At 55.2% G+C, this 69,549-nt stretch overlaps 1 protein-coding gene across 5 annotated transcripts; it reads left to right on the top strand.

The window, feature by feature from the left end:
* Positions 1-12,273: 12,273 nt before the first annotated feature.
* On the top strand, positions 12,274-55,649 carry LOC140900418 (mitochondrial peptide methionine sulfoxide reductase-like). Of its 5 annotated transcripts, none has more exons than XM_073317673.1 (6): positions 12,274-12,425; positions 30,103-30,171; positions 30,916-31,035; positions 40,684-40,788; positions 45,801-45,907; positions 53,822-55,649. In XM_073317673.1, exons 1-6 carry the CDS (start codon positions 12,353-12,355, stop codon positions 53,996-53,998), a joined length of 651 nt encoding a protein of 216 aa, XP_073173774.1. In that variant the 5' UTR covers positions 12,274-12,352; the 3' UTR covers positions 53,999-55,649. The 5 variants fall into 5 exon arrangements, with proteins under 5 accessions (XP_073173774.1, XP_073173776.1, XP_073173772.1 ...); XM_073317675.1 differs by lacking the exon at positions 12,274-12,425 and adding an exon at positions 16,943-16,964; XM_073317671.1 differs by lacking the exon at positions 12,274-12,425 and adding an exon at positions 23,066-23,329.
* Positions 55,650-69,549: the final 13,900 nt, after the last annotated feature.

Below are 69,549 nucleotides of genomic sequence, written 5' to 3'. Positions count from 1 at the left end.
GTGGTGGTGTTGGGTTGTTTGTTTGTTTGTTTAACTGTTCCCTGGGGACAGTGAATGTGACATGTGCTGACTGTGTGCAAATCAAACCCTCTTGGGTTGGAGAAGCCTCTAGGTGAATTTCAAGGTCAGAGCTAAGAATAGACTAAAATAAATGAAAATCCTCTTTGCTGTGAGCAGAGGAAGGAATAAGGCTGAGGGCTGGCAGAGGGGGCTTTTCATCCATGGATCTCAAAGCTAGGGAGATGGCATCATCGCTGTTTGGGGGACACAAAGAGGGGGACACAAAGAGTGGGGAAAGACTTGCTAATGGTCATGCAGAGCCAGGAATAGAACCCAGCTGTTCTGAGTCCCAGTTTGTGACCTGAGCTACTGGACCATGAAAAGAGCTTGGGAAAGGGGAAGTAGAGATGCTGGATCTGGGTTCGCTGTTGCTTGCACCAAATATGATGTGAGTTTGGTGGTCTCAGCCTAGTTCTTAGTGGGAGTTTGTCCATGTCCCTGAAACACCCCTGTAGAACTTGGGACAAGTTGGGGTGCGCAGCAGTCTCTGTTCTAGAGGGACCCAGGGTGAGAGCAGCAGGATTGCTGCAGGTCAGGACCGAGGGACATCAGTGAAGTGGATGTGAGAAGCCCAGGGGATGGAGATCAGGAATGTTGATAGAGAAAGGGGTCTGGGGGCAGGGCTTTCACAAGGCCTCTGTCCACCTTGCCTGCCTCTACCCAGTGCTACTAGCAGGGGGCCTGGGGGGAGGAGGTGGGGGTGGAGGGAGAGAGGCTGGAGAAAGGGTTGTTCCCAGAGTTCTGACTGCACAACAATAAATTGCTGCTTAAATTTAATCTTGGCGGTACCTGCCAGGCCAGGAGCTCTCCATGGTGCTGGCCTGGCTGGGCCCTTCCTGAAGCAGATGCGGTCACTAAGGAGCCAGCGGTGGTCATGAGCGCTGGGCTCAGCAGATCAAGGTCCATAACCTCCATCTTTCTCTGATGGAGAGGGGTGAGGCTATGGGGCAGCTGGGAGACCAGTGGAAAGGGAGGGAAAGGAGAGGGGGTGGGGGGCAGAGCCATAGGGTGCAGGAAAGTGCACAGGGCCGGTTAATAGGCAGGCAGCAAAGGGGGAAGCAGGAGGTTCCTGGCCAATTCTACTGGCATTTTGTTTCATCCCTTTCAGTCTAATGGGCCCATTTTGCCCCATGGGGATCCAGGCCCTCCCCCGCCTCCCGCTCCCTGCAGCAAGGGAAGCTTCTCTTCTAGGCCCTGCTGCTCCCAGGGCCAGATGAAAGAATTTTGGGGCACTATGGAAATGGAGGCCCCCACCTTCCCTGGTCCCAGGGGGGTTGGGAAGCCCAAGGATGGGGTTGGGTGTGACATACAGCACCTAGCATAATGGGGCCCCAATCTAAGCTGTGGCCTCTAGGTGCTACTGGATTATTATTAATAATAATAATCAGACCTAACCTAGGCACTCATGCCTCGGTCACAGAGTACCCTTCTGTTCTAGATTTGGTGCATTCTTTGCACAGCTTTTTCTCTTCATTCACAGATCTGTGTCTTTATGTTGACCTGCCACTGCCTGAACAAAATATACCTAATGGCATATCAGAGGAGAGAAATTGATTCTCATCTGCAAAGCCAGATCTTCATGACTCGTTCCCTGCCACAGCCCCTTTCATGCATGTCTGAAGCAGGATAAAATCCCGCTGACACAAATTCACAACCAGCTTCACCTTAGAGGTAGCTTACGAGGCAGGGGCATTTTCTTAAGGGAGTCTTTGTCTCTCCTTCAAGTTGCTGAAGAAGAAACCCTGAGAACTGGAGTATTTCCCCTGAGTTCCCAGCCCCTCCATGCCACTCCCAATGTTGCTGAAAGACTAGGATAGAGAGGTGCTGGATGTACAGGTATGGATAGATAGAACAAGAGCATTTATAGTAATACCAGCGTATAGGCAGAATGGGATGTGTAGGATGCATCCAGAGAATTAGCGGTGTAGTATGAATATGGAAAGAGGGATGGATATTGTTCAGCTGAACAATAGGATCAGCAAGCCATTGTGGGGGGGGATGGTTTCAATAGGTTTCTTCCTTCTCCTACGTGCAAGATCCTGTATAGATAGAAGGCTGGGGGTAGAGCATGCAGGTCGATTAGGCTACACCGCATGGATAGGTCTCTGGAAGGGCTGTATAGCGGCAAGGCAGAGAAGAACAATGGAGGGGTAGGAGAAGAGGGGCAGAATGTCTGAGGGTGCAAAGAGGTTGTGGAGGCATCAGGGCAGAATGAACATGGGGACATAAAGTGAATATATAGGTATAGGCTGTGAATAGCCGGGATATGGACAAGGCACCCATAAATTACAGAGCACAAGATGGTATAACATCCAACGACAATAAGACGCACATATGGAGAGAACTGGTTCCCTTTGGCTACCAAACCCATTCCTGACGGGTCCGTGAGTACAGGTGGCTATAGGTGTGTCTATAGGTATGCAGCTGCCCCTCCCCGTATGAAGATCTCCATAACCACCAGGTACCCATTTACCACTTGAAGCCAGATCAGAGCCCCTCCTGCATCAGCCCCTTCCCAGAAAAATCCCATTAGATTTCCCCCTCCCTTCCCACCCTGCTTTCCAAATTTTCCATCTAGTCATTGAAACAATAGGGCATTGCAGGACAGTGTATAGCCATTTCCCAACCCCCCCTCCGCAACCTCCCCACCCACTCCCCCTCCCCAACGCCCACTGCATCATAATTACCTTAATGTTTGAACTGCAGAACTCGCCAAGCTGCTGCTTTCCGGCAGAGAGAGAGGGGGAGAGAGGGAGAGCAGGAGAGAGGGAGGAGGCGGCTGGCATGCAGACAAATGAAGCCCAAGTGAGAGAGCGAGCTTAGCGGTGAGCTGATGGGTGACATACGGGGGTGTCAGTGTTGCCTTTCGAGCCAGAATGAGGCCACCGCCGTTGCTGGGTCCCACCCCACCACACACCCGCTTGATGTGTGTGTAAATTTAACCAGTTCGTGACAAGCAGCTGCCGGCAGTATCTTTTCTCTCACACCAAGCAAGACCCAGGCTGCAGTATTTGGGTCCTGAAGGGGAGGGGAAAAAGCAAAGAGGCTGCTGAAAGCTCTCTTGGCTCACATGCTACATGAGTTTCCCAGGTCTCAGTTCAAACACCATGGGATAGTGTATTCTCTCTGTCTGGATAAGCCTTTGGGGTATATCCCTGTTTACCAGGGGACTAAGTTTTTAATGAGCTTGCCCCTGCGAAAATGGTGATGTTATTATCATCACCTACAGGCCACAGATCTGGGCCCCATTGCGCTAGGTGCTGTACAAACATGGAGTGAGACAGTCCTTGTCTTGAAGAACGTACAGTCTAGATAGCCAAAGGGTGGGAGGGGAAACAGATGCAGAGCGGTACAGCGACTCACTCAAGGTCACACTGGCGGTCAGGGGAACAGCTAGGACTAGAACATGGGTCTCCTGGTGGTCAGTGATGTGCTCTGGATCATGTCAACCCTCAAAAGGATAGGGGTTGGGGAGAGAGATCTCTGTCCTATCCAGTAGGGAACAATACCACACCAACAGGAAGGTGGACTGGATCATCCTGGCCCTGATCTATAAAGTGTCTCAACATCTTTCCACTGATTCCAGTGGGTCTTCTTGGGTCGGGTACCTGTGAGAGTTTGTTTGTCTAGATTCAGTGGGCTGGTGTAAATCAGAGACACAGCAGATCCTCTCAACGCCATCCCACCAGGCAGTCCCGTATGCTTGGAAATAGAGAGCCCAAGAGCCCCTACTCCTTGTGACCATGCTGGATGCAATAAGATCGGTGTCCCAGAATGCATTGCTGTGGCCCCTGAGTTCTGGACGTGCCCAGGTGGCTCCATCCATTGTCTCAAGCTAAACCAACACCAAGGACCTGTTGTGCTGTCCCTGCTTAGGCACTGACCCAGAGCCCACTGAAATCAACCAGAGTCTTTCCATGGACCTTAATGGGATCAACCCCTTAGCACAGCTCCAGTCTCAGAGGCTCAGCCCTGGGCTAGCCCAGGGCGAGCTCCCTGTCTGCTGTTCGGGCCCCAGAGCTCTGAATGGAGGAGGAAGCCAGTTCTGCACCCACTTCCATGGCTCCCCAGTCCAGAGACTTGGAAAGGGGCTCTTATCACAAGGTTCAGCGGTTTGCTTGGGGGTGAATGCCTCAGAGTTGGGAGGCCTGTGTGAATTTTTGAGAATGCTCCTGCAGCTGGAGATGTGACCTCTGCACCTAGCTAGGCCAGGAATACAGGCTCACACCCCTCTCCTGATGGCTTCTGCTTCTGGCCTCAGCGGGAAGCAAACGAGCCAGCAGAAAAATTTTGATTTGATGGATCCCGAGCAGGGTTTGGTTCAGGTTTCCCAGGGAAGTTCCTGGTCTGTTCTTAGCTTTAGCGAAAGAGGGAGCTGAATCAAACTGCCCTCCTGTTTAGTTGTGTCTGCAACCTGATCCCAGCTTGGGCACTGCACTCTCAAGAAGGCTGAAGGAAAGCCCTAGATCACAAAATCCTGCTTCTGGGGGAAATGTAGAGCCAGATCGAAATGCATCCCACCTCAATCGGGATTTGCTCCTTCTCCTCACCCCCGACCCTCCAGAGACACTGGGAGTGGCTGGGTCTCAGGAGAAGGCAGAAGGGGAATGGAAAGGAAGAAAGAAAGGAGAGTGAAAAGGGAAGAAGGGAGGGGGAATGGAAGAGAGTCAGAGGTGCAAGATGGCAGCTTGATAAAGGCCCTAAATTGCTGTACGGTGCCCAGCCCAGGAATATATACGGTCCTCTGAGCCCAACACGCGTTTGCTCCTTCTGTGTTGCTTTCTGAGCACATTGTTTGTGACCTAAATTGCTTGCACTGGGATTTTAATTCATTCTCAGCTGCAATAATCACTTGAATTTAAGATTCTTCCTCCCCCCCCACCACCTAACACACACTTTTACCCTGCAATTTAATCCACAATGCAATTTCCCATTGATGGCTCCTTTAATGACACAGTTTCTCCCGCTACACAGCCTTCCCCCAGACCCCCCCTGCCGAGCGGCCTTTATGCTTTTCATGTCATTTCAATATTATTGGAGAATCTAATGAACTTGGAGCTGTCTGGCTTAGTTTCCATTGTGTGGGGCACTCCTCCGTTTCCTTCATCCCCTTCCCCCTCAACCGCTTTGTCTTTCCTTCCTTTTATTTTAAATTGATTTCTCGGTACCTCTCGCCGCACCCCGATTTTATTTATCTGCTTCTTTTCCTCATTTCTTTCTTTGTCCTTGGTTATAACAACGCTGGGGGTGTGGTGGGAGTGAAGGAAGGAGGAAGCATTTGCAAAGGAAGATAGGAATCTCAGAGTCCTCTGAGATCAATCCTGCACCCAAAGTTTCTGCTGCAATGGGGGTTGAGCCGGGTTCTGCTCTCAGCCCTGGTCGAAATCCAGAGTAAACTCAATGCAGACGCTCTGGATTTACATCAGGATCAGCCTCCTCCACTCTGCAACCACGTGTTTCTAATAAGAAAGGACTAGATCACTGTGGACACCCTGCGCTGATTCCCACGATAGTGTATAGCGATGGCTCGTGCTGCTTCTGTTTTGCACCCTGGGTTTTGAGGCCCCGCCATAGTGTGGTACAGACGCTGGTATAAATAGTCCAGCCCTTTCAGCTGTCCAGCTTCTCCTCCCTTCTCCTGCTCTTCTCCCCTGGGCATTGCAACCAAACCCTGCAGTCAGCAAATACATTTTTAATGCCCTCTGCATCCTCTTACACCCGGGCTGACTCTCCGCTAATGGCAGGCACGCTCCCTTTGGGGACTGATCCAAAGCCTACTGGAGTCAGTGAAAACTCAGTGGCTTTGGGTCAGGCCCTAAGTCTAAAGCGGCCCATTGGGTGTGCAGAGGGGAGGGTGTCCATCTTTGTAGCTGGGTTGGTGTTTGTGGCATTGTGTGTGTGTATGTCTTGGAGAGGGGAAGGAATGGATGGGGCTGGCTGTGTGGAGCTGTAGGGTGTGTGTGTGTGTTTCTCTGACTGCGCTGGAGGCTTTGTATGTGTCTGTGTGTGACTGGGAGCATGCACAACACGAGAGTGTCTCTGTCGCCAAGGGTGTGCAGCTGTGTGTGTTAATAGCGAGTGTCCCAATTTCATTCCCTCGCCAGCCTCCAGCTCTCCGTGGGGCTGGCTGGGGTGTGGTAAGCGGAGATCCCAGCTCTCCGTGGGGTCGGCTGGGGTGTGGTGAGTGGTGATCCCAGCTCTCGGGGGGCTGGCTGGGTCTTAGAGCCCCCACCTCTCCATGGGGCTGGCTGGGGTGTGGGGGTGGGGGCATGCCCAGAGTCCAGAGAGATGGCTGGAGTGGAGCGCTGATGTCAGTTCTCCCCATTCTATGTTCTGCCACTGAATTGCTGAGCAGGAATGTTGGGCCGTCGCCCTGCAGCACCACCTGGGTAGCTCGTGGCAACCTAAGCGATTGCTCCCACTTACGCCAGGGCTGTGTTTGGCCCACTCTCCCCATGCACCAGCTGGGACTTGTCTTTTCAAGGCTTTGGGCTTCTTCTCCAAGATTTCATTTAATTTCTAAAAAAAGAATTAAATGGAAACAAAGGCGTTACACATGCAATTAATAGAGCACATGGGGAAGAAAGAGAGAAGCTGCGCCGGGGTCTCTCTCTCCATCAGCAGAGTGTTATTAAGCACTCACAAAGAAACCTTATTAATCGCCTTTCGACATCAAGTAGGAAATTATAGGACACGGTTACACTCATTCATTCAGGTGACAACCCAGCCTGGGCCACCAAGCGCAACTGTTGCGGGGAAATTCAACAAAGAGGAGAGAAAAAAAGAGGGCAGGTTTATACAACAGCCTGGGTTCAATGGCTGTTGTCTGAGCAACACTGTGCCCTGGAGTTGAAACACGGGCGGGGAAAGTGAGGCAGGGATGGCATGAGCACAGTCATGCTGGGAGGAAGCTCCCCCATCAGGGCACTGCTGGGAGGAAGTTCCCCACCATAGGGCACTGCTGTGGCAAAGCTTGCATTGCTTAGGTCAGTCACTGGCATGGCACTGCTGGGAGGAAGTGTGCCACACGAGGGCACCGCTGGGAGGAAGCTCACGCTGCTGGAGCGCTAGCTGGCATTGCCAGGATACGGTTGTGGGGGGAGCTGGCATTAGATTAAAATTGTTCTTGGTACCAGTGATGGCTAGTAGAAAATAAGTCGTGCATGGTTGTGGGGGCAGAGGGGGAGCTCTGTAGGGCTTGAATGGTAAGATAAGGAAGCCAACAGCAAAGCCGGACTGGGGAGGCAACAGGGCAGGAGGCCAAGAGGGAGGGACAAGGACTAGAGGCTGAGAGGGAGTTTGAACCGGACTGGGAATTAATGGGTTACGAAATCCGGAGAAGGAAACAAAACTGCTGACACTAAAGTCCAAGGGTAACCTCTGTCTGGCTGAGCTGCTGGGTAAGAGCATTGGGGAACTCAGCCCTACCCCTTCAGATCATGGCCTCGTTGATGATTGAAAAGTGCCCGGGGATGGTTACTGAGTCTCCAGGCTCTATGTTTTTGCTTGCTGGAGAGTGAAGCTGAACAGCTGCTGGTGCCCTCCTGATAGTGATCACTGGTGGGAGGCCTAGGTGGGAATCAAACCTTCCCCCTATGGGATAAAGCACTAAATCCTTCCCAGAATACCCCTGCCTCCCCCCAGAATCCTGCTCCTGACTGGTCACGGGGTCGGTGAGATGCTGCTGCTTCCCCACAATGGGTCCTGGACAGAGCATTTCCAAGCTCAGCCCCCAGGGGGCAGCCAGTCCCTGGCACGAGGTCCTGAAGCAGCCACCAAGGGATGCCAGTTAGGACTTGATCACACAAGGTGCTGAGATCCCGTAGGCATGAAAGCGGCACTTCGGGCCAGGCCTGGTTCTCAGGTCAAAGCAGGCCCCACTGGGGACTACAGGTGCGCAGCATCCTACAGGATCAAGCCCTTAGAACCATTGTCACTTTGTGGTGTGGACACCTGGCTAGCAAAAACTCAACTGAGACCCACCCAACTTGTTTCACATCAGTCACCAACCAGGCATCAGATGGGTGTGATTTTTGCTCACTACTTTTCTGGGCTAGATTGGTGCATCTGAGCCAGCCAGACCCACTGGGAATGAGTTGCCAGTGTTTGAGAGGGTATTGTTTTTTAGGGAAATTACACATTTAAATCATTTGATGTAGGGGGGAAATTTGAGCTGCAAAATTTACATTAAAAAAACCTCAGTGGCACCAAATGTATTTTTATTTTTATTTTATTTTATTTATCTGCTTCTAAAGAATCAAGGATCTAGGAATAATCCTTGTAGGTTTGCATTAGAGCAAACAGATGCTTTCAGTCTTAATGGCTTTTACTTAGATTAAAAGAACAACAGCACAAGAAAGAACGAATGTAAAGTCTCCATGAATGAGAAAGCACAGTGTGGGCTTCTGTAACTGCTCTGAAATGAATGCAACACTGCTGTCGGACTCTGCAGCCAGCAGAGAGAGTTCTTAGTGGTTTAAAGGTGCAAGACACAGAATCCTAACCATTACTTGGCTAAATACAGCATCATTAGAGTAAATTATTTTGGGATAAGCCCGGTGCACTGAAATTCTGCCAGGATCCACCAATTGTTGTTTTTTTGTAGCTCCAGAAGTCCCTGGTATCTCGCCTGTTGGGAATGGGTGTTAAAACAGAGCAGTTTCTTTTCCACCAAAACACGAACAGATCTCTGTTTATTTTGACTGGACCTCATCTGGTATTTGATACATGGGCTAGGAATTAAATTAAGGCCACGTTTAGTCTGACATGCCAGAGGCTGATTTTAAAGAGAAGCTGATGCTTAATGAGGGGAAATTATTAATTTTAAGTGTCATCCATGCAGAGGACCCAAAGTCCTTCACAAACATGAATTAAACTCACACTACCCGGGGAGGTAGGTAGCTGATCTAATCCCTTGCAAAGAATCTAGATTAGTTCTAATCTACCCATAGATCACTGGACGTGGGTATGTTGTCCCCATTTTACGTGGGAGGAGCTGAGGCCCAACGAGAAGTGACTTGCCCAATGCCAAGCAGAAAGACAGAGGAAGAGGAGGGGGACAGAACACAGGAGTCCTGGCTCCTTGCTCTAACCATTAGGTAACACCGCTTCTCTGTTCAGTTGCTAGAGCAGGTTTCATTAGTTAGACCAGCTCGCTAGTAAACTGCTTTTGAAAGTGCTAAGCACTGTGTCTATCTTTGGCACCTTCCCTTCCCTCCACCTTCCCAGCAGGGATATGGGCATGTCAAGCAGGCTCTTTGTTCCTTCAGAGTCTAGCTGCAGCTCCTTCTGCTGCTTCTTCCTCCACCTCACATCATAATCCTCTGCTGGTGACATCACTGTTGGTTGCCATGGAGATGATTATGTCACCAACACAGGCTTATGATTACTTCAGTAGGCTGCCAGAGCAGACAGGCTCATTTAAAAGAGGACATTTGAGCCATAAGCCCTTCTCCTGGGTTAGGACCAGCGTGTGGATTTATACCAATCAACCATTCTCTGAGCATGCATACAAATAACAGGAAGCAGGTTTATGTCATGCCTTCCTATACAATCTAACATTACTACATCCCGCCCCCAAGAAAGTGCTAAACTGCATGCAGAATATATGAGTAAATACCCTGATACGGTGCTATAGCATACAGATGTCAGGAAGATGTCACAGATTTTTGGTCAAGAGGCAAAAATGCTGGCTGAGTTCCCATCCTGGCTTGGACACTGACTAGCTGTGGGAGCTCAGGCAGATCACCTTCTTTCTCTGTGCCTCAGTTGCACCATCTGTGAAATGGGAACGGTGATCCTGCCTGTCTGCACTGTGAGGAATAATTACATAATGCTCATTACCCTCCCACGAACACATGACGCTCTGCATAGGCGCTATTGTAACTCTCTGGTGAGCGTGTGATATGAGACCCCCTCTGGGCCCATCCTCAGAGGATATGAGATTTTTTTCAGTCCCTAGCTACACAGCTTTGGCTCTTTAGTTCATGCTTTTAGCTTTGGAGGTCCCCAGTGAGTTGGCCAACAGGGCAGCCATCATCACACGATCATTCTTAGTAATACCTCCAGCAGTGTGCTTGAAATTGAAAAGCATAGCTCTGTGACGCATGGCTAGAAAGGGTTAAACATCCTGCAAAATAAACAACCCTCAAAAGACATGCGGGGAGAGAATGTTTGTGTTTTTGTGTATTTACATGTGTATGAGTAGGGTCAACAATGTAATCAACAGTCCCTGTCTATGCTCTATTCTGATAATTCAGAGGTCAAAAGAACATCCTATCATTTAAATGAATTGTAAACGCATGATATCTCAGGATTCATCTCTCTTTGAAATGTACAGCAAATAATCTGTGAATGGTGGAGGAACAAGCAAATTGCCTTATGTTAATTCTATAGCTAAGTACCAGTCATGGACCTCCTTCAAAGTCATGCTAATAACCTTTTGAACGCCAACTCGTCAAAAGACATGAAATTGTATAAAAGATCCTTGGATCCTGATTCTGTCATCTCAGATCTGCTTAGGCTTCATCAGGGGAAGTTTGAGTCGCAAGACTGAGGTCCCAGTTATGCTGGTATGCCCTGAATATGATATTTGGACATTGGACTATAACCTATCAACTATTTCTGAAAGAACTCTTTGCAACTACAAAGCTCACCATCTCTGCTATGAATCTGAACCTCAATGAATTAAACTCATGTCTGTACGTATATTGATTTTGTAACCATATTCTCTTTTGTTTTTTAATAAATATTAGTGTAGTTAATAAGAATTGTCTGTAGCATATATTTGGGTAAGGTCTGGAATATTCAATAACCTGGGAGGTAATGTGTCTGATCCTTTGGGATTTCTTTTCTATGATGAAATGAGATTTTCAGAAATCATCAAATTTGACTCAGGTATCTGGATGGAGGCCTGATGCTGGATCACTTTAAGGGAACTGTGTTGTTTGGACTTCTGAGAAACCGGTAAGGTAATAAAGAAGCTGTTTGATGCTGTCTGGGTAAATCTAAGTATTGGAATATCCACCAGCTTTTGGGGGATTGTCTACCCCATTCTTTGCAATTCACCCTAATTGAGTGACCACAGCTGGCTCCCCACCCCAGTCACAAGCTCAATGAAAAACAGAATATATTTGAATCTAAGGCTCTTCAGACTGAGATGCTCATAAGTGACCTGTGATGGGGGGGGGGGGGGGGGCGCAACTTGAGACTCTTGAAAGGGATTGTCAAACAACACTGGACATCCACCTCTGAAAATCAGGCCCCCCTAAGGTGTCTCAAGTTAGCCATCCAAACCATGAGGCTGCAAATATTACTAGTCATTTTTGAAAATCTCATCTGAGCCCATAGCCTCATGGGCCTGGAAATTCCTCACCCTTCTGAAGGAGGGGGTGTGACCAGAGCTGATCAGGTTTTTTCATCTGAAAATGCCGATGCATCAAAACCAAAACTGTTTGCAGGAAAGAGTGGGGTTCGGTGAAGGGTTTTATTCTTGGCATTTTGGGGGGGAAATAAAAAAGTTTTGACATTGCTGAAAGGTTTTGTTTCTAAATGAAAAAACGCCTACTTGTTCACTTTGAAGCGACTTTTCAGTTCAAAATCAAAGTGAATTACAGTAAAAATTTAAAAAAATTGGTCAACATCGAAACATTTCAAAAGGATCAAAACAAAACATTTTGATTGACCGAAACCAATGTATTTCTTCAGATTTTCCGTTGGTGAAGATTTCCCAGGATTTTTACTTTTTGTCTCAATTCAGGAGCATTTTTCTATATCATGAAAGTCTCTGCTTCTGACCCAGTTCTAGGGATGACTCAACAAATCGCCCCAAGTCAGGGTGATACCCTGCACCCCTAGACTCTGATCCTGCCATCAGATCCATGCCCAACCCCAAGGATCCACCCACCTGGATCCAGGGCCAGGATTGGGGCCCTATGCTGCATGGGCCCCCTAGGATCTTTGTATGGACTTCATGAGCTTCCCTTCCTCCCCCACTCCCCCCCCCCCCGCTAATTTCTGCAAATCTTAAGCAGCAGAGATCCTCGGTTGCGTTGCATCTCCCCCAGTGACACACCTTAGGGGGAGAAAACACAGTGCATCAGCTAGATTCGTTGTGCAAATCCACGCTCCTTCCTCAGAGTTTTCCATGGGGCCCCCTAACCCCGCCCCCCGGTGCTAGCTCCTCCCCTGGCCACGCCCACCGGGTTAGGAAGTTGCTGGCTAGTTAGTTGCACGCGGAGGCTGGACAAGGGGCAGCCCGGTCACCTGCGCGCAGCTTTGCCTGGCTGCAGCCATGCCGGGCAAAACCGCGCTCCCCAGCCGGGAGGAAGCGCTTCCAGGCAGAGCGCAGAGACTCACCGTGTCAGGTACCTTCCACGTGGGCTGCTGTGAGGGGAGGGGTGTCAGTATTGGGGGCCAGTTGTATATGGGAGCAGGGAGAGGGAAAGGAAATTCTCCTCCTCCTGTCTTGCAAGGCTGGCTCCTCCAGGGGGTAATAAGGAGGTGCAAGCTGTGACCTGGGGGCCCAGGGGCGGATGTGGGCTCAGGGAGGCAGGCTGGGGGGTGCGAGGGGAGTGTAAAGGCCAAGGCATGGCTGGTGGGTGTGGCTATGTGTTAAGGGCCTTGTTGTCTCAAGTTCACACTCTATGGCTGGGAAGTGGATCTTGGGGAGCAGGGGCTTCCTTCCATGCCCCCCTCCCTCCAGACTTATTCACTCAGCCCAGTCCTGTGTGGAAGGAGGTGTGTGTGTGGGGGGGTGCTTGTGATGTTCTTTTAAAGATACACTGCCCTTCCCCAACAAGTGCCCCCCCAACACACACACACACACAGTCCCTCGTCCATTGATTGCAGGGTTGTGGTGCTTGAGTGCACATATTTATACTTACAGGCAGCTCCAGACTTCCCTTTGTCTTTGAGGAGTGGGCTCCAGGAGGGGAGGGGGTTAGGTATGACTTTGTGCAACACGTTTCATCTTTGTAAGCAAATGGGTGCACCGAGTTGCAGGGCCTCAGCTGATAGGCCTGGTAATGTTTGTTGGGGTTGGGGGGAGATATCCCTGCTCTCCTGCTAAGAGGTGGGGTTTCAGAGCCCCTTCCACTTCCAAAGATATGGCCCAGACAGTGTCTTAGCACTGTGTCTCCTATTCTCTGGTCTGGTTTAAAGGTGACTTGAAAATAACTAGGGCCCTGTTGTATTGGACCCCTGAACTCAGGCAGAGCCCACTGGCTTTGCAGTCTCTGCCCGCACAGACCAGATTCCAGGCCTAGCCTTGCGCTGGGTCCCTTCACTGTTTAGGGGTAGCCTTAAACAGTGAAACCCAAGGCAAACACACGGGAGCCTCAGAGCCCAGCTCAACTGACTCAGGCTCCTGCAGCTGGGCCAAAAATAGTAGGGTTGGCATTTGGGCTCAGGCTGGAGCCTGGCCTCACAAACCCAGTGACGGGAGAGGGTCTTGGAGCCCAGGTGCTACGCTGCAGCTTTTAGCTCTGGGTCAGTTGATTCCGGCTCGGAGAATCACTGCCATAGTTTGGGGTTGGTTTGGGTTTTTTGCTGTGTAGACGCCCTTTAGGTGTCCCTCCCTTTTTTTATGATGATGGTTTATTATTGGTATTCCTGTAATGTAGGGGTGGCCTAACTGTGGCTCCCGCTGTGGGAGGGAGCTTGGGACCTCTGCCTTGCAGCAGGGTGGTGGGGTAGGGGCTTCTGCCCAGTAGGGATGTGGGAGTCTCAGGGCTTTAGCCCCACAAGACGTGCCTGTCAGGGCTTCAGCAGGAGCAGGACTGAAACCCCGAGCCCCAGTAGGCATATCCTGAGGGGCTGAAGGCCCGACTCCCGGTAGGTGTGCCCCGGCTCTCAAACTTCTGAAGGTTGTCATATGCGACTCGGTGGGTCAGTAAGTTTGGCCACCCAGCTGTGTACATATGTAGATGTTGGGAAGTTGTTGACTGCATGTCATGTGCTCGTCCCACAATTCTGTTCACCCACGTCAGGTATCCCACTACACTTTGCAAAGCTGAAGTCAGCTTTGGCATTAGAAATAGGAAACGTGTCAAAAGACAAGAGGCATGAATGGTGTGTCCTTGCCCTGGCTGGGAAGTACCTCTGCACCCAGCTGCTTTGGAGTGTGGTAAACAAGAGAGAAGGAATTGGTAGGAACCTGTGGGTTGGATCATGGGGGCAGCATAAAGTGCTTTTATCTTGTAAGCAACCTGGTTATAAAGAGTGGATCTTCAAAGCAAACCTACTGTGTGAGGTGAACATGCTGCAAGGTCAGAATTGCTTCCGGAACATGCTGCATGTCCCCTTTTCTGTATCGTGCTGGTTAGTCGGCGGTAAATTGGCTACGCTGGTTATTTGGTCTCATGAACATTTTAATTATTGAACTGTGAGTGCAGTCAGCTACGTGAGTAGCGTTGTACAAACAGAAGAAAAAGATGATCCCTGCCCCCAAGGAGCCTGCAATCCAGCATGTAACCCTGCATGGGGGAGTCTCCACTGCAGGAGGGTTGTACGGTAATCATCAATATTCCTGTTGTGACCTAACTCTGGATCAGTTGTATGCCAGCTCAGACAGTCTGGCCACGCACACTCCTGCTCCCCCCCCCCCCGCTTTTCTCCTGATGATGTACAAAGAAGGTCTGCAGAGGAGGTTTTGTTTTGTTTTTTGTGGGTGGTTTTTTTAAACACTAAAAATTCAGGTCTTATCTACTCCTGGAAGACTCTGTGGATGACTGGACATCTGGTGTGTCATGCAAGAGAAGGGATGTGAGGCTTTTCTTTTGATTCTTGTAAAAATATTTTGTTTAACTCCAATGCCTTAGAAAAAGTGTGAGAAATTCATCATCCCTATCTTTTCAGCGAGAGCTCACCAATTCCAGCTCTATGCCATTAAATGAGTCCTCCAGAGAAGACCCGATTTGCCATTCCTGATATTTCTAGGGTAGAAAGCAAGCAGGAAAGAAAAAAAATCCCCGTTTTTTAAAAGAACAATTCTGACTGCTTCCAACATAAGCAAAACAGGTGCACAAGACCATGTAACTTTCTCTGCAGGGCCCCTTTAAGAAATGCCCCAAGGGACTGGGCTTTGTGAGCTGCTGGCCCATAAGATTGCCATGCAAAGAATTGTCAGGGGGAAGGGGTTCCCAGTTACCTTCCAGTGGCGGATTAGCCACTGGGCCAACAGGGCCCGTGTCTAGGGGCCCTGGCCAATTGTGGGGCTCCTGGAAAAATGGGTGGCCCCGCACACCGACCTACTCGGCGCTCCTGCCGGGGAGTGGGGTCAGGGTTTGGGGGCTTGCCCCATTCTGCCCACCTGGCGCTCCTGCCAGGGACAGGGGCGCACCAGGTGGGGCAGGGCAAGCCCTGGCAGGAACCCGGGAGACAACGACATGACTGCAGGCAGAAGGAGTGGGGCAGAGGCCCCCAATTGCTCTGGCTCAGGGCCTCACAACCCCTAATGCTCCTCTGATTCCTTCATTCACTCCGGCGCCCCATGACCCAGCTGCTAGCCATTTTTCTCCTGATGTACACTGGGAACTCAAACAGATCCTAGGGCTGAAAGGATCAAGCAGTGGGGCTCTGATTTAGCGGCTGGGGCAGGGAGAGACGGCAAGATTTGAAACGTGCCTGGCTTACGTAAAATGAGGCGGTTGCATTTGGCGTGGACTCGATAGAGTCATCTCACTGACGCCTCCCCCACAGAAGCCTTGGGGTGGCCCTGTGATCCTGGCAGGATCAGTTCAGTGTGTGCCAGTAGCAGCTAGAGGTCCCAGCTGAGGTGGGCCCCGTTGCGCTAGGTACTGTACATACAGATTGAGAGAGCGTCTCTGCCCCGCAAAGAGACGACAGTTGAAATAGACAAGGCAGACAAAGGGTGGGAGGAAGAAAGGGGGAATTGACCCAGCACGATTCAGTGACTTGCCCGCAGTCACACAATGAGACTGGCAGAGCTGGGAGTTAAACCCAGATCTCCTGACTGCCAGTCCAGTGCCCACCTTCCATATACATTGCCGGGGAGATTCGTGAGCACTTACTGTCAGTGGGCTGGCTTGGCATCCTGGCTCTCAAAACGCCCTCCTGTCCTCGTGTGGCTTGGCTGCGCCATTCTTCACTTCCCATCCTAAATTGCTGTGTGCAGTCAGACTGCTGCCACCACGGTGATGGGGGCGGGAGGGGATGCCTGGGGCTGTTTCTATACCAGAGCCGTAGGGGAAAGACGCAGTGTGAGCTCCTCATCCCTGGGCCGGAGCGGGCGAGCCACAGGGCCCTGCTGAGGCTTTTGACAACAACGGGAGAGCGATGAGTCTTGTTCATATCGTGTGCCTGGTAGGATGAACGCTGCCCCCACTCTCCTTTTATTGCCCTTTCCCGGCTTTCTCGTAGGCTAGGCAAGAAAGCTGGCAGGCAGGCCAGGAGTCCAGGCCTTGCTGAGTCACTCGGCTCTGGCTTCGTCCCAGAGCGAAAAGCTCCCTTTTCTAGCGCTAGGATCTGCTTGGAAAACCAATGCTTCTGGCACTCGGGTGCCCCCCAGAACAGCCCTCCTCTCCAGGGCAGGGCCGTAGCTAGGAGTCTACCCTTGCACCTGTTCCATTGCCTGCAGCCTTCCCTGCATCAGACCTGCCAGGGCCCAGGGCAGCCAGGAATCTAACAATGAAAGGCCTGATTGGAGAGGAAAAGCCCCAACGCTGGCTATCGCCCCCAGGAAATTACAGATCAGCCTTTGCTAGTGTAATTAGCAAAGGCTGATCTGGGTGACATGGGCCAGGGTCCCATGTGGCCAGTGCCAGTGTTCATTCTTGTGCCGCTGGGCCCCTGGCCAGAGCTGGAGAAGAGAGAGCAGCGCTGAATCTGGTTGTTTCCCTGGCGCCTTCCCGGGGGTGCCCCATGAGGGAAGAGGGTTCTGCGTGGTGAGTGGTTGGCTGCTGGGCCCTGGCTGAGACCCACTGAAACTCATTTCACATATCAGCCCCATTGGCTGGTAACCGCCCTGGGCTGCTAATGAGCTGGGGGTTGGGAGCCGGGTGTGGTATGGGGGAGCCCAGCGGGAGGGGAGGGCAAAGGTGGCTGTGTGCCCAGCTGCTGCCTGTGCAGGGGGGTGTGGTGGGACCCTGGTGGGAGTGAGAGCATCCCGGGGCGTCCTTTGACTTCCAGTAGCTTCCCTGAGGACAGCTCTGCAGCCTGAAGTGCTACAGATATGCCCTGCTCCACTCTCCCCCCACGAGTGCAGGCCCTCTTACGGCAGCCTTACATTCCTCCTGTGCCAGGGACTTCTCTGCCTTGGACTCTGTCCACAGCTGGTGATCTGTCTGGGGCCAGCACCACAATCCATCTGACCAGCTCCCTGTCCCGTTAGCAGCCCCACCGGGCCATCCGCTTTCCCCCTCCCTCACTGTGAGGGAAGGATCCTGAATTCCCACCCACAAGTGCCCTGTGGCTTATCCATGGGGGAGACCTGTGGGGGACAAGTGCTGGCTGCGTGGGGCGGGAGCAGAGCCAGTCAGCCCCATGGGGAGGCATGGCTGGGGCAGAGCGGGGCGGGGGTCGGAGAAAGCAAGGCCATGGCCAGAAGTGGTTCTTTGGCCCTATATGCAATCCCCTCCCTAGTAGGTTAGGGAGAGGGGGCTCTCCCCCACGTTTGTACCCTCCCAAAGGCTCTGGGGGTCTGGGAACCCAGTGACCGGCTCCGCAGTGGATTGTCAAGACAGCATATCTGGGGGGAAGGAACCGGCAGGATGCTCCCGGCTGCTCTGATCCCTGGGGTGTGTGTCCCACTGAAGCCCCCCTGCGCAGTGGGGCCTGTCCGATGTGCCTTGTACTGTTAGCTCACCCTGAGCGTCCATGCAACAGAGGCTGCTTCCTGTGTCCTCCCCCTACCCCCACCCCTTCGCGCTCAGTCACCCCCTGTTTGTATTCTAGGCTTGTGCCGAGGGCTGTGCTGCGGAATGAGGCCCCGCCGCCAACAGGGCTCCCATCACGCTGATGGGAGGAGAGGAGGGTGGGCTGTGCTTGCCATGGCAACAGATGGTGTTGCTAGGATACAGCAGAGGAATGAAAGGATGAGAGGGATGCCCAGAAGCCTTCCTCCCTGCCCCCTCCACCATCTCCTCCCCAGTGCTCCCCAAGTGTCTGTGGAACAAGACCATTCAGGAGACTTGGCAAGCCCAGCCGATGGGCTCTGCCAGGCTGAGGGATGGTGGGAGCACAAGGGGGGGAGGGTGTACGAGAGAGCCACCAGGGGGTGCTGCCCACCAGTGCCCGTGGAGCCCTATTGTTGTGGTTTTCTGGGGGAACGGGCCCCTGTGCCGATGTGGCATCTGGCTCCGTTCGGTGCATGAAATGGGTGCTACACGTGGGGGACAATAGGACACTGGAGCTTGGCCGCGCCCCCGAGGGGCAGGGTGGGGGGTTGCAGGTTAACGATGCCCAGAGGCCATTCCTAAAGCGTCACGGGGCGGTTCTAAAACTGTGCCCTTCCCCCACGTGTCCGGGCGCGTCTCCCAGGCCCCGGGTGATCTCTGTCCCCTTGCAAGCGAGGCGGCTTTGATTTCTTCACTTGAGATGTTGGCGGCATGCCCTGGGACTGTGTCTCCGTCCCAGGTGTGAGGGTGCTTGGCCTCCTACCCCAGTAGGCTATTCAGATTATTACTATCCGTTTGTATTGCAGTAGCGTTAGAAAGGCCAGTCATGGACCCGGGCCTCAGTGTGCTGGGCGCTGCACGCTGTTTATTAGATGTCTCACCCATGTGCCTCGCAGCTCCAGTCCTGGACCAGGAACCTGTTGTACTAGGGCCGCACAAATGCAGAACCAGAAGAGCTTAATGATATATGCGTGAGATGAGATGGCAGGTGCAGACAGGCAGGGGGCACAAGGAAAGAAACCCGTAGGAACTGGTGTCAGGGCCTGGCACGACTAGGGCACAAAGGGGCATTGGCCCGTGCTGGCAAACAGGGAACCAGCATCGACGCTGATGCGTGCGGAGCTGGTCAAGGTGAAGCTTCACATCAGGGCTGCTACGCTAGGCATTAAGATGCAGGGTACTCGCTAACATGTCCCGTTGACAGCCTCCCTCCAATCCTGGTCAAGACGGACTGTTTTGCTGGGAGGCTTTGGCTATGTTGCCCTGTTGCTTTCTTTGCCCGAGGAGTTTGCCCATCTGCAAATGCTGACTGTGAACTTCCTCCCCCACATCCCAGGAGGTAGGCAAGGCTTAACCTGGCTTGTGTATAATGTGATCTTAGGTCGCTGGTGAGCTTATTAATAATACATACGTTATAATTAGAGGGGAAATGTGGCCTGGTGAAAGGAGCACTGGATTGGGTCTCAGGAGACGTGGGTTCTGATCCCAGCTCTGCCACTGGCCTGCTGGATGACCTTGGGCAAGTCACATCCCCCGCCTTGGTGCCTCAGTTTCCCCACCAGTAAAATGCAGATAATGACTTAACTATGCTGAAGATCCCCAGCTAGGAGCCCCAGCCTGGCATGTGTCAAAGCCCTTCCCACCCAGCTGTGTGTAGACGCAAAAGGCCCCACCTGGGCATGCCCGGACTGGGCAGGGTCAGGCAGGTATGTCATGAAGCTAAGCAGCAGGTTTTGAGTCGACCTCTTCCTGTGTGGTCTCTAGTGGGGTATTAAGAGGGTTTACTTCTCCAAGCTGGCAGCAGGGGCTAACATGGGGCAGACAGTGGTATAGTACCAGAGATGGCAGCTGGTAGATCCTCGCCCAAGCTTTGCCCTCGGTCTGTGGCAGTGGCTGGGGGAACGTTGTGGCATCTGCAGCCCTGCTCCCTGGAGTGGGAGGAACTCTACCCGGCTGGAGCCACTGGTTCTGGGGTGGGGTCCTTACCCAGTCCCCTCCCCTCTCCCTGGCAAATGAGGAGAGGGCAGCAGGGTAGGGGCTGGGCTAGCACCAGCCTGGCTCCCTCTTCGAGGGAGCCATCAGCAGTTTCTCCAATCCCCGTATAAACTGGTCCCTGCAGCGAGTCCCCCACCATCACCCTCTTCCGCGTGATGCTCTTTCTACTCTTCCCCTCTTTTGTTAAATCAGAAGAAAGGGGAGCAGACTGATCCCCCTGTGCCTGCCATCAGAGTAGGGCACCCCACGGGGAGTCAGATTAACTCTAGTGTGTATGGCCAGCACCTAACATAAAGGAACCTTGGTTTCTCTTGCTGGGACTACTGTAATAGGATAATAGGTACCGTTGGGATTTGGGAAGGGCTCAACTTATGTAGGAGAGTAAATGATCTGTACCTCCCAGCGCAGGGGACCTGTTAGGCTCTGGAGCCTCCTAGTTGATGCTTCTGGCCGGGAACTGATGATGCGAGTGGGGAATGGGGGTGAGGAAGGGATGGCCTCTCAGCAGAGAGCTGTGGGCCAGGTGTCTGGGTGGGGGGAGGGGAGTTGAGCCGACCCGACCCTCCAGTCAGATGAGTTATGGCTGCTGCCGTGGGCTGGAAGTGAATGGAGGGTGAGGGCAGGATAAGGCAAACCCAGGAAGTGTCTCCACCCTGCTGCTCTCTTCCATGAGTGATGAGACCCGAGAGCGGCCCGGAGTCCTTTGCAGCGGGTTCCCTGTTCGGTGTGGGATGGTCCTTGTGGCCTGCTGCCCCAGTGGCTAATCACATCCCAGTGGTGGGCTGGCAGGCCCATTCAGTGCCTCGCGGCTGGGGACTGACCCAGAACAGCTGGCTCGCCCCTCGATCACACTCCCGTGAATGGAGCTGGGGGTGTGGAGGGAGGGGCGGGCTGGGCGCTGGCCTTCCATCCCTGGAGACCTCTGTTCGCATTTCCCCTTGTGATCCCAAGGGGAAATGCGGTCGGTGGCCCCCCACCCCCTCCCTGGGGCTGGCTCCTGCTCCGACGCTGGTGCAAGGTTGGAGGGGCTTCGCGTGGGACTCACGTTGGAACAGAGCCCCTCTGCCTCGCAGATGTTCGCCCATGTCAGAGAACCACCAGGCCAAGGCCACTCCCTGGCACACCAGGCAGCAGGAATAGGGGAATCTCCTCAGCCAGGGAGAAGGTAGATGAGGGTGGGCGTGGCGGTGCCTGGCTGAGGGGCCTCCGGCGCTGCGGGCGCCCTTCAGGCTGGTGCCCTGACCCCACCTTTGCTGGCCAGAAGGGGCAGTGACAGTGTTACGCTTCTGGCCGTGTCTCTCCGAGGCTGGATCTGCCATGATCTGGATCTGCCTCTTGTCTCATGTGGGCTCTGGACTGGTTGCCGGGGAATGTTCCAGTGATGCTCTGTGCCCTGATTACTGTATCCCTGGCAATGGGGGGTTGCTTTTCCCCCTTCCCCCAACTCAGGCTGTTTGTCGCTGTCCTGCAACCCCGTGCGTTTCCAGGAACATAGGAACGGCCAGGCTGGGTCAAAGCTGAGGTCTGCCTAGCCCAGGGTCCTGTCTGCAATGGTGGCCAGCACCAGGTGCCTCGGAAGAAGGTATAAGCAACCCACAACAGGCAGGTATGGGACAATCTACCCCCTACATTAGGTCTTATCCTAATCCCTAGTAATTGGAGAGCCCTGAGGTTTAATATCCCTTCCCCAAATTTTATCCTCATAAAAATATCCAGAGCGATCATTATTCGTAATCCACGTAAATGTCCATTTCTGCCCCTTTTTCGTCAGTTGGCTTTTCAAGTCTTCACTCCCGTCCTCTGCCAACCCCATCTTGCACACAGTCGCAGCATTACCAACTCAAAGCATTGAAGAACGATGCACCAGACCCCTCCAGAATCACGAACTAGGCTTTAAAAATCGTCAATATTAAAAACCTAATAAATGGAGGAGGTCTCTTTATTTGCATTCCGGCACTGGAGTGTTGGTTTGTGTCATAGTTTTAATCTTTTCTCCACACCTATGAGGGCTAGAAACCACTTTTTTAGCGAGAGCAGAGAGTCTCACATCATCCCAGGACTGCAGGAGCTGTGGGTTTAAGAAGAAACACCAAATGTGTTGCAAAGACTCGTGATAAAATCATGAGAGTTGTCAACACTGCAACCAAAAGCTGGTGAGAGATGGGAAGGTAAAAGGGGCTGGATAACGTGGCCAACAGGTGAGAATACAGGAAGGCTGGGGATGAAAGGACTCTGCCAAGTTCTGCAAGGCCAAAGTATTAGCCCTGAACTTGCAGCCCCGCAATGAATGCAAAAGCTTTCATGGCTTTTCACTTTTGGGGGAAAATGGGCTTCTAGAACTGCCTTGGGCTGGGGCAAGTGAAACTAAGTAGCCACCAGGGTAAAACTGACCAGGCTAGTTCTAAACTCCCTGAAATACAAGCAGATGGCAGAGCTGGAAAAGCAGGCCCTGTTTGTTTGGGTTTTTGGCTACAATCCTTTTTTATTTAATAACAGACAATGCTGTTAATAAGGCCAGCAGGATAGTAACTAGATAGCAGTACAGATGCTTTCACAAACAGTGTCCCTCCTAAGATGAATCGCAGGTGAGTTAGACTGGCTGCTGTTTTCCTCTTCCAAAAAGTTTGTACCTTCCCCTCAAGGTGTGTGTGTGTAAAATGGGGCCTTTTGTTCCTGCCTGTGGAGCAGGCTACAGTCGTTCAGAGCTGCGTGGCTTGATGCTCTGCAGGGAAAGTGAAGGGTTCGGTGTCTGGGACCTATGGCTTCCATCTCTGTAGTCGTCTTCATGGGAGACCGCGGAATCTGTCAACACCAGTTCCAAATTGGGAGGCGAGTGGGGCTGCGGCAGGACGGGGCTGCTGGGAAGTGAGCTCTGGTGTCTTGTGGTGAGCACGGGCTCCTGCCTTGGTCTCCTTTCACCCAGGAAAGGCCGGCAACACCTTGGCTTCTCCTCTCTTTAAATCCCATGGGTGAGTCTGAGCCCTGTTCTCAGAAGTCACCAAGTGGCCTTCCTCAGAGGTGAAACTTGCATGTCATTTTTCATTCCTTCTCTGTCTCTCTCTCTCGCTTTCCCTCTCCCCCCACCCCCTCTTTTTTTCCCCCTCTCCCTGTCCCATGATGCTCTGCACCTCAGCAGGCTGGTGCCATATAAAAGAGTGGCTGCTTTTGCTGCCCGCGGATGTTCTCACGATGGCAGGAGGGGGGAAGAGCCTGGCACCGTTCAGATGCGAGATCTCCAGCTCCTGTCAGCCTCCTCCTTGCCTGGTCTTCTGTCGCCTTCTTTCTTCCTGCCCCACCCCCTCTCTTTGCCCCCTTCCCAACATTCGGAAGCTCTCCGGAGGCGGTGGGCACAAGGCGGGCATCTCGGAGGGGTCAGACTGGCACCGGCCCGCGCGGTAGGGGGAGGCCCGCGCTGAGAGGTTGGTAAACTGCTGCTTTTCTTTCTCTCTCTCTCTCTCTCTCTCTCTCTCTTTTTTTTTTTTTTTTAAAGTAAACTAGTTGCTGTGAATTTTTGATTCTTCCTACTTTGTTGGCTCACTCCCTGGATCTGCAAAGCAGGGGAAACAGACGGGGGAGGGGGGAAGGGGGGGTTGTGGGACAGAGAGACACTAGGAGTTGGGATGGAGGTTGGCAAGGAAGGCGTGAGACAGAGGGAGAGAGAATAAAGCTGGCACAGGCTGGAGGGCTGCCAAGGCTGCTTGGCAGCAATGCCAGGGAAGGCTGGGGTGGCTCGGGGCTGATGGTGCGGTGTGCAGGGAGTGGGGGAATACAATGGGAGGAGAGGTCGAGGGTAGGATGTGTGGGGGGGGGGCTCAAAGCCTTTGCTTTTTTTTTTTCTTTTTTGGAAGATGATACAAACAAATCTCGCCTTCCCACATCTTGTTGGTAGCCGTCAATGGCTGTGTGTGATTTTTTTTTTCCGCGGAGCCGGGAGTGGTGTTTGGGGAGTGGTGTTTGGGGAGTGCAGCCCGCTCCTGTGCTGATTGAATTGAATCCGGGCCAAGGAAATTATGTAGCCTGCCTGTCCTCCTCGGAAGAGGGGAGAGAGCCAGGGAAGGAATCGTCTGCGAGCTGCCAAGCTGCCCGGCTGCGCTGCCAGCGAAACGTCTTGCAGACCCGAGCCCAACTCTGGGCTTTTGTGTCTATTCCCTTCCCCGGCCCCCAACTCTCTCCAGTCTATTCACATTTGGCTACTAAACCTTTGGAGTCCTTAGCAGGTAGCCAAGGGCAGCTAGGAAAATCAGGACGAGATCCCCACCTCCGATGCAGCTATGTGTTTTGGAAGCAGAATAAAATGGCTCCAGTCCGGGTATGTGATTGGGGGAGCTGGGGCTCGGGGTGGGGAACGGGGCTTGGGCCTCCTTGTAAGGGGCTGGGTTGCGTGAAGTCAGGATCTTCCTTACATATGGAGGGATGCTCCCTCGTGCAATGGGTGGTGATCACTCGGCCTGATCTTAAGGCCCCTGGAGTTGCCGGCGTGGCCCTTGCCCTGGGATCGACTGGGCTCCGAGGTCTAGGAGCCGCCCTGGCTGTGTCCTGGCAGTGTTGCTGTGGTGGGGGGCATGGCGTGGGAGGCCGGGGCTAGAGCTGGGAAGCGTTATGTCTGCTAAGGTTGGGATGAGGACCATGGAGAGTCATTGTTCCACCTGACTGGACAGGTGGGGGAATATGCAGACACTGGGCTCATCAGATGAGCCTTGCGGGGTGTGGGAGGGCAGGAGGAGGCTCCATGATTAGCAGGGACAGGATGGAAGAATCTGATAAACCCATCTTGGAGCGGTCGGCGTCGGGGATCTTTCAGGTCAATTGAGAGCTCAGCCTCTGAGCCTGCCGGCCTTCTGTAAGGCCCCCTCCATGTAGAGATGGCCCTGTATGGCCCACCGAGCCATTCCTCTCTCACTGCTGCACCCAGCTGGCCGTTTGGGGTCGCTCTTGGGGGCTGCAGAGCGAGCTGGTGAGCACGGCCCCGGGAGGGATGGGGCTGTGATTGGGTTATTCCCTTGGGGTGGGACTGTGTGCTGGAGCTGGCTCTTATGACCCTGCCGCGCCACCGCACAGAAGCGGGGAGCTGACGGGAGGGGGGTGGGCAGCAGGCCTCCCTTAGTGATGATTCCCTAGTGGGGGGGGGGTCCCTAGACCGCCCCACTCGGCTCGCAGGTTCTGGCGGAAGGTCTGTTGGGAGAGCGTGTGAGACTGAGGCGGATACAGTATAAGCCGGGATCTGGTGCTAAGTGAATGCTGGCAGCAGTCTCCCCGTCACGCAGAATTGCTTGCATAGCTGCTAGGTTGCTGAGAGCTCTGCGTGTGGGTGTGTGAATCTGAGAACGATGAGCTCTGGCGAGGAGGAGCCATTTAAGGCAAAGGTCTTTTCTTCCAGCCCTTTACTGGATGGAAGGAAGGAAGGCCGGTCCTGAGGGGAACGCGCTGCATCGGGAGGCAGGGATCTCCGGGTTGTGCTCCCAGCTCTGACACTGACTCACTGTCTGATCGGGGGCAAGTCGCTTAAGCCACTTTCTATCCAAAAGGGTCTCATAATTTTGGGTGCCCAACATGAGAACGCTTGGGCCTGATTTCTGAGCACATGCTGCTTCCATCAGCTGTAACAGCTGTTCAGCACATGATGAAAAATCCGGCCCATTTATCTTATGGCAGGCACCCAAAACTAGTGGGACACCTTTGAAAGTGTTGGTCTGAAATGCTCTGTACCTCAGTTTCCCCATCTAGTTTGTCCCTACCATGGGCCCATGTAGGACAAACTACATGCTGTGTGAATGCTACATGAGTAACCTGCGTCTTACATATTATCCCTCTGAAATCAAACATGGACTCGCATAGTAAAAGGGGCCCCTTTCATATAGGGAGGTCTGGACACATCATCTCCAGAAATATGGCCCTCCTGTGCCATGCTAACATGCATGCCCTTTTCACTGGTGTGGCAGGATTCCATTCATCCATCTTCACCTGCCTGCAGTTGACGGATCGCTGATTGCTTGGCTGTGTATTGAACATCTCTTCACCTGCTAGTTTTCACGGTCTGCCCTCTTGTGTACACCAGCTCTCTGTAGGACTTGGGAGGCAGATCCTCTGCTGGTATAAAGCTAGCAGTCCCCAGGCTCCAATCTTTCCCTACGTATTGTGCCAGCAGAGTGGCAGGCACTTTGCAGATCAATAAGACTGTCTGTCTGCTTCCTAGACCTTATCCACCGCCGAGACAAAGCAGGGACGGTGGGGCGGGATGAGGAAAGCCCATGTCATTGAGTGGGGAGGTCAAAATGCCTCTTGTGTTGCCCTGACCTAGGCATGGTGTTAAGCCCTGATGGGGTGGGAGAAGTCTGTTGCCTTGGAGCAGAAGGTGGAGGTGTATTGGAGCGGGGTCAGGGAGGAGGTTGTAAGCAGAGTGGGATCAGGGAGACAAGGACTGGGCAAGTTGCTCTGGACTGAGTGGGATTGAGGCAGGGCTGGTGTTGACTGTAGTGACCAAACCAAGGCAGGCACCAGGCCAGGCTCCCTGTTCCCGGTGGAGATCCCTTTCTTCCATTCCTCGAAAGAGTCTCACTTCAGCTGGTCCCCACGCGGCTCTAACCTCAGGTGGGCTGGCAGGGACCGTGCCCGTACCATGCATGCTGCTGCCTGAAGATCTGGCTCCAAGAGGCACACGTCTCTGGCGGGAGACGGGCCGTCTCTTAATGAAGGCGCGATGCCTTCCGTGGGTTTGGATGTGGAGCAGGCAATTGCTTGTGGCTCCCTGTGAGCGACACTGCCAGAGAAAAAGAAAACCTAGGTCTAGGAGAAGGATGCTCTGCCTTGTGACCGCAGCAGCTCAGTGGCTGATCCTTTGCCTGGAGTGGGGGGAAGGAGACTCCACCCAGCAAGCCCTGTTGGACTTCATGCTCGCCAGTCGATAGCCTCTGCAGACCTGGCGTCTGATCACTAGGACACAAGTGAAACTGCTTTGACAGTGCTCAGTGTTTTGCCGCGTCACCCACTCAGGGGCATCCATGCTGCGAGAATGGCAGTGTGCTATTCATAGCTTCCAGGGCCAGAAGAGACCACTGTGATCATCTCATCTGACCTCCCCATATAACACAGGCCAGAGAACTGCCCCCAGATCATTCCTATGGAATTAGAGCAGCTCTGAAAACCCTCTATGGAGAAAGAAAAGGAGGACTTGTGGCACCTTAAAGACTAACCAATTTATTTGAGCATAAGCTTTCGTGAGCTAGAGATGAAGTGAGCTGTAGCTCACGAAAGCTTATGCTCAAATAAATTGGTTAGTCTCTAAGGTGCCACAAGTCCTCCTTTTCGTTTTGCAAATACAGACTAACATGGCTGCTACTCTGAAACCTCTGTGGAGACGCGCTGCTGGGAAAGTGGGAAGGCCTGGGGAAAGAGATCGCTGCAGAGCTGCCTGTGTGAGGAGCCTGGGCCTGGACTAGCATGGTGATGGGGAGCTGTGGGTTGGGCTTGAGGGGCACCGGCAGAGCTGGGGTGACAGGACTGGAAAAGAAGGGGGCTGTGGGTTGGGCTTGGGGGATGGGGGGACTGGACTGGAATAACCAGGTGCTGCAGGCTGGGAACAGGGGCATTGGCAGAACTCTGTATGTGGGGAGGGTGGGGCAGGGGGCCAGGACTGGTGTAGCAGAGTGGGCTGCGGGTCGGGATCGAGGCGCATCACAGAGTTGTGTGTGGGAAGGCAGTATGGTGTCTGCCCACATGGGCACCATCTAGTGCCAGGCAGCTGTATTCTCTGCCTTGTACAGGCACCTTCATAAATCATCTGAGCATCCTTCAGTCGGCTTCCGAGAAGCGACCTGCCCCAGCAGCTGGGGGGAGAGAAGCCGGTTCTGCCTCCCCGGGCAGCCCCATAGACACCCTTCTCCCCGCTACCCCATGGAACACCTGCCGCTCTCCTGCCTCTGGGAGCAGCCCCTCTGTTAAAACCGAAGCAGCAGGCTTGAGGCCATTAAGCATGGTGGTCTCCTGCGTGCTAGGAGGAGCTTTTGGCTTATGTGCCATCCTCATCCCATTTACAGTGCACGAGCTGAGCTGCGTTCATCTGCCAGGGCTGTCCGGGCTCCTCCCTCACCCCAGGCTGTGACGCTCAGCTGATCTCTCCCAGGCTGTCGGGGAACATAGATTTTCCCATCTGTTGGGGGCGGGGGAGTGCTCTCTGCACAAGCTGTCTCGGCTTCTCGCTTCTCGAGTGAACACGAGGCCCTGGAAAGATACAAAGGCTTAAAATAGAGACCTGGGGAAGAGACAAAGGAGCAGATCGGGGCCATGCAGGCCTAATCCCCAGCTGGCATTGGATAACCCTATTACATGTCAGCTCCTGGACTGGGGATTAGCAGGCAGTTGGGGCTGTGGGGCTGATGCGCTGTGCGGCAGCATCCGGGCAAGCAGCCTAACTAGTTTTAAGATAGAAGGAGCTTGATTTGTGGATGGGGTGACCTGCCACACCAGGGCACTGGAGTCTATGACCCAGGAGGTCCCTTCTGGTCCTGTGGTTCCAACGATCTTCTCCGACCCCCGGTGCCCGTGTACTCGGACCCTTTCGTGGCAGATCATGTTTCTGATGGGGATGTCTCTGTAGCCAGGGCTCTGCTGTAATGAATGGAAAGAGGATTCCTTTTGGAAGCTGCTGGACCCAGACAGACCCTGTGGTTCTCTCTGGCTCTTGGCTAACACAGCCTGTGCTATCCCCACGCAGGCTCTCCGGAAGTCTTGGCCAGGGATCCAGCAGTTGTGGCATGGATGGCGGGCTGCACTACACCCTCTCCAAACACTCTGTTCAATGGGGCATCTAGATAGAAGGGACTAAAGGCTCAGACCCCTGAGTCCTTGATGGAATTAACTAGCGTTAGGAGCCTCCAACCTCTGATTCCCCTTCCCATGGTTCTGCCTGCTTTTTAGGCCCTGGGATTCGGGGCTTTAGATGACTCTGAAGGGCTCCATTTTTTCTGTGCTTTCTTGGGATTATTCCAGGGCACTGACCTTCTAGGAATAGCTGAGTTATGAAGGTGAAATTCACCCCTGTGCAGCAAAGGGCCAGCATGGGGGGTGCCCAGATCTTGAGTCCCACTTACGCCTTCCCCACGGGGCTTGAGGGGTGAGTTTCATGCCGCCTGAGGGGCTGATCATGTGTGCAATGGAGCCTGGGCGACAGGCAAAGAGAAGCTGCTGCAGGGCCCCGTGCTGCATTTCCTGGGTTTCCATTGTGTACCCACGGCCCGGCGTGTGTGGTCCAGTCGCTGTCACAAAGGCGGCTCCTGGGCTCTCAGGCCAGCTGAGCTGCTGCTGCTCTGCCTGTGACCCCTGGAGGAGGGAGAGTTCCTTGACCTTGTGGAGACTGGGGAAAGTGGGGAGGAGGCAGGGAATGGGGGGCCCTCCCTGAACACCAGGTGCAAGAAATGAGCTGAGATTTCCTGGTGGAGCAAATCTGAGCGCAGACAGCGTACTGCTCAGATCCACCCCACGAGCAAGCGGGGCAGGGGCAGACGATAGAGCCGTGGCCCCTGCCCCGAAGAGCTGGCAGCCACCCCAGACACGCCCAGCACAAGGGCACCAGAAGCTGTATGGAAACAGCTAAGGAAAGGGGCTGTTTAGTCGGTGGGCTCATCACGATGGGCCAGGCCCCAAACATCTCTTTGACCTGGCTGAGCATACGCTTTGTGCCTAATAACTAAGAGCTCTGTGGGGACCTGTGGGGGGCGGATCAAGGTGCAGGGAGTCCGCAAGGCCATCTCTGGGAGAAGCTGGAGAACCCCTGATGCAGCACAATGAATGGCGCTGACGTGTCTGGGATCAGCCACTGCTGGTCTTGGCTTCCCAGATTGACATGACTCTTGGGTCTAGCTGGGGATGGGGATTCCAGGTGCTCCTCTCTGGCAGGCAGCTAAAGCTTGGTGGCAAGCTTTCAGTAATTTGATGTGGCTAGGGCACTGGACTAGGACTCGGGGAAACCTGGGTTCTATTCCTGGCTCTGCCCCTGGCCTGCAGATTGACTTTGGGCAAGTCACGTCACCTCCTTGTGCCTCAGTTTCCCCATCCTTAAAATGTGGATAAAGATACTGACCTCTTTTGGTAAAGCGCTTTGAGATCTTCTGATGGAGCGCACTGTATAAGGACTAGGGATTATGGCTATTAAAGACTTGGCAAAGGGGCTTATCCATGTCTGTCTCTCCTCCTGCAGCCAAACATGCTGTCAGCGGGAATGCGATGCTCCCACCGTTCCCAGAGGGAATGCAGATGGCCATTTTTGGTATGTGAATTGTTCCCTCTCCCTTCTCGAACTTGGTGGTGGGGCATTGGTTGGGTGAGAGTGCGGGCTGCCCCTCCTCCTTCCCTTTAGAACTTGGACCAGAATGGGCCGTATGGAGGATGAACCATTGAGGTGGGAGATGGAGGGGGAGAGGGAGAGCTATCGGGCCCCCATAATCAATACCCTGCTCAGAATCTGGCTGTCCCCTGTCTGCCCCCTCTGTCCTGGGGATGCTGTTCCACAGCCTAGATCTCACTGCTGATAAGCTATTGCAGGCAACTGTCCTTTGCTCAGTTTCATTCATCACCTCTGGTCAGCCCCTCCACCCACTGTCAACAGCCCTTTACCGGCGGGCTCCACTGTTCACAGTCCTGAAGGCTATTAAGGGCCAAGTGCGTCCCGCACCTTCAGATCAATGGGAAAATTTGATCTGATCAGAGACTCTATATCATCCTGCTGGTCGCACGCAGCATCCACTCACTTCCTCTCCAGACCCCGTAGGTGTCTGCGGTGTTAAAAGCCACATGCTGAACTAGGGACCAATCCCGGCCCTGAGGCTTGGGCATGGAGTGCTCATTGAAGTCAATGGCAGTTGTGCATGAGTGAGCTGGAGAGCAGGAAAGGGACCTGCCACAAAGCAGGTTGTGTCCTGGCAGGGTTGGGCTGAGGGCGAACTGATGCTCCCTGGGTTCAGATTAAGCTCTTTGCATTAAATTCACCTTCTCTATCCCCTGTTCTTTCCAGGCATGGGGTGCTTTTGGGGAGCCGAGAGGATGTTCTGGAAGTTGCCGGGCGTCTTCTCCACCCAGGTGGGCTATGCAGGAGGCTTCACCCCAAACCCCACCTACAAAGAAATCTGTACAGGTAACACCTCGCTTCTCTTCTACTTGGGGAACTGTAGCTTCACTTTGCCATGGGAGTTCCTGTTGCCCGGACTCTAATTGCCTGGAGATTCGTAGCTTAGAAGGGACCTCTGTGACCATCTAGTCTCGCTTCCTCCATAACATGGGTTGCAGGACTTCCCTGTTCAGCGAGAGCAGATCTTTTACAAAAACATCCCATCTTGATTTTAAAATGGCTAGTAATGGAGAATCCCCCATGACCCTTGGGAAATTGTTCCAGCAGTTAATTACTCTCACCATTAAAAATTTACACCTTATTTCCAGTCTGAATTTGTCTAGCTTCAACCTCCAGCCACTGGATCGTGTTAGACCTTTCTCTGCTAGATTGAGAAGCCCATTAGCAAATATTTGTTCCCCATGTAGGTTCTTATAGACTGTGACCAAATCACCCCTTTAACTTCTCTTTGTTACCTAAATAGATTGAGCTCCTTGAGTCTATCGCTATATGGCATATTTTCTAATCCTCTAATCCTTCTCGTGGCTCTTCTCTGAACCGTCTCCAATTTATCAACATTCTTCTTGAATTGTGGGCACCAGAACAGGACACAGGATTTCTGCCACAGTCACACCAGTGCCAAATACAGGTGTAAAATAACCCCTCTACTCTTACTTGAGATTCCCCTGTTTATGCATCCACAGATTGCATTAGCCCTTTGGACCACAGCATCGCACTGGTAGCTCATGTTCAGCTGATTATCTACCCCCTTCCCCAAATCTTTTTCAGCGTCACTGCTTTCCAGGATAGAGTCCTCCATCATGTTCAGACGGTCTACAATCTGTGTTCCTCAATGTAATGTCAACATTTAGACTTATTCAAATACATATTGTTCGCTTGCGCCCAACTTACCAAGCGATCCGTATTGCTCTGTATTAGTGGCCTGTCCTCTTTGTTATTTATCACTCCCCAATTTTTGTGTCATCTGCAAACTTTATCAGTGAGGATTTTATGTTTTCTTCCAGGTCATTGGTAAAAATGTTAAGTAGCATAGGGCCAAGAACCGATCCCTGTGGGACCCCAGTAGAAACACACCCACTTGATGGTGATTAACCATTTACAGGTACATTTTGAGATCTATCAGTTAGCCAGCTTTTAATCCATTTAATGTGTGCCAGGTTAATTTTATACCATCCTAATTTTTTAATCAAATCTTTGTGTGGTACCAAGTCACACGCCTTACAGAGGTCTGAAGTATATTACATCAACGCTATTACTTGCACCAACCAAATTTGTAATCCCAATAAAAAGATATCAAGTTAGTTTGACAGGACCTATTTTCCATAAACGGACGTTGATTGGCATTAATTATTTTAATTTAATTTTAGTTCTGTGTTAATCGAGTCCCATATCAGCTGCTCCATCATGTGGCCCGGGATCAATGTCTGACTGACCGGCCTGTAATTCCTGGGTCATCCCATTTAACTTTTTAAAATATTGGCACCACAGTAACTTTCTTGCAGTCTTCTGGAACTTCCCTCGTGTTCCAAGACTTACTGATGATCCTACGTGTGTCTATACAATGCCATCTGTCTCAGTGCTTTACCAATTGTTCAGTAACTGCTTCAGCTATGGCTGAACTGCAGCTGTTTCTGGGGTAGAACATGGCTGCTGTTAACGGTGTGCAGCAATGGGATGGCTCAGGATAGGCAGTGTAAAGTGCTGTATTCAGTTGAAATTGCAGTGAGAACTTAAGAGAGTTAAAATGGAATTCACCCGTTCGGTTTGGTTGGGACATAGGGGTTTATACCCTGTGGTAGGATTTTGAATGATCATTGCGTGAGTAGTGGAAGGTGCATGTCAGGATTTCTGCCTTAAAGATGGCAGTGCAGTGCCACCTAGAGTGAGGGCATAGACTTGGAAGAGGAAGTGCTATCTAATGAATTGCCAGCCCTGCTTCCTGCAGCACCTGGCTGTCCCTTGGAGATCTGCTGTGCGTGTTCAGGTCGGCCCCAAGCTGGCTGAGCATATGAGAACTGATGGGGGAAGGAGGCTCCGGAGTGGTAGAACTACAAGGGTAGTGTTTTAAGTCGTGATGCCAGGCTGTCAGAGCCCATGCTGCAGGGGTGGCGTGTAGGTGGCAGGAGAAGCAGCCATCCCTTCTGAGCTCCCAGTGCGTGAGTCTCCTCTGAGCCGGTGGGATACCGTCTCGCTGACCATCCACACGCCCATTTCCCCAAGTGTGACTTCGGTTCAGTGAAGTCCAACGGGGCCAGTTTGTGGCTTTTTGCTCCCCTCCCCAGCAGCTTATCCAACCCTAATGCGAAATGCAGCCTCTCAGGGCCCAGCTATCTCATCACTTTGGGACAATGCTGGCCTTCATCTGCTGTGCAGAGGGATAATAGCCTTGCTCGCCCTTAGTGTCCCGTCTTTTTAAGAGGCGGAGGGATACCTCTTGCGAGAGATGTATCCTTTTAGGAAGCCATGAAATGTTTATCAGGAGCAGCCGGGAGAGCAGGCCGTTGTCCTGTCCTCTGGAAACAGGAGCTGGGATGCGGTAAAGCAATACACAAACACGAAGCCAGGCTGGGCCTGGTGCCCAGCTAAGCCAGCCCATGCTGACCAGCCAGGTGAGGGGGGGAGTGTGTGTGTGTGTGTGTCCAAGATGATCTGATGGAGTGACCCAAAATAGAAAGGCCTGGGACACAGGAGGTAGTTGGGTCTGGAGCTGCTGGGGCTTGCTCCGAAGTTTGGGGGTTGGGTCAGAGGATGCTTCCCACTGGGACAGAGACACAGCCTGAGCTGGCTTCTCCTGGGGAGAGGTAGCCACTCAAGCTCCCTCAGCTTGTGTTAATAAGGGCTTGATTATCCAGTTGATGAGACCATCAGCTGAGGGCTAATGTTAACCCACTCTAACCACGGAGCCAGGCTCTCCCTAGGCCCAGTACAGATGGGGCTGAGCCATAGGGGTGGGTCCAGATATGACGTTTCCTAAATCCCCGGGGTGATCGGATCCAGGGCATGGCTCGAAGGAGCTGCACAGTAGACATCCCCACCCCCACGCTGAATCCCGTGGTGCCTGCCGGATTCTGAGCCACAGGCCCCGTTCCCAGACAGCACCCTCTGAAGCTCATCAAGCAGTCAGCATCCATGGGCCGGACTGTGCGATTGGGAAGCTGAGTGTAGGACCTACGCCCCAGGCTCAGGGCTGCTCCCTTTGGGATTAGCATGTCCCCTTGGTGACTGTGTGCCCCCAGTGTTTAAGTGAGTTGGAGGCTCAGGGAAATGCCGTGGCGCTCTTGTTCTGAGGTCCAGAGATCGCTGTGTACAATACCCTGGAAGTGGGTACCCAACACTGGGCTTTGGAATCAGGCTGACTGGATGGAATCTAAACTCCATGCGCAGGGGGAGAGAGGGCGGAGGTGTCTTTCTGGTGGTCTCCTTTGCAAAATGACTGGAATCTGACCATTCAGCTCACTGACTTCTCTCCTCTTCCCTCCCCTGAGCATCATCCACTCAACAGCAGAGCTAAGAAGTTAACGAAACCCGGGTGCTACTCCTGGCTCTGCCATGACTCTCTGTGTGACCTTTCTCCATGCCTCAGTTTCTGCATATGTAAAGTGGGAATGATATTGACCCAGTCTCTGATTTGCTTATGGCTTTCCCCAGCCATAGGTTGCCTAGCCCCGTGTTACCCAGAACCTCCACTAGATTCTAGAGCCACTGTCCAGAGCAGCTGTTAGCATGACATTGAGGGGGATTTTGTTAATGAACAGCAAGAGGTACTGCAGTGTGGCCTGGCATGGCTTCCATCAGTGTGCTAATGTATTTATTATGAAGGCTAATCCGCCCCGCGCCCCCCCCCACGCACACACACACTTCCCCTTCTCTCTCCAGCTCCGCCCCCCCCCAACTCCTCAGAAATCTGAACAGACTGTTTCATGTCTTATCTGCAAAACCATTCCGCACCCTGGCGCGGAGGATTACTTGTCTGCAAGAAATATTATCCGCGTCTGTTGTCTCGGTTCTGGGTATTAACATAATGCAATGGGGGAGAGAGCGTCTTATCCCCCCCGCACGTAAGGAGTGACCGAAACGACTGCACAGAGTGGAGGCAGCATCCCCGGGTGCATGTGACTGCACAGGGGCGCTGGCGGGAGTTTGGTGGGGCTGGTGTGAGTGAATGTGCAGGCTGCTGCTGCCAATCCAGGCCAGGTTGGAGACGGTCAGCAAATCTTTGTTGCCCGGTGCACTTTGGTAGCCCGTGTGAAATGAGTTTGCCAGATCTCAGTCCAGTTCCTAGCGGGGTGAATGCTGAGATTGCAAAACCCACCACTGCAAAGGGTGCCATTGGCTCCCAGAACACCTTGTTGGCAGGTTAAAGGTTCGATAGGTCGAATGATCCAGGCCAGCATTAAAGCGTGATGGCAGGACATCAGGAGTTTGGGGGACAGCGGGGTGGGGTGGGGTGCTGCAAGGGAAGCTGGAACAACCCCCTGTCCCTGCTCTGTCTGCTTTGTGGGGGAAGAGAACCTCTGTCTGCAAGGCTGTCAATCCAGCACCTTTTCTGCAACTCACCCGCTTGTTAATTTCAGCCGAGGGAATATTCCCTTTGGGAAAAGTCCCCCATCGAAGTGAATAGAACGTTAGAAATTCTACAGGATGGATTAAAAAAAGAAACAGCCTATGGGAAAGATCTCATCTTCCATTAAACTCTGTAGGTTTTAGAGTAATTTCTGCAGCATCCTAATGACTTCTCCCCTGTTAAATCCGTTAGGACTTTCCCCATAAGGGTTTATGTAAGCCAGTGTCTCCGATCTTGTAAAATCTGGTGGGGGCATTCATGCTCTGCCATCTCTACCCTAGCCCCTGTCTACGATGAGCTGGCCACAAGGAAATGAACTGTAGTTTCCAGGCAACTTCCAAGCTCAGGCTTTGTCTGTACTGGTAGCTGTGGAAGGGGAAGACAAATCCCCTAATTTGTTCCCCTTCTCTAACACTTTCTAGCCAAAGATCTCCAGGCCTCCCAGCTGCTAAAGGCAGTGAACTTGTGCAACTGGTCCTGGCCAGATGCATTGTTTACCTGCTAACTGCGTTGCTGGATGTTGGGACTCCCATCCAGGAAACCCAGCCTTGCTGGGCCCACTTAGCCTGAGGGCCAGTTGTGCTGTAACCGTCAGCAGAGAGAGCTGACGCTCCTGCGAGCGGATCGTGACCCTCTGGTAGGCGGTGGAGTGATGTGCAGTGCTCCTGCCCATGGGGCATTTGCCTTACAGCAACCACAGCTCTGCCTTGTGCTGTGTCCCCCCACTTCTGCCGCTCTCTGGCAGCACGTCTCTGTGACCCTGTAAGAGCAGCAGGAGGCTCATAGGGACTTGCCTGTGGGACAACCACTAGAGTCATTCGGGGTCATCTTGATGCTCTCCTTAGCTGCAGCTGTGTGATTCGATTGCCCTCTTCCCCCCCAACACCATCCTTGGAGCAGGGAGTGGAATCCGAATGTTGCCAAAGAATGGGAACGTGGCTGGCTCTGCTGCTGGCTTGGAGGAGCAGAGCAGTGCAACAGACCATCTCTCCTGCCCAGTGCATGGGGATGCTGGGCCCTGGCCCAGGGAGGGAGGAAGTAGGGGAAAGATGAGGGAAGATTATTTTGGTGGGGGGAGCGGTGTAGAGTGGGCAGGAGTCCAGCCCACAGGGTCATCAGATAGCTAAGTGGGGTGGGTTAGAATGGTCTTCTTGGGTGGAGAGGCATCCGCCCTGCCCCTGTAGGGAGAGCCAGTGGCTGATCCCGAAGCAGTGGTTTGGAGATTTTCTGAGGAAGGTACTGTCAGATGCAAGGCTCAGAATGACCTTTGCGGAGCAGAACAGCCCTTGCTGGCCCGGCAGGAGGAGGGGAGGGAAGTACTGATGTTCCTCCCCCCCGGCCCAAACACCTCCCTGGCTTTGCAACACTTGGAAACCTCTGCTGCTCAGTGGCCTTCGGCGGGTCCCTAGCTCACCGGCATGGCTCTGCTGTGCATCTCTCCCTGGAGATGCTTTTCCTCTTGCCAGCTGGTTGGCTGAGGCTACCAGACGGCGTTGGCCTCCCTCTGTACATCTCTGTGCTGGGCAAAAACGGCATCTCAGCATAGCCCGGGCTTCCCGCTTTCTTCCAGTGCTGCTTGAACTGGGTCGGGGGCTCAGCCTTGTGAAGTGGGGCTGGGTGGAATGTATCTGCCAGGCAGCATAGGGGCTGCATTGGTTTTAAAAACCATTTGCAGGGGTGGGGTCATTGCCTGGCTTCTGCAGCTGGCACTAAGGACACAGCTGTGGCTTACCAGGCTTCAAGAGCTCCAAGTCATGCAGCTGGGAGCTATGGAACAAAAAAGCCGTAGTGAAATGCAGGGCACCTTGGAGTCAGGAGGCCTGGCTTCTGCTTCTGACTCTGCCACCACGGTATTGGCCGAGTCGCTTTAGCGAAGTCACGCCACCTTTCTGTGCCTCCGTTTCCCCATTTGCAGTGCAGGAGTACAAGTTAGTCAGCTTTGTGATGCCTACTCAGATCCCAGGATTCAAAGAGCTGTAAACACTGCCTGTTGTTTATTACTGAAGGTGGACTCTTCTGGCTGGCGGGGGAAAGCGAGCACCAGTGGGAATGGGGAGATCCTGTTAATAGACAACTTGAGAGACGGATGAGCGCTCCTTGCGGCTTTAACTGCCAAAGCTAGCGCCAGCCCGGCTGTGTCAGAAACACCGGAAAAGGCCATCGCGTGCTGGCCGCAACATCTCAGCTGTTGCCTTAGCCTGGGTTTTCCCCCTCTGGTGTAGCAAAACGGGGGAGTTGTTGCCTGGAGAGCAAAGCTATCCGCTTCAGCCACTTCGGTAATTGTCGGTAGATCACAGAACGGGTTGAAGGCAGCCATTTACACCATCCGGCATAACCATGTCCGTACCTGGGGCTGTGCAGGGGCCGGAAGTTCCATTTCACAGAGATTTTGAGGCCTTGGCTTAGTTCTGAATCAGAGCAAAAACTAGAAAAGTTGAAGAAAAAAGTGTTTGGACAAAATCAAAGCATTTTGTTTCCATTTTAAGGGGTTTAGTTTTGTATTGTGTATATTATACAATAAAATATGTGACCCTCTGGTTTGTATTGTACTAGCCTCATTGTGCAAGGTGCTGTACAATCTAAATAGGCAAGACAGACAAAGGGCAGAAGGGGAATCAGTGGTACACACGGAGGTGATTTGCCAGTGGTCATACAGTGGGTCAGTGATGGAGAACCCAGGGCTTCTGAGTCCCAATTCAGTGCTCCACCCTGTAGACCAGCGGTTCTCAACTGGGGGCCTGGGAGCCATGAGTAGTTTCAGGGGGACCACCAAAATAAATCAGAGAGCAGGGCTAGCATTAGACTCACTGGGCCCCAGGGCAGAAAGCTAAAGCCCGAGCCCTGCCACCAGGGGCTGAAGCCAAAGCCCAAGAATTGTGGGGCCTCCTGTGGCATGGGGTTTGGGGCAACTGCCCTGCTTGCTACCCCCTAATGCCAGCCCTGGCTTTTATATGCAGAAAAACAGCTGCTGTGGCCCAGGCGGACTGTGGAGTTTTTCTAGCATGTTGGGGAGGCCTCAGAAAGACAAAGGTTGAGAACCCCTGCTGTAGCCCCACACTGCCTGCCCTTTGGATCTGGACCCTATGAGTTGATCTAAAGCAGACTCTCCGTCTTGTGGAGCCTATGACACACACCTGGACAGGGCTGCCTCCATGCCACCTGGGGCAGACTCGCTAGCCGCAACAGAAGCGAAAAAGGGAAGCCCTTTTTCTGCGCGCAGCAGACGGTCGGTCTCTCTGCTGCAGGAGGGTGGGGTTTGCACAGCCCGGGCTGTGGCCCTTGGTGGGGGCTTGCGCTGGATAATAGGTTATGGCAGCCAGCGGGAGCTCTGCCTCTGGCTGCTGCCTCTTTGCCCGGCCCTGCAGCAGCTGCCAAAGCAGGGACGTCCGGGAGAGCTGCAATCTGCTGATGCTGCGCATGCAGACCCCATCCCGGGCAAGCACTTGTGCCCTTCCCACGGAGCTGCTGCAAAACCAGCCCTTGGCCATGGCTGCTGCTCGTCCCCGCACGGCTCACTGGGCTGTTTGTGTAGCAGTCATTGCCTCACTGGGCTCCCCGCGCACCCATTCCTTCCCCAATTGCTATGCTGCCCCCCCCCCCCCGGTGGCTGATACTAAAGAGACCAGTTTCCTCTCCCAGCCTCTCAGGGATCAGGAAGCATATGCAGCATTAGCAATCTTTAACTATTACCACCCTTAACTGCTGAGTGTCCCGAGCACAGTCCACACAAAGGAGCGGGTGCGGTCTAGTGGTTGAGGGAGGAGAGACCAAGATTCAGGCCTCTTGGTAGTTCTGCGAAGGGAGCATGGCCCAGTGGTTGGAGGAGAGGAAGCTTCTATTCTTATCTGTGGGGGGGGAGGGGGGCGTTCTTTCTGGTAGAGCAGGGGGATTGGGAGTCAGGACTCCTGGGTTCCGTCACTGCTCAGGAGGACAGTGTGGTTTAGTGCTTAGAGGAGGAGACTGGGTGTTGGGACGCTGCGATCTGCAACGATTCTGGCTCTGCCACTGACTTGGGGTGCGACCTTGGGTGAGTCACTCCCCTGCTCGGGGCCTCAGTTTCTCCGTCTGTGAAATGGGACAAATGCCTCCCTGCCTCAGGTGCTGGGAGGCAGGTCCCGTGCCTGGGAGGAAAGGTGCTATAGCAGGGTGACATGGAATCACTGGATGGGGCAGCACGGGTACTAGCGTAGGAGGGCTGCTGTGATCTAGCCGGTGGTGGTGCCGTTAACTGGGGGAGGGCGGGGGTTCCTCTCATGTGCTGTTGTCTGCAGACTTGAGGGTGTGTCCCCTCCCTCACACTGTACCGCCATCCTAACATCTCCTCTGGCCTTGTGCTCCCCTCCCTTTTAGACCTGTCTTGTGATTGCTGGGTGCCAGGGCCTGACAGGCCTGCGAGGTGCAGTCTCCCACCCACACAGCTCCCTCTGCCCCCCCACCATTCTAGGCCACCCTCTGCTCCAGCATTAACCCCCTCCTGAGTGGTGAGCATGGATGACACCATGTTGTGTGATGGGCTCTAGGTCTAGAATGGCCGGACTCCTTGTCACCTGAGCCAGAGTTGGCGTGGGGTGTGAAAGGCACACCTTACCGCCGCCGAGCAGCGTCCCCCTTTTGAGTGGGGGGCGGGGGGAGAGGCTTGAGCGATGGGTTGGAGCTGAAGCCAGATGGACACAGACCTGAAAGAAGGTGCCCGTGTCCAGCCGTGACGGCAATTAACCACTGGTTTCTCAAGGGTTGTGGTGGATTTGGATTCTCTGTCACTGGCAATTGTAGACTCAAGATGGGATGTTTGTCTGAAAGATCTGTTCTGGGGGTTATTTTAGGGGCATTCTCTGGCGTGTGTTGTACAGGAGCTCCGACTAGCTGATCCCAGTGGTCCCCCGTTGGCCATGGAGCCTATGAATCGCAGTTCAAATTGAACCTAGATTACTTTGAAACCCAATGCTTGGGGACCACAGAACAGACTGTCGCTCAGCATCTCGGGCTAATTGATCAGGGGCGAGCATCCTCCTGCAGACGGATTCCTATGGAAGGGGGCAGAGCTGCTGCTGAGCAGAGAGGGCTGTTTAACCTCCCTCGTCTCCCCCCAGGTCTGACCGGACATGCGGAAGTGGTCAGGGTTGTGTACGACCCACAGAAGACCAGCTATGAGGCCCTCCTCAAAGCCTTCTGGGAGAACCATGACCCCACCCAAGGTAAGGCTAAGGGACTTTGTGTCCATAGGGTCAGCGAGTGGTGCCAGATGCAGCCGCTGTAACCACCTGTGTAGACTCAGGTTTTTGGCTGCAGCTCCCTGGCCTCCCCTGTTGTCAGCAGAGACGGAAAGTGAGCCGTCTTCATCCCCCAAACCACCGGCCTGGATCTCTGCCGTGGTCTTGGGGCTTCGATCCTGCCCCAGAGGGCGATGGGAGCTCAAAGCCATGCATGAAGGGCTGTGGTGCCCATTCGCACCGAATGATGTAGCTCACTGCCCCTGTGACTCTTGTCCACATTGGGGACAAGAGCAACTCTCTCTGCTCATGGTGGATGTCACCTGCTTCCATGGGCAGGGAAGACAGAGGCATGTGTAATCACAATCAGGGCAGCCCTACACCAGGCCTGGCCGGTGAGGTGCTGCCTGGAGAAATAGCCCCGTTGTGCCCAGTGCTGCGCACATGCCTAGTGAGAGAGTATCTTTATCCCCATTTTGCAGATAGGGGAAACTAAGGCGCGGAAGGATTCAATGCCTTGCTCAAGATCTCATATGGGGAGTCTGGGACAGTGCTGGGAACTGAACCCAGATCTCCTGTAGTCCAGTATTTTACCCACAAGCCCTGACTGGTGCGAGCTGGCTCTCCGTCTATGGGCTTCGTCGGAAGTAAAGGATCCTCTGGGACCCACAGCCATTGCTTGGGGCTGGGTGGGTCTGTCTGTGGGTCCCCAGGCAATGCTGGGTGGTCCCCTCCCCCTTTTGAGATCCAGAGCTGCTCATCAATATTAAGGCCAGAAGGGATCATCACAACCGTCTAATCTGACCGCTAGAAGTCATCGTGTCTTGGGGGGCCAGGGGCAGACAGAGGAGGGATGCTGCATGGACCAGGTGCCGCTATCCAGCTCCCCACTGCCGCCGCCCCCTCCCCCCCCCGTTCTCTGTCTCTTTAAATGCCTCCAGCCCCAGGATAGCTCTGCAGCACTGATGGGGATGCTACAGCTGACGGGGGGGGGGGGCCTCAGGAAGCTGGCGGGGGAGGGGCTCAGCTGCACAGAGGTGGGGGTATGAAATAAAGAGGGGGCAGGGAGGAATGCCTGTTTGAAACCTGCATCACGTCGGCGGCGGGGAGGGGAGGGGGAGAGGCCGGGCTGGGGCCCTGTTGTACTGAAGCATAATTTTAATGAGGAGATTAGCAGTCTCTGCGCGTCGCTGGCCGGCTTCTAATTGCGTGTTTGTGTTTTAACGGGCAATGTGTGCCCGCACCGCGGATGGGCAGTAGTGGGGAGGGGACACGGCCGCTGCCACCTACAGGCCCTGCAGCACTGGAGGGACCCTCCCTGCTTTCCGTCCCCCCCCCCCCCCCCCCCGCACGCGCCAAAAAAACAGGTTTTACACTGGGCGAGGTGGCTGCAGTCTCCTGGAGGGAGGCTGGTTGGGTGTGTTCTGAGAGGGCCTGGTCCAGAGCTTGCAGTCGACAGGGTGGGAGGGGAAATGGAGGCCTGGGGGTATGCGACGTGCCCGCAGGGTCGCAGCAGGTCAGTTGCAGAGCTGGAAATAGATCCCAGGGCTCTGGAATCCCAGTCCCCTGCCCTATGCTCTGGACCAAGCTGTCTCCCTGGAGGTCCCTGATCTATGTCCATGGGCGGGAGGGGGGGTTGTGCCTTTTACCCCTTGCCTCCCCCCACAAGACCCTCTAATGCCTCATGTAAATGGCCCAGTCTTGGCTGGCTCCTGACCATAGGGCCCCCGGCCCACCGAGCTCTTATCAGGCCTGTCCCAGAGGGCAGTCCCATGCCCTCTCGTGCCTTTCCCCCACAGTCTGGGTGCCTCCAGGGGCTGAGGCCATGGGGGGGAGGTCGCTTTCCCCCTGTCGAACCAGCTGTGGGCTGAGCCATCCCCCCGGGCGCCCAAGTTACCCAAACAGGGCCCTGCGTTCCCCCAGAGTTGGGAGGCGCCGAATAGTTGCTCCCATGGGGTCCCCAGGGCTTCTGGCCCCGAACAGCTGCCTTGGCCTCTGCACTCCCTTAGCCTGGCTCCTTGGTTAGCTCAGGGTGTTTCCCATATGGTTTTGTATGAGCACCCCTCCCTGCTGGCTGCAGGCCCAGTGCCCTCTGGCTGGACTGCTGCCCCTGGGACAGCACCTCACAGCTCAGCGCTTGTCCCCCAGACCAGCTCCCGTATTCAGCCACTGACTCTGTGGGGTCGGGCCCTGAAACCGTTGGGGTGGAGGGGGAGAGGAGGCTGGTTAATCCTCTGAAGGAACACTCGGGCCCCGGGCTGGATTTACAAGCCCTTGGACAAGATGCAGTTGGCCTCAAAGGGCTGCAGGGGAAGGGGTGTGTGGGGTGACACGTCTAGCCTGACACAGCCCGTCCTGGCCGGTGTCCCCACTTGCTATAGCTCTGCTCATCCGTGGCGCTAAGTGCACATGCCTCAGTTTCATAGATGGGGAAACTGAGGCACAGAGGGGTGCAGTTCCTTGCCCAAGGACATGTATGGTAGAGTTGGGAATTGTACCATCCCAAGGATTGGATCTGTGGTGCTTCTAGACTTGCCCAGCAACACCTGGGTCTGAGGTGCTTCCTGTGCCATGACCCCCGGCTCTTGCCTCCGCTGCCCCCTGCCTGCAGCCTCTGCGGGGAGCACCCACCGTGGGACCAAAGGAAGCTGAGTCCTCCCAGAAGGAGAGAGGTGAAGAGGGACGGGCAGACCTGGGCAGGCTCCTCCTAAACACCCCTCTTTCCGTGTCCTTTGGGGACCAATTGGATACACACAGACACCTCCCCACCCCCCTACCCCCTCAGAGCAGGGAAGGTTCCCCCTTCCCCTAGATGAACTGGGCTTTCCTTGTTTAACCAGATCACCCCCAGCCACGCCATGGAGATGGGATATTGACACGCCAGCACTGGGAGAGTTTAATACCCACACGTGGCTCAGAATGTCCCTCTCTTAGCGTGTGATGCCAGGAGCCTTCCAGCTACCACCAGCCTGACTGTTAGCCCCTCCTGCTCACCCCCCGCTCTGATTCCCTTCCCCATGCAACTCGGGGGCTCTGGTCTCTCTCTGGGGCAGCTGGACTAGCAGGGGCAGTGAACAGCTCCACTATCACATCTCCCTCCACCCCATGCTGCCTGGTAACAGAGCCTGAGCGCTGCCTGGTGCTGCCTTCCCTAGGCCCCTCCTGGCAGCTTGAGGGCCCCTACAGCCAGTCCGACCCCTCCTCTCTGGAGCACCTGGCTGAGAGGATGCCCATGGGGCCTCCAATCCCTCCTCTGCCACAATAACTCCTAGCCCCCCTCCAGTGTGTCCCATTACTGCACTGAGCACCATCCCCAGTGAGCGGCAAACCTGAGCACTGTAATTTATGCAGATTAATAACCGGCAGCAGCCACTGGGCTGACAAGGAGCTCAGAGGGTGCCTTAGATTTGTGTACAGCTGTGATTAACAGCCCATCCCGTGACAGGAATAGTAATTGGAATGGCTGTGCTGGGGGCGTGGGCAGCCAGGCCACTGAATTGACTTCCTGGCCTGGCCTGAGCTCTCCCTTTGGGAGTTCCTGGTCACTGGAAGGAGTGGGTGGGGGCCGCCTTGAGTCCAGGGGAGCTCTGCTGGTTCCCGCCGGCTGGGCGTCTGTCTGGACCGACTCTGGTGGGGCTCTGCCAGTTCCCGCCGGCTGGGCGTCTGGCCCCGCCAGCTGGGTGTCTGGCCCCACTGACTCCGGTGGAGCTCTGCCCCAGGATAACGCTATTTCCCCTCCTCTGAAGTGGGTTATGGCAGGATCCTCCGAGCACCTGGGGCCCCTCCCAGTACTGGAGGTTGGGGGTAGCGGAGCTGATGGCTGATACTCTACTGGGACCTGGGAGGAAGAAGAGGGTGAGGAGGGCTGAGATGGAGAATCCATCTCGGGGAGAGAGGGGCTGGGTTGGGAGGAAAAGCTCCTGGTGGCCCTGGGTCCTGTTTAGCCTGACTCCATTCCCCTTTCGCTAGCATTGTGAGGGGTGCAGCCCATTTGGGGTGGGGGGTGAGGGAAAGGGAGGTTCAGAGCATGGCAAGACTGGCTTGGGTGTCCCCTCCCCCTGCAGAGAGGCAGGCCCTAGTGGGAATGAGCACCGGGAACTCCCTGCTTCCAATCCTGCCTCATCTATTGACACCGTCAGGGAAGCCGCTTCCCCTCCCTGTGCCTCAGTCTCCCCCATCTCACGAGGACCATGCTGACCTACCCAGTGGTCAGTTAAGCACTCGAGCGGTGCCCCGCCCACCTCTCCATTCTGTCTCATAACTGGCTCTTCAGTTGATGAGATGGGACAGGCTATGAGGGTAGACCAATGGCTGGTCTATTTGGCCAGGCCCTCCAAGTTAAGGATGAGGGGTAGGGGGAGTCATGGGGGCTCTGCCCATGTCCCTTTTCTGTGGATAGGAGGCAGCTGGCAGGGGTGCCAGCCTAGCACCACTCAACAGTGCTCTAGTCACGCTAACCTCTGCTGCTGTATCTCTGGAGCAGCGTTCACACAAGGCACAGTGGTTAAGGTACTAGACTGGGACTCAGGGGATCTGGGTTTAATTCCTAGTTCTGCCACAGACTTCCCGTGGGCAAGTCAAATCTCTCTGGACCTCAGTTGCCCATCTGTAAAATGGGGATAATGATCCTTCTTTTGTCTTGTCTAGTTGCAAGCTCTTTGGGGCAGGGACTGTCTCGTTATGTATCTGTACAGCACCTAGCGCAGCTGGGTCCCTGATCTCGGTGCTGCCATAATAATGCTGAGACCGGCTGCTGAGACAGGGTCATGGGTTGTTTGAATGATAGAGCAGAAGGCGGCCATTGAAAATCAGCAGCCCTTCCTGAGCCAAATGAATCCGACAGGCTGTGCCAGTGGGGATGAGGTTAGCCTTTGAGTTCAGTGTGAATGCTCTTTTGGGGGGTGAAGGTTAAGCTTGGGCGCCTCTCTTTGGCGATCCCGGAGTGCCTGGACACTGGGCACCCTCTGTCCCCTAACGTGTGGCTTGTTGTCTTTCAGGCATGCAGCAAGAGGAGGATGTCGGCACACAGTATCGCTCAGTCATCCACACGTTTGGAGCCCAGCAGTGGGATGCTGCCCTGAAGTCGAAGGCAATGTATCAACAGGCAGGTTTGGAGCAGAGCCTGTTCCTGTGGGGCAAACCAGGCTGCGTAGCATCTCTTATGCGTTATCTTGTCCCTCAGTGAGCAATGGCAGGTAGCTGTTCCCTTCATTCCACTCACCTGCAGGTGTAAGGGGATGCTCTTCTCACAGACTTACTGTCCCCAAAGATCTACAGCTCACAATAAGGCAGGGGGCCAGCATGAGAAATCAGTGTGGGGGGATGTTTCATCCAAACTCTGACCTTGATCCCAAACTCTGCTCAGCATCCCAGAGTATCCAGATGTTTCTGCTAAAATGGACGGTGAAATAGTGAGCCATGTTGCCATGTCTATCGTCATCAGTAGGCTCCAGAGTTAACACCACGTGTCTAGGGAGCTGTTTGCACTTCTCAGAGCGGCTGCTTCAGGCTGCCTGCCAAAGGGCTGGAAAAGCTTTGTTTGCAGCTGTTGGGCCTAGAAATGTCATTGGTTAAAGCCCTGAGAGCTGCCATTCTGCAGAACCCAGCTGGAGCGGCATTGCTGGCTGTATTGACCACCTGCCCTGGGTCTGGGGCCATTGCTGTAGTGCCGAAGGAGGCTTCTTTCGCCAGGGCTGCCTTGGACCTGGCTCTGTGAGTGCACCAAATGCTGGGGAGTCTCCCCTGGTGGAGGGGGTGGGGAGCTGTTACCCTGGCTTCTGCTGTGTTGGCGCATTCCCAGCTGCTCCCCCTCCCTGCTGCGGCTAGGCTCTGCCCTCTGAGCTGTGTCCTGTGGTGGGGAGGGAGGGGAGACAAAAGGGAGGCAAGGCCTAGTTAGTTAATTACCCCGGTAAGGCCTTTCTGATGAGGAAGGGGGCTGGGGGATATACCAGTTTCCTTGGCAACCTGCCGCCACGGCAACTGGCAGCTGGGGCTGGGGGTGGGATGTGGGGGGTGAAGGCCATTGACTGAGACAGGTGCCGCATCCCCCGAAAATGATTCACGGCCTTAAGCGGTTTGCCCCCAGCCGCCGTTGCTGGGACAATTAAAGGCGACCTGTTTAAATCCTGCACGTGCCGGGCAGATGCGGCGCGTGTGTGTGTCTGGGTGGGGTGCGGGGGATCATGATGGGTTGCGGGCAAGGCCGGTGGAGCGAGTCTCTGGTGGGCTGCGCAGCCTTGGGCTAGTCCGTTGCAAGATCAAGGGGCTGTGTTTGCAACAGCGGCCCCTGCGATCGCTGCTGAGCACAGAGCTGTGCCGCAGACTCTTGTGGGTTGAGAAAATCCTGCGGCGGCAGGGCACCGGGCTGGGAGCCAGGGGAGCCAAGTTCTAGACCTGGAGGTGTCATGGACCTCCTGGGGGACCATGGGCCAGGCCTTGTCTGAACCAGTATTTTAGCCACTGGCACAAAGTTACAGGCACGATTGCCATGGCTGCAGCTCACCTTGGACTGATGCTGGGGAAAGCCACACTGGTATAGATAGTGCTGTACCTATGTGAATCCTGTCCACACTAGAGGCCTGCACTGGTGCAGATACACGAGGGCCTAAAACCTAAGTATAGACAAGGCCGAAGTCACTGCTTCTTTGTGCCTCAGTTTCCCCATCTCTAAAATGGGTCAGGATCCACTGATGGAAAGAGCAAGGCGAGGGATTTTACCCCCTCCCCAGACAGCGTGAGCCTTAGCACTGCTCTAGCACATGACATCTCCCTGGGGCGGGGGGTGAGGGGGGGCTCATCCTTCCAAGCAAAGGTGATCTGGTGTTTCCCATTCACACGCAGCAGTACAGGTGCTTCCAAACGTGGGTGCCAATCTCCCTGCACCTCGGGGAGCGAATGCACTCCGCATGTGCTGCCCCCGTCAGCCATCTACAACTGCTTCATCCAGGCCAGGACTTGGGCTGACTCCTGCTGGTGTTAGTCAGGGAATCGCAGGTTGTACCAGCCCCCCGCCACGAAAGAATCCCCTGTTCTATTGTACAGCCTAGTCCTGGCTCTTCTCTATAGCAGGGACACGCCGGGGAATCTCCTTGGAGAATTGTCCATCGGTCCCTTAATGGCTAAGCCACATAGACACTTGCCATAAAATAGATCCATGTAGGACCTGATTCTCAGAGGTGCGGAGCGCCAGGAACTCGGGGTGGCTGCTTGGCGTAGCATCAGTGCTTGTGAAAATCCAACCCATACGGTTACAGCCTTCCTGAGTGGTGATGGGCTGAATCCTGCCGTTTCCACGGTGACAGTGGGCCCAGCTCTGAGCTGCCGTGCTGGCACGGATCCAGAGTCACTCCATCTCCAGGGGGTTACGGTGGATTTCCAGAAGCATGCCGGAGATCAGAATCCATCCATGTCTCGGGAATCCACGGTGACATGTAACGAGACTCAGTGCCAACAGCTTGGCTTCCCGCAGCCTATTAGCCATGCAAAGATATTCCTGGGCAGGGGGGAAAATATTCCATCACCCCATTCCCGAGGCTCAGCCTGGGCCTGCACTCAGTGACAGCAACAACTTTGCATTTATTAATGGGACTGAGGGAGCCGAGCAGCGTGGTTGGCAAGTGCCTCCTGGGATCCTGTCTCCATAGCTCTCTCTCCTCTCACCACCCAGATTCCACCTCCACTGGAATGAGAATAGCACCCAGCGCAGCGCTGTCCATCTCTCCCGGGACAGTCGTGTGGCATCTTCCTCAGCTGCTGTGGGGACAGGTGTGCTGCCAACGGCCTTCCCCAGTCCTGGGTTCTGTTCCTGGCTCTCTGACCTGGGGCAAGTCACGGCCCTGCTCTGTGCCTCAGTTTCCTCATCTGTAAAATGGGGATAATGCCCCTGACCACCTCTGTCATTCTCCTCTGAGCTTTGTGGATGAAAAGTGCTAGATAAGAGCTTACCTGGCCCCTTAGCCAGCCACTAAACTCAGCCCTCTTCCCTGACCTGCATTTCCTCTGCAAGAATCCCCAAAGCCCCCACCTAGGCAGAGAGGCGCTGGCCTCTGCCCTTGGGCAGGGGGAAGCTTAACCAGGCAGGGAGGAGCAGGGGTCTGACGTGATCTGGGCAGGAAAGGGACACTGATCCCATGGCCATGTGCCGCTCTAGAGGGCAGGGCTGAGGCATGGGGGTGAGGTACCCTGCTCTTGGGGTAAAGTCTGTGGCTCTCCAGGGCCCCCATCTCATCTCTGCGTGGGCTGTCACCAGCAGGGGGTTCGAATCCCCCTCCCTTCATTTGCAGTGGCCTGTAGCTTGGGGCTGCTGCTCGCTCGGTTGCCACCACGGCTCCTCCCCCAACTTCAGGCCCTGCTGGGTTCCAGTTAATTAACTGGGCCTCCTTATCGGCTCCCGCACCCGGCGTCTTCCCCTCCCCCCCCAACATGTGAATTAACTCTGCCTGCCGATAAGCTGCATTGTTCTGGGCCCCGAAGAAACGCAAGTCTCCCCCCTCCATCTCCTCCATCCGCTGGAAAGTCTCCACAGCCACCGACTCCTTTAATGCAATTAACGATGCGCCCCACATCAAAGAGCTGGCTGACAGCTGATGGGAGCCACAAGGGGCTTTTCCCCAACTGGAGACAAACCCCACTTGCCTCTAAATCAGCCCCTCCCCTTCCCCAGTATCCTCCTCCTAGTAGATACCTGCGCCCTGACATAAAACCCCCTTCTCAGCACCTCCGCCCATCACGGCTTGGCTCAGTGAGTGATTGAGAGCGGCCCTGACAAGTGGCGTTTCTCCTTTTCTTGGAGCAGCCAGTTCACCCCTTTCAGAGGTAGCTGTGTCCAGGGGCTAGAACACAGGGCTCCAGGGCAGCTGGAGATCTGGGTTCTATTCTGTCTCTGCCATAAACTGACACTGGGCCATCTCTGCCTCAGTTTCCCCTCATCTGCCAAATGGGGATAATGGTACCAGGGAGCCTTTGCAAATAGCCAGTAGGACTGGGTGCCCTATTGTACCAGGTCTGGTATGGACATAGTTCGGTACGGACCTTGCCCCAAAGGGCTTGCAATCTGAGACTATGTCTACATGCGCAGTAAGCCCGGGCTTGTAAACTCGGTGTTTCCAGGCCCACACTAGAGTGTCCACACTGCATTGGAAACCTGGGTTTACAATGGCCGACCTCAGTGCTCTGTCATGCTAACACGTCCGCACTGCGCTGTGCAGACCTTGTGACTTGGGTCTGTGGCTTGCCATGTGTCCACACTGCAAAATGACAGGCCTGAGACCTGAGTCAAGAGTGGGATTTGGGCTCTTCTCCACCCCCTAGCAGGGTCCTACGACCTGGGTCCCGAGTGCTTGCTGAGCCAAGTCAGACACATCTGTGTGTGGATGGAAGTGGGGCTTGGGCTCGAAGTGAGTGAGAACCCAGGCTTCGTGTGCAGTGTAGACATATCCTATGGAGACAAGCAACAGGAAAGTTCAGAGGGAGCAGAGCTGCCCCTGGATGTATCCACGCTCTATAAGAGGATTTGGTAAAAATTAACAGAGGTCCCCAGGTTAGACTCCTGGCCCCTCTTGCCTCCTTAATGATGCTGCTTTGATTTGTCTAATTCTCTTCTGTTTTTGTACGTTGTATGTTTTTGCTGCAGTAGAACAGACTCCCCAGCACTCTGGCAGGAAGGCACTGTGATCTAGTGGTTACAGCAGCAGACTACAAAGTTAAGACCTCTGAGTGCTAGCGAGGGAGTTTGACCAGAGCGTAGGTGCTGAGGATTGGGACTCCTGGGTCCTATTCCTGACTCTGTCGCTGCCTGACCTTGGGCAAGTCAGTTTCCCTCTCTGTAAAATGAAACTAACAATCCTTAGCTCCCACCCAGGGATGGCTCAGATGCTGCCCTGATGTGGCCGCTAGAGAGAGAGAGAGAGAGAGAGAATGCTTGGAAGACCTTTTAGTAAAGGCCTTTGAAGTCCTTGGATGAAAGGGGTGCTCAAAGAGCAAATCGTTCATGATGAAGAGCTGCACAGCCAGGACGGTGGCCCTTGCAGGGTTACTGGTTCCATGGAAGCCAGCTGGAATACTGGGGATCTAATGTGGAAACACTCCCCTATGGATCTAGGACACGCTTCTCTCTTAAGGGAAGAATAGTGGTTCTCGTGATCTTTTTTCCCCCCTCCATCCCTTTCCCCACATAAGCCTTTGTTGGAGAACTGAGCTCTTCCCAGTGAGTGTGGGGGGCACTCAGGTTCTTAGAGCAGGGCTTGAACCAAAGGCCTCTGGATTTAAAAACATGAGTCGTTCTTGCCTTCGCTAAAGGCTAGGCCCCTTGTGTCAGAAGGGCAGCTGCAATCGTACACTCATAAACATCTGATGTGGGCCAGCCACTAGAGGGAGACAGAGCCCAACATTAGTGTACGGTGGATTACTAGAGACTGGTGGTATTGCATGTAAACTGTGAAATCCCCAGTCACCCACCATCACACATGGAAAGCGGAGGAGCAGAAATTGTTAAGCATAGCAAGGGTCCAGTCACAGCCTTGGGAGCCCCTGCCCATGGTCACCGAAGCGCAGGCTCTGGAGGAGAAGCCAGGTCCCCAGGCAGTGACGTGGAGGGACAGTTCTGATGTGCGCATTCACCCCTGCAATCGCGGTAAGAGACCTGCCTCCATGAGTGTATCCAACTCTGAGGCTATACCCCTCTCCTGGCTCTCACACAGAGCCGAATGTACAGAGTCGTGCCTACGGCTTACCCAGCAGACCGTGCTGAGTGCTAGGATTTCAGGGGGCGTATCCCAGGGGCCTTAGCGCCTCGGCACCGGGAGCCACTGTAAGAATTAGTTTGTGGTGTGCGAGAACTAGTCCTTCCCCGGGCAGGTGCAGATTCATTTTTAGCCTCCCCCTTTTCAGCAGCGGCATTTCCACCCTGGCGCGCTCCTCGCTTCTGTCCATTCCAAGCCACGCGTCTGCTGGCTGAGCCACTCCTGCTGGCAGGGGCCTGGCTCGTGTGGCGGAGCAGGCATTCGGCAAGGCGCTGTCTGAGACGCAGAGGGATTAGTTCCTGGCAGACTGGAGGGGGTGCCCCAGTGATCCCCTCTCTCGCCTTGTCTAGGTGGCTTTCTCAGCTCAGCGCACCTTGTGTTTTGCAGAGCGTGCATGGAGGGGCCTGGCTTGGTCTGAGCTCAGACCCTGCAGAGGGGGTTGGTGGTGGGGGTGAACTGCTCCCTTCTCACCCCACAGCCTGCCCTGCCCTTCCCCCTCTCTTTCCTTCCCTGCTGAGATCCCATGAGCCCAGCCTCCCCCCTCACACACACACTGGAGTGATGGATCTGCACCAGGGGCTTTGCTCACATAATGCCTCTGTTTGGGGGTGTTAGCCGGGTAGCCGCCAAGCCAGGCTTGCAACCCGTTAGGGAAATGGGTATCTTACAGCCCCCTTGTGGCCAGTCTGGTGTACTGCAACCCCTGCACAGTTCCTATTGGTATCCAGGGTGGTCCTAGCAGGGGCTGGAGGATCCCCTCGGAAACCCGGTTCTTGTCTGTTAGCTTGGCGATGACAGTGGCTGTCTAAGGAAAGAGGGTGCGGGGTGAAGCCCTAGTCCCAAGTTTCTTCTCTGGCAGCCTGGATCGTGCTCATCCGCTCTGGTTCTGTTGTTCTGACACATGTTCAGGGTGGGCCCATTGTTGAGGTGTCCGGGCTGGGCCGGCGCTGGGAAGGGTCTGTGTGAGCTCTAGATGGGTAGGGTTTGTGTTGGCTAAAGAGCTAGTTTGACACAAACACCTCTGGTCTCCCAGTGAGACTAGCAGTTGCTGGCAGGTCTCTTCCTCACCAACTCCTTCAAGTTCCTGCTCCTATTTTTAAGGTGGCTTCCTTTTGGGGGACTTGCCTAGCAGTCAGAGCAGGGGACTGGGAGTCAGGACTCCGGGATTCTATTCCCAGCCCGTCAACTGACTTGTCCAAGGCCATATACCAATGTAAACCAGGGTTCACACCTGCTGCCTGCCTCCCAGGGGTGCTGCAGGGTTTAACTGTTGCCCGGGGCTGGAGCTCTTGGGACTTGTTGGCCAAGAGTGTCCCTGAATGGAAGTGAATAGAAAATGCTTACCGCCCCTCCCCCCCAATCAGATTCCCGGCCTACTGCTGTGTATGCCCAGCACCAGTCCCCACGCCCCCTGCCCCTGCTCTGGGAAGTGGTCCTGGTGAGCTGCTTTAATTTCTCTCTCCCGCCAGCTGCCCCTGGGTTTTTGGCGCTGGTGTCCCTGCTGTGGTTCTTAGAATCATAGAATATCAGGGTTGGAAGGGACCCCAGAAGGTCATCTAGTCCAACCCCCTGCTCAAAGCAGGACCAATTCCCAGTTAAATAATCCCAGCCAGGGCTTTGTCAAGCCTGACCTTAAAAACCTCTAAGGAAGGAGATTCTACCACCTCCCTAGGTAACGCATTCCAGTGTTTCACCACCCTCTTAGTGAAAAAGTTTTTCCTAATATCCAATCTAAACCTCCCCCACTGCAACTTGAGACCATTACTCCTCATTCTGTCATCTGCTACCATTGAGAACAGTCTAGAGCCATCCTCTTTGGAACCCCCTTTCAGGTAGTTGAAAGCAGCTATCAAATCCCCCCTCATTCTTCTCTTCTGCAGGCTAAACAATCCCAGCTCCCTCAGCCTCTCCTCATAACTCATGTGTTCCAGTCCCCTAATCATTTTTGTTGCCCTTCGCTGGACTCTCTCCAATTTATCCACATCCTTCTTGAAGTGTGGGGCCCAAAACTGGACACAGTACTCCAGATGAGGCCTCACCAATGTCGAATAGAGGGGAACGATCACGTCCCTCGATCTGCTCGCTATGCCCCAGATTCTTCTCCCCAGATCACATCACAGCCTCTGCCCCGAGGTCCTATACTGGAGCAGTGGGGAAGCGTGTAAGCTTCCCCCCCAATGCCTGTCAACCTGGAGGCTTGGCTCCAGCTGGTGATGCTGCTTGCTCCCTTTCCAGGTGCACTAAGCTTGACATCCTTTCCTCCTGTCTCCTCTCCTTAGGAGCTGGCTAAACGGCAGCTGGGGCCCATCACCACTGAAATCCAGGCGGCCGGGGAGTTCTATCACGCAGAGGATTACCACCAGCAGTACCTGCACAAGACCCCCAAGGGATACTGCGGCCAAAAGGGGACCGGCGTGGCCTGTCCCATCTGCCCCGCAGCTGAACAAGAGTCATGAAGGGAGTATGTCTGGCAGCCATGGCGATCAACACCCGCCAGCAGTTGCCATGGGAACGGAAGCAGCCTCACACCTCATTTTACATGACCATTGGGAGTGCAGGTGGCTTTTCTTTTCCCAGCCACCTCTGGACCCAGCTGGACAGCCTGATTCACAGATGTGACGGGTTCTGCACTGGGCCAACTGCCCCTTGATTCCCTTCCTGCCCTGCGTTAATGGGCTGTTGCCATAGCGCTGGGGATGTCCAAGGGTTTGCTCTGGGTCTGATCCCTGGCAAGGCACCAGGGTTCAGAGATCACCCCTCGGTCCTGGGAGCTTTGCCGTTGCCTCCAGGCTTGGGGGGGGTTTAGCCCTGATCTCGTTGGCCCTGATTGAAGAGGAAGCCTCCCGGAGCTGATCCCACACAATCACCAGCTACTGCTGGCTCCTCGTCCTGATCTGCTTGCACCTATGCCCCCCTTCCCTCCAGAGCATCCTCTGGGGTCACGTCGATTCACTGGGAGGCTGGAGCATAGGAGAGGGGGTAACTTGCTTGCTAACCGCCTGGAGAATTTCCTCGCTCCGTTGCCACGGCCACCGCAGCATCTGTCAGACATGGGCCAGCGGAACTGGCCAGGGGATGGGGCAACCTCAGTGCCACAACACAAGGCAAGGCCAAGAGTTTTCAGCCTCCTTTGCTGCTGGATTTGGGAGGGCCTGGACAGAGGTGCCCAGCAAACGTGCTGCTCTCTCCACCTGGCTTTGCTAGACAACCCTGGGAAGGCTGCAGCCCTCCCCTGCTGCCAGCTGGAGCCTCACCCCTCACGTTTGGGGAGGAGACACCTCTCATAGGCTGCTGTTTGCTTGGCTGCAGAGGGCACCCTGTCCTTTACTCTCTGCTCTCCCACTGCCTGGTGAGGGCAGGAGCACTGAGGAGTCACTTGCTCCAAGCCCCCGCTGGCCAAAGGAGAGTGATGCTAGCCCAAGCCTTTCCCGCACTCCTTCCTGGGGCTGCACTAACTCATATGGTCCTAGGGGTCCCACCCCTGCTTTGGGATTCCCAGCCAATGGCAGCACCCCCCAGCCACTTAATTCACTTACAGTTCCCCAGGAACCTGCCGTTCCCCCACCCGTGTACATGTCTATTGCTTCCTCAGGGCCTGCTGGTGCCCTCTGAAGAGTTTGCTCCTGCCCCTCACTGCAGTGATCTCCAGCACGGCCTTGCCCTCTAGCTGAGCAGGAGATCATCTTCTTTCCTATTTCTACCTGGCCCTGTGTCCTCCCTGGTCTTTCTAACCCAGCCAGCTCCCTCTGACAAGCTCCCCTGAGCTCCCATCACATGCTGCCCTGCCCACTGCATGTGCCCAAACCCACCACCCGGAAGGCAGATAGCTAGGCACAGATGGGGCTGAGCCCAGCTCCCCTTAAAGGGCCAGCCCCGCAATCTGCCCCCCGTGACAGCAGTAGCCACCACCCAGTCTGGTCAGTTCTTGGGCACAGAGTCTGGCACTGCACCAGCAGGGAGACCACGGGGCAGAGAGGTGGCGTTTAAATTGATGCTCACACGGGTGGGGCTGGCCTTGTTCTTAATTGGCCCGTGCCATTTTGATCCTCTGAAATGATCCAGCGTCTCCTGGGCTGCGCTGAATAAATGAAAGGATTGATTTATTGATGGCAGGGGCTCGTGTTGTGTCTGGGCTGATGTATGTGGTTGTGTCTCTGTGCTGATGCAGCTCCTAGCCTGTGTCGGGGCATGATGTGGGGAGGGGGGACGTGATGTAAGAGGGGCTCAAGGTAAAAGGGGGAGTGCATAGTGACCTCCAGAAGCCAAAGGCGCTGGCTTGCTCACAGCTCCTGTACCTGGTGTTGCAGTTACAAGCCGTTGCCCGTTCGGCACATGAGTGTAAAGTGCCCATGGCTTTCGTGCTTGGGTAGAGAAATGGGGAGTTAACTGGGCTTCAGATGTAACAAATCCTTGATAGCTCTTGATATCTGCACCCTTAGCCACTAGCAATTTCCCAGTAGGGTTCCTCCTGCCCTGAGAGCACGGACTCCTGCCACTAGAGCCAGAGGTGAATCCCCGTTAGCAGTACAGTGGTGAGCTGGAGCTGGTTCACACTGGTTCGCACGAACCAGTTGTTAAATTTTGAAGCAGTTTTAGAACCGGTTGTTAACCCGCTTCCCTGCAGGGGGCGCTGAGGCTTTGCTGGGCTCTGGCTGGGAAGTGATGTAATTCCTCGTCTGGCCACCGGGGGCGCTGCGCTGCGGGAGCCACGTGGGCTGCTGCCTGGCCCTGGGCACGAGCCCTGGTGCTGCTGCTGCTCCCCGGCCCTGAGGCTCCCGCTGCTGCCGGGTGGGTCCCCGGCTGCTCTGCTGGGCCTGGGCTGCGTCCTGCTGCTCGGGCTGCTCCCCATGAGCACCCACCACCCTGCCTCCAGCCACCCCCTGCCCGCAGCCACCCCTGCACCCGCAGCCAGCCCCTGCCGCACCCCCTGCCTCCAGCCACCCCCTTCTTCCAGCCACCCCTGCAGCCACCCCCTGCACCCCCTGCCAGCAGCCACCCCCTGCCTCCAGCCACCGCTGCACCCGCAGCCAGCCCCTGCCACACCCCCTGCCTCCAGCCACTCCCTGCACCCGCAGCCAGCCCCTGCCGCACCCCCTGCCTGCAGCCAGCCCCTGCCTCCAGCCATCCCCTGCCCTGGCCTGCCTCCAGCCACCCCCGCACCCCCTGCCTGCAGCCACCCCCTGCCTGCAGCCACCCCCGCACCCTCTGCCTGCAGCCACCCCCTGCACCCTCTGCCCGCAGCCAGCCCCTGCCTCCAGCCACCCCCTGCACCCGCAGCCAGCCCCTGCCGCACCGCCTGCCCACAGCCAGCCCCTGCCTCCAGCCACCCCCGCACCGCCTGCCCGCAGCCAGCCCCTGCCTCCAGTCACCCCCGCACCCTCTGCCTGCAGCCAGCCCCTGTCTCCAGGCACCCCCTGCCTCCAGCCACCCCCGCACCCTCTGCCCTGCCTCCAGCCACCCCCTGCCCTGCCCGCAGCCAGCCCTTGCTGCACCCTCTGCCTGCAGCCAGCCCCTATCTCCAGCCACCCCCTACCTCCAGCCACCCCTGCACACCCTGCCTGCAGCCAGCCCCCGTCTCCAGCCGTCCCCTGCCCCGGCCTGCCTCCAGCCACCCCTGCACCCCCTGCCTGCAGCCAGCCCCTGCCGCACCCTCTGCCTGCAGCCAGCCCCTGTCTCCAACCCCTGCCGCACCTCCTGTCCTGCCCGCAGCCAGCCCCTGCCGCACGCACCCCCTGCCCTGTCCACAGCCAGCCCCTGTCTCCAGCCAGCCCTGCACCCTCCTGCCCTGCCTGCAGCCAGCCCCTACCTCCAGTCAGCCCCTGTCCTGCCTCCAGCCAGCCCTGCACCCTCCTGTCTCCAGCCAGCTCCACACCCCCTGCCCTGCCTGCAGCCAGCCCTGCACCCCCTGCCTCCAGCTAGCCCTGCCCCATGCCCCTGTCTGCAGCTGGCCTCACGTCCACTGGTGCCCTGCAGTTCCTAGGGCAGTAACCCTTCACACCTGCTTCAATGAGGGGGGCAGGGAGCAGCTGGGACCCACACATGTGCACACCCTAGGGTGACCAGACAGCAAGTGTGAAAAATCGGGACGGGGGTGGGGGGTAATAGGAGCCTATATAAGAAAAAGACCCCAAAACCAGGACTGTCCCTATAAAATCAGGACATCTGGTCCCCCTAGCACACCCCCGGGGAGTGGCGGGGCCCCACACATGTGAAACGGAGCTCGTTTCTAGCTCAGGCCCATCATTTTAAAAAAGACCTTTAGGCAGGGTTAACACAAACCTGTATTTTCCCGGACAGGTCAGGCTTTTTGGTTCTTAAATCGCCGTCCGGGAGAAATTTTTAAATTTTAAAAATTCCTCCCGGGAAAATACAGATGTATGGTAACCCTGTTGGTACAAAAAATACATACTGGGGCACATCCCTTACATCAGAACGTTTCATAGGGAACCGGTTGTTAAGATTTTGGCAGCTCATCACTGGCAGTATAGAATCTATGATGCCCTGTGGGAAGTTCTGATTCTGTCCAGCAGAGGGCACTACTCCCCAGTACAGTCCCTGCACAGTAACCGCGCCTCTGCGGCTCTTCCTGTCAGCAGCCAGGAGCTGTGATTCTTGGCCGGGAGGCCGAACTGGTGTGTGGGAGGAGGAAAAGAGCCATAAACCTGACCACCCACCAAAGCTCCCTCCAAAGTCTGGCGGAGCCTGTCTGCCCTGAGTCTCCGTGGAAGTTACCTTGGCTGGGGCCCAGCAAAGGGGACTCACCCTGGCTTACGTTTCATCCCCGGAGGGCACTTAGTAAATTACAGCCGTCCAGCCCCACTGCGGTGCAGCTGCCCCTAGACTTTGAGCCCCAGTTTCCAGGAGAATGGGGGACTTACAGGCCAACCCCCTCCCCCAAAACTATGCCAGAGGCCAGCCTCTTTCCTCAGCACCTCAGCGTCGATCTCATCCTTCTTTGCCTGCCCCTGTATCTTCCCCTCTGCTTGAGGCCAGCTTTCCAGGCCCCGTCTGTGACCGTGCAGCAGAAATCCCAAGGTCATGTCTGCACAGGAGTGTCATACGGCTCCAGTCTCATGTGCAAAGGTTGCTAATGGGGATAGTGGGTGGGGAGAGAAGTAGGGGTGAAGATGGATTATTTGGAGAGGGAGGAATGTGGCCACGGCAGGTCTTAAAATCAAGCCTGTCCCTCTTGAATCGGGGCAACTGATTGAACCGTTCATTGCCCTGGAATTCGCCTTGTTCATCTGGGCTCCGGCGTTGGGTCCCCCGTGGCGGTGATGTCGGCACACTAGCCACTGGGCTCAATGCAGCAACGGCTAGCAAGTCACGCAACTCATCCGACCCTCCTAAGCATTTGTAGGCGATGGGATTTATTGAAGGGCTTTCAAAATAAAACATGGGTGTTTTCAGAGATTTCGCCCTGCCCGTGAATCATGCTGTGGAGGTGGCAAAATGGCTAAGAGCCAGGGGCTTTTAATAGAGGCCTCTTAGCTGAATTCTGATAAGCATGGGAGTGGGTTTTGCTTTGATTTGGGGCGGGAGTGGGAGATAGGCCCAGAAGCCGCTGGCTCAGAACTCATCTGCGTGAAAGCTTGCCGTGTGCCTGGCTTCGACCGGGAAGGTGCCCCTGGAATCCTTGAGCAGCGGGCCCGAGAATCCAGGCCTAGGTTTTATGTCTGCCATAAAAATGATAACTACTCACATTGTTCGGCCATGTATCTGGAGGGAGGGGTTTCCCTCTTCCATCTACAACTGGCTTTAATGCGGGGCACAATCGCAGCCAGATTTCTGTGCCCATCTCAACTACTCTCTGTTTCTAAAAGCTCTGCTAGTCCCCCTGGCCCCCAAGAGCTCTTAATGCTTCTATTTTGTAGGCCGGGAGGACAGGTATCTCTGGCCCTGTAGCCTCCAAAGGGTTAATCAGGTTATTTATCTTTCAGCAGGTGCAGCAGTCCCCGTGGAGTAGACGCTCAGGCTGTGTGGGCTGGTTTGCATCCGTGCTGGTGCATGTCACAGCTGTGGCTATGAGTCACAGGGTGGGTCGCCAGTGCAGGGAGTTGGGTGGGTTTCAGCCTGGCTTCCCACCACCAGTGGTCTCCTCTCAAGAGCCTCCTGCACAATGGAGTGTTTCTGCTCCCCAAGGGCTCTGGGCACCAAGGGCAGGGTTGGAGCAGGGCAGCAGGGCGGTGTGTTGGCTCTGCCGGAGGACGGAGGCTTGCACAGCACTTGCCTGTGTGCTTTCCCTAGCTCTAGCAGCTGCTGCACTACAGGACAATACCTGGCTCATCTAGAGCGGCTCTCAAAGTACTTTGCAGATGGAGAAACTGAGGCACAGGGAGGGAAGTGACTTGCCTAAGCTTAGCCCGCAGCAGAGCTAGGAGCAGAACCCAGGTCTCCTGAGTGCCAGTCCAGCGCTTTATCCACTAGCCAGGGGTTCTCAAGCTTTTTGTTTCTGACACACATATCCCTGCTATACAAACCCCACAGCCCACCTGTGCCACAATAGCTGGTTTTCTGCATATCAAAGCCAGAGCTGGCGTTAGTGGGTAGCAAGCCAGACCAGTGTCTGGGCCCTGCAAAGCTAAATTGCTCAGGCTTCAGCTTCAGCCCCAGGTGGCGGGGCTCGGGGCACCGGGCTACAGCCCCATGCGGCGGGGCTTCAGCTTTCTACCCTGGGCCCCAGCAAGTCTAACGCTGGCCCTGCTTGGCGGCCCCCCTGAAACCTGCTCGCGGCCCCCCCAAGGGGTGCCAGACCCCTAGTTGAGAACCATTGCACGAGGCCACGCAGCTGCCTGTAGCTCCTTCTATGGCATCTTTGCTTTCCCTCTGGGGCACAATCAGAGTCTACAGACCCTATTATGCTAAGTGTCATCCGGGTTACTTACCTTCATGTTCTCTTTGGCTCTGTCACCGCCAACCAGGGACCAGGGCAAGGGCTGAGGATCCCATGCAGGCAGGACCGGCTTTAGACACCAGCAACCAAAGCTTGGGGCTGCACAATTCCAGGGGCGGCATTCTGGGTGGTTGTTTTTTTTGTTTGTGTTTTTTTTTTTGCACTTGCCTTCTGCTGGTCTGTGTGCCCTAGTCCCCGTGGACGTCACTAGGTTGGCCATCCTCTGCATCTCAGTTCCCCATCTGTAAAATGGGCCTAATAATTCCCCCTCCCACCTTCGTTGTCTGCCTTGGTGGTTTAGAGGCTAGCTCTTTGGGGCGGGGACTGTCTCTGACTATGTGTCTGCGTATCACCTAGCACAGCGGGACCCTGACCTCAGCTCAGTCTCTCACTGCTACCGTAATACACATAATTACAGCGGGAGGGATAGCTCAGTGGTTTGAGCATTGGCCTGCTAAACCCAGGGTTGTGAGTTCAATCCTTGAGGGGGCCATTTAGGGACCTGGGGAAAAAGTTGGGGATTAGTCCTGTTTGAGCAGGGGTGAGACTAGATGACCTCCTGAGGTCCCTTCCAACCCTGATATTCTATCATAATAATAGGTATAGTAAAAACTGCCACAGCTAATCTTAGCTGTTGATTTTACTTTCTCCTTCCACATGCCCTGCCCCATCCCCACCCGCCTCCCTACCTGCCTGACTATCTGAGCTTAAGTATTTCCAGGGTGTCCATCCAAAACAGACTGTGTGTGGGAAAAGATATATGTGAACCAATACTGCTGAACCCCATATCTGAGGGGGTATAGCTCCCCATAGTAATACATTGCATTGGGAGCTGTCCATTTCTGATTGGTTTCCATCATTATTCCCGTTTTACGGGGTGGGGAACTGAGGCATGGAGAGAGAATGTGACTTGCCTGGGGTCACGCCGCAATGTGGTGGCGACTAGAACCCAGGCGTCCTGACTCCCAGCTCGATGCTCGATTTAGGACGGGGACCAAGTAGCACTGAAGAGAAGCCATTTAGAAAGGGGACACTGGGGCTGAATGTCCAGTCTGAGTGGGACCAAAGGTGCAGTCTTTCAGCAGCCATGCTGTGGCTTGGGACGCTGAAGAATGGATTGGCCAAAGCACTGGAGAATACGCCATCCTGACCTAACTATACCGGCATAGACTAGGGCCTCAGGGGCCTGTAATTTCCATCATATGATTGGAGCGTGGCTTAGTAGGAGCTTCATGTCCCTCTCTAATGGCTAGTCACCTAAGAGGATAAGAGCCTACTGCAGTGAGCGGCTAGTAGAATTTCTCCCTCAGCTCCAGCACCAGAGGCTTAAGCTGTCAGAGATAAAGATCCCAGACTCTGTTCCTGCCTGAGGAGCCATGGGGCGGAGGCGGGGAGGGTATTGCCCTTAGAGATGGGAAAGCCCCTGGGAGGGTGTTTCCCAGGACTTTAGTTTAAGTCTGATGAGGACCATTGTCGCATTTAACCAGTGAACCAAACGCCACCTCCACTGAAGTCAGCGAACTTACAGCAGGAGTGAACTTGGCATGTGGGCTTCTCCTACGTGTCCACAGCAGCGTGGGCTTCTCTGTCCGTGCCCAGCTGACCCCTGCTCCCTGCTTTCATGTCCTTGGGGCTGGCCCACCCCCCACCCAGCTGTCTGGCACATGCAAACATGGTGCCATTCAAGCCTGTGTTATGACTCCCGGCCAGCTCCCTTGGGGCCACTGCCTGCCTCTTGGAACAGGTGGGAGTGCTGGCTGCCCCAAGGATGGCTGCTGCCTGACCCACCCCTCCAGTCCTCGAGGGAGCAGGGAAGGGGTGGCCATCGGCTCATCAGACATCCAACTGCCTGCTGCATCCGGCAGCACCTGCCCCATGTGCCACAGTGTCCCTGAGCCCGGGAGGCGGGACGTGGTGCTCACATTGCCGGGGGGCTGGGGCCTTTCCCTGCACTTGCTGGAGTTCAGCTCTTTCTGCTCTAGCCCCCTTGCCACTCCCCTCCCCGCCCCAGCCCGACTGCCACCCTTGGGTGCTGAAGGGCCCGAGGGGCTCTGCCGTCAGTGCACTCAAAGGCAGCTCTCGATTTCTTCCCTCGTCCCCACCTGCAGTTGCTCAATTCCTGCTGTGAAGCTTGTTAGCTGGGCGGTGAGGCCCCGGCCTCGATCGCAGCGTCACTTCATTTCCCTGCTCTGGGCCAGGCCTTGTAAATAAGCTGGGCCTCTCCAGCCCCCCCCACCCCATCCCCTCCACACACTGGCTTAGCCCCCCTGCTGATGGCCCCTTATGACTGGATCTCAAAGCACTTACAAAGGAAGTGAAGGACTGGCTCATCCCCACTTGCCAGGAAACCGAAGCACGCAGCCCAGAGGGGGCTGGCCTGGGGTCGCACCAGGAGTTGGTGGCAGAGCAGACCCCAGGGCTCCTGTGCTCTGGCCACTGACCGACGCTTCTCTGGCACCGATGTCAGCGAGCGGGACCCTGGGTAGCCCCCGGTCCTGAACCTTTGGGGGAAATGGAGTTTGGGCGCGTAGGGGAGCAGGGCGGGATGGGTGTCTGGTAGGAGGCCAGTGACGGATGCAGATTAAGCACTAGTGCAGGGGTTCTCAAACTAGGGGTTGTGACCCCTCAGGGGGTCACAAGGTTATTACATGGGGAGTCACGAGCTGGCAGCCTCCACCCCAAACCCTGCTTCATTCCAGCATTTATAATAGTGTTAAATATATAAAAAAAAGTACATTTAATTTATAAGCAGGGTCGCACTCAGAGGCTTGCTGTGTGAAAGGGGTCACTAGTACAAAAGTTTGAGACCCACTGCACTAGTGAGACAGTCCCTAATCACAAAACCCCCTTTTCCTTGGCCTCCCATCTCCCCGATACCCCAAATCGTACCAAACCCTCCAGCCCTATTTTACAGGCCATCCGAACACCCGGCTGGGAGAGCGCACCTGGCCCCTGTTACCCTACGCAGCTGAGCATCTCCAAGCCTTTACTGTCTTCCTCACCCCAGCCTCCCCTCTGTAAGCTGGCTCCTAACTTCTAGTTAAAGCCACACGCAGGGAGGCTGTGGCCGAGCAGAGAACTGAACCCAGGCCTCCTGCGTTGTGCCCTCGCCACTGGGCCACCCTTGCTTTATGGCTTACGGGCACAGCTGCCCATCCCCAATCTGCCCTGTCAGTGCGGCGGGTGTCTGGCACCAGTCGAGTCCCTTCAGAATCTGGAAAGGGTCGTTTAAAAAAGACTCCATGGTTGCTTTGGCTTCCAAATTTGTCCATTTTCCCCATTGGGGTCTCTCTCCTCTTGTGTCTCTGCACCTGCCACCAGTTCAGAACAATTGCTGACGGGCATCCTTTCAATTAAAGACGAAAAGAGCACTTGCCCGCCCCAGGAAAACAGCCTCTCAATTGAGGTTAGAAGCTAAAACGCCCCATGATGGTTGGAAACTCCAGGTGATTCACAACAGGAAGTGTGTGTGTGAGAGAGACAGGTGCACGAGAGATGGGAGGAGGGTGAGTCAGAGCCTGCGGCGAGGAGGAGCAATGGGAAGATCTGCTGGCATGTCACTCTCTCAAGGGGTGGGTAGAGCCCCTGGGCTGTTTCACTGTGTGTAGGGAGGGGCCGCGCTGATCTGGCTCCAAACTTTCCCCTGAGGACAGCTGAGGCGCTAGCTAGTGGGTGGCTGCCTGGAGAGACAGTGTAGCCTAGTGGAAGGGGTGCAGGCCTGAGAGTCAGGAGGCCTGGGTTCTGTTCTCTGACCTTAGAAAACATCACCTCCTCCCTCTGTCTGGTCCATAGATTCAAAGACTAGAAGGGACCAGCCAGCCTTACACAGGCCAGAGAATGACCCCAAAATCATTTCTAGCACAGCTAAACCTCCAATCTTGATTGTAAAAGGAGAATTCACCACGACCCGCAGTCAGTTGTTCCAGTGGTGACTTACCCCGCGCTGTTAAAATGTACACCTTATTTCACCCTCTGCCTGTCTTCTTGGTGGCATGTGAGCTCTTTGGGGCAGGGAGCATGTGTCTGTACAGCACCTAGCACAATGGGTTGGAAGCTCTGGGTGTTGCCAGATTAATGAGGGAGGGTCCAATGAGGCCAACATTGGAACTGAGTCTGGAGGGGCCCCTCACCCACTTCGATTCAGGGTGTGGTTGTGTCTCTCCCAGGAAAGCCTCAGGAAGCTGATGGACCCAGCCCTCCCAGCCCAGCCGCTGAGATGCAAGGGCAACGGGGATTTTGGCTGCATGGGAGGTGGAGATGGAGCTAGTTTCTGAACCTGGCTTACAAGGAAGCTCCTTAGAAAACTGCCAGTCCATCCTCCCGCCATAGCTGTAGTGTTTGATTGTAGCCTTCTAGGATGGCAAGGCAGCTGTGGCTGGCTCATTGACCTGGCCTGTCTTCCCACACCTGGCCGCCCCCAAAGGCCAGCTGACCCAGGCGCTGACCCAGGCTGGAGGAATGGCCCCCACCATGTCAGCCCTGGCTGTGCTGCGGGGGGGGGGGGGGGCGCTCTTTGACACGGTGACCATATCCCAGCCATCGAAGGCACCTCTGGAGCTGCCTCGGGCCGGGCAAGTTGAGGCAGGTGTTGGGTCTGCAGGGAGACCCGGGGCTCCCGCTCGTGCTGCAGCCAGAATTTCACGGTTTAAACTCTTGCTGTAATCTGAGTCTGCAGCGGGCACTCCAATCCCTTTGGGGGTTGCGGGGGTGCGGGGGGGGCAGTAATGTTTAAAGCCCTGGAGGAAGATGATAGACCCATAGCAGTGGCCAGGCGTGGCAGGTGCGGCTCGATCTCTACCAACGTGGCTCGGTCCTTCTGAGTCACAGGCCTCCCAGTGCAGCTTGACCAGCATGCAGCAGGCACTTCTGGGCCAGTCCCAGGCGTACCCCTTGGGCTGAGCACCCTAGACCCCCTGCTTCCTAGTGCCAGGCTCTCGGAGTCCTCCGCCAATGCCCCTTGGCCCCGCTCGGGGAAGTGGGCACCAAGGCCAGGCCTTTCTCAGCATACGCCATCCCTGGGCTGTGTATCTGTCGCTCATGTCTCTCTCGCTGCAGCTGGCGTTGCACATTGGGGCTGGGGGGGGGGCCGGGGGGAGGGTGTTAATGAGGGAACAACAGGAAGCTTCAGTCTTTTATTAGCTGCTGCGCTTTGCAGCTGGAGGTGAGTAATCTGATCTCTGCGGCGTCCTGTTTGCTCCTCTGAGCCCCGTTCCTCCACTCCCACTCACCTGCCGCTGGACCAGCCGCGACCCACACCCTCCCCTCCCGCCCACGCACGCCCTTCCCCTCCCCGGCCCGCCACGGCCCCCCACGTGCCCTCTCACAGCTGCCGCAGTTACCAGGAAAGCAGCTGCCGGGGCTCCGGCGAGCGCTGGGCTAGCGGGAGCACCTCGCTGACGCCCACTCACGTCCTGTGCGGAGCCGGCACAGCGGCCCGGCCCCCCCCCCGCCCCTTCCTGATGCGCTTCTTGTTTCCGGGCGCCCTGCCCTCGAGCCGGTGCAATTCCGACGCGAGCGCAGAGGCCCACCTTGGCGCGCGCGTGGTCTGAGCGAAGCGGCCAGGGCCTTCCTCCCCCGTGGGGCTTGGCCAGTCGACGCCCAGGCCCAAGACCGTGTGTGACGCTGCCCCTTTCAGTTGGCGTGCAGGGCAGAGCAGACCCAAAGGGGATTCCTAGCCGGAGCACGGAGTTTGTTCTCCTCGAGGCTCAAGGCCAGGCCTGTCAGGGCTTTTCCCCGGCTTGTGACCGCCTGGGGACCCGGAGGGGAGGGGGCTGGGGGTGGCTCAGATCAGTTGCTGGAGGACGGGCGTTCACGTCGCAGAGTCCACCGCCGATGGGTGCTCGTCGGCGCCCTGCCATTAGCATAGAGGTCAAGGAACGAGTGTGGGCAATGGGGGACTGCACGCCCCGCTGCCCCCCACTTTGGGCAGCACAGCTGCCGATTGCTGGATTCTCGGAGCAGCGGCCAGGGTTCTGCTCAGTGTCCCCCCCTCGTGCCCTCATTGTTCTCCTCTGACCTCCCCTCCCCACAGGTGCTGGAACTAGGGGTGCGGCATCCCCTGGCTTGAAGTGGTTTCCACCATCTCCAGGGTTTACACTTTGGCTCAGTGGCTCTCAGCCCCCGCACTGTACAGATTGTTCCAGCAGCCCTGTCGCGGCCTGTTTTTTGCATTCTTTGCCCCAGTAATTCTCTGATCCCAGTTCTTTTGCAGCATTCCCCCTCCTTACGTTTTTGTGGCGGGGTGACTATGTGGGGTCCTTTTGCGCAGCGTCCCTTTGCGAGGCCACAGACTGGCCTCTCCCCTCCTGGTCACCCGGGGAGGCACAGTGATAGGGTCCAGGTGAGGAAAGCTTCTCCCCGGGGCCACACCTGTTATGGGGGGAGTGACCCTCACTCTCCAGTGTCAGCTCTGCCCCTTTGCACCAGCACAGGGTTAATTAGGGTACATTTTAAAAAGAAAAAGTTCAGCTGTGTGGCAGGGGGAGTTTGATCATTAGTGGCAGAGCAAAATGCTCTACAGAAGAGGCTTTGTGGGCCTCCCCTCCTGTGCTTCACTGGTACTAACACAGTCATCCTCCCAGCACCCACCTAGGGCAGATAACTGTCACCTCCAGATGGGGAAACTGAGGCACAGAGTGGTGACAAGACTCCCCCAGGATTGCAAGGTGAGTCACGCACAGGACACAAATCTCTTGACTGGCAGCCCTCTGGTTTGACCAGTAGGCCATGCTTCCGTGGGAAAACGTACCCACCTGTGAGAGGAGAGATGGGCAAGGCACCTGCCTACAGCATGGAGCAAAGGGAGAACTGTGCTGCCATGCTCCATGCCCCATGCACTTCCTGCCTGAATTTCCCTTTGTCTCCCCTTCCCAGGCAGAGGGGGGCTGCCCATGGAGAGGTGGCTGGGTTCTCCTCCAATGCAAACACTGCTGCTGCAGGCTGCCTGGCACCAGCGCTCAGCGGGGCAAGGAGCAGTGGGAACTGCAGCCGTGCCCTGGTGTCGAGGGTCTTCCAGGCCAGCCTTGTTCCCAGCTACCCCCTGTCGGGAGAGGTTAGAAGATGAGGCTGGGGCCAGTTCACTGTGCATAGGTCACCACATAAGGCAACCTGTGCCCTATGACTCTCTGGAACCAAGAGGGCATGTGCGGCTGTTGCAGCTGGAACAAGGCACTGGTGAGGAGCAGGGCCGTATTCTCCCCTGCTGTGATGCCATCGGCTTACCCCTGGTGATTTCAGCTGCTCTCAGCCCCTTCCTAGCCCTCCTCCAGCGTTGCAGCGTATTGCATCACCACCAACCCCCCAGCCCTGTGCGTGGAGAAACCTGAGGAGACAGACAGCGCTCGCTCACAGGCGCTCTGCTCCCCAGCTGTGCGGGGATCCAATCTGATAAAGGAACCCAGAAGCTGCCGGGCGGGTGCCGAGAAGATGCTGCTGGGGCCTGTCTCCAAAGAGGAGCTGCCACGTTGCAGTAAGCGTGGGCAATGCCAGGGCAAGCTGCTTCCGGGCTGCCCTGGCAAGTGCCTCAAAAGGATCATTGTTACAGGAGCTCTGTCACACTGGGGCCCATTTGCTCCCTGGCCTCTCTGTATTATTATTTCTATTCCAGTGGTGCTGAGAGATCAGGGCCCCAGTGCCCGAGGGGCTGCACAGACATGCAGTGAGAGCCAGCCCCTGCCCCAAAGAGCTTCCGTGGGACAGGAAGTGAGTTGCCCAAAGCCCCTGGTGGAGCTGGGAATAAAACCTTGGTCTCCTGGTGCCCAGCCCACTGCCCCCTCCACTAGATCACCCTGCATGCTAAAGTAACTAACCGGGGGGCCCATTAATGCCACGTTTTTTTCTTTTTTTAAATGTTCACACCTTTCTACTCGGAAGACGCTGTCCGGAGTCCGCCCAGTTCATTGAATCCTGAGGCCACCAAGCTGCCAGCAGAGAGTTGTTCCCCCAGCGTGAGCTGGGTGTGGATAGGTGGCTCCATATTCCACTAGCAACTGCCGAGGAGCCTGATTCCCTAGGATTCCCCCCTCCCCTCCGGTCACCAAATCCTTACCTTGGTGCTGTGGCAGGCTGGTGCCTGGCTGGCGCTGCCCTTGCCTGGCAGGAGTGTGAATCCCAGGCATGGCCATGCCAGTGATCCTCTGGCCACCCAGGCCCTCCCAGCTCCCCAGGCACAGAGCCCATCCCTCCCACTAGCTGGGCTCTGGGAGGTGACATCTGCCCCTCAGGCCTGGGGAGGGGCTCTGGCTCCCTCCCAGCTGCCAGTCCTAGGGGAACCTTCATGGGGCACATGCCCAAACAGCACAATCCTGACTGACAGCTCCAGACTGGAGTCAAAGAACCAACCCTCTCCAGGAAAAGCGGGCGGAGCCCTCCCCCACAAATGACTCACTGAAAGCATCACACGCCCGCATGCCTGCAGTGCAAACCAGCCTTGCAGCTGGCTCACCCCATTGGGTGGAGATTGCTGTTGGCTTCAGGGCAGACAGCCATACACCTGTGTGACACAGAGCAGAATCTGGCCCTGTACATTGGAAATGAAGGGTTAAAGGACTCAAACCTAATTATGTGACTCTGGGGGTTCACAAAGCCACCAAGGATCCAGATAACCCTGTCTACACTGGGAGATGACCCACGGCAGACAATAGGCATTGATTCCTGGAATTGAAAATGGTTTGGCCACCACGGTTGACAGAGGCTACGTTTCAGTTTTAAAAGTGATCCTGGAGTGCGCTGGTGCAGCCAGAACCCTCGCGTCTTAGGGTCTGTCTACACTGCAGTCCGGGGTGTGATTGCTGCAGGCGCAGACAAACCCGAACTAGTTTGAACCCAGCTGACGGGGTACCAATAGCAGTGACTCTGGGGCAGCCCAAGCTGCAGCGTGGACTAGCATCCCAGTAAGTGCCCCGGCTCTCGGGTGGGCTTGCACGCAGGTAGCCAGCTCCCTCACTGCCTTTTGCAATAGTAAGGCTGTTAACCCCAGTGCTAATTTCCCCTTTGAGTAACGTATCTTCCGCCCACCCAAAATTCCTGCTAAAACTTCAGTTGGCGGCAGTCTTCTTTGCCTCCTGCCCCAAGTGGTTGGGTAAATCCAGGACTGCTGGCCCCAAGCATTCAAAA

This window comes from Lepidochelys kempii, chromosome 19, assembly GCF_965140265.1.
Source record: "Lepidochelys kempii isolate rLepKem1 chromosome 19, rLepKem1.hap2, whole genome shotgun sequence".
Taxonomy (NCBI): Eukaryota; Metazoa; Chordata; order Testudines; family Cheloniidae; genus Lepidochelys; species Lepidochelys kempii.
The sequence above is the reverse complement of the archived record's forward strand: the minus strand, read 5'-3'. Positions and strand labels throughout refer to the sequence as shown.

What these genes read in the sequence shown, in the direction of transcription:
- LOC140900418 (XM_073317671.1), top strand. Translation starts at nt 23,089, where the DNA reads ATGTTCTCACGATGGCAGGAGGGGGGAAGAGCCTGGCACCGTTCAGAT. An exon ending in GGGGAGGCCCGCGCTGAGAG is followed by an intron (nt 23,330 to 30,102) that starts GTTGGTAAACTG and finishes CTCCTCCTGCAG; the next exon opens with CCAAACATGCTGTCAGCGGG. An exon ending in CTACAAAGAAATCTGTACAG is followed by an intron (nt 31,036 to 40,683) that starts GTAACACCTCGC and finishes GTCTCCCCCCAG; the next exon opens with GTCTGACCGGACATGCGGAA.